Source organism: Camellia sinensis, chromosome 11, assembly GCF_055761805.1.
Source record: "Camellia sinensis isolate YWXY chromosome 11, ASM5576180v1, whole genome shotgun sequence".
Lineage (NCBI taxonomy): Eukaryota > Viridiplantae > Streptophyta > Magnoliopsida > Ericales > Theaceae > Camellia > Camellia sinensis.
Window position 1 is genome coordinate 114,579,550 of NC_138971.1, and position 72,089 is coordinate 114,651,638.

Here is a 72,089-nt window from a genome sequence, read left to right on the forward strand (position 1 = left end):
GTGGTGGTAGTAGCGATTGTCGCAGCAGTAGGGTGGAGGTGTTGGGGTGATAGTAGCAGTAGTGGTACAATAGTAGTGGTAGTGGTAGAGGCAGCAGCAGTGGCAACGGCAACAGTGGCAACGGCAACAGTAATGATATTGGTGGTAGTAGCAGTGGTTATGACCATAGTGGTGGTGGAGGTAATGATAATGGTGGTAATGTAGTGGCATTGATATAATTTTGGTTTGAAAAATGTTTTTCACCTTTTAAAAGTAGAAAATATCTTTCGCCTACATAAGCTTGCTTTCCATTAATTATAAAAAATATTTTTCGTTGACTTTTGTTTTTTGGTGTACCAAACATTAGAAATTGCGGAAAATATTTTTTGAAAAAATATTTTTCGCCCTAACAAACAGAGCTTTATGAAAACTTTATAATACATAACTATTTTTTTGGTATGCATCACATAGGGGTGCTCAGCGAATATATTGATCTACCCAAACCGTCCGAACTGAACCGATCGGTTGCATTTTGAACGGATACGGATTGATTTTCTCCAATTGGCCTAATTTTGGACGGATGACAGATTGAAGGTTCCCAAACCGTAACTGAACCGTGAACACCCCTAGTTTGCAATCATTGTTAACATAGAGGTTTGTTAGATTATTATCCATGTTTGTAGTCATTATTAATAGGGGAGGTCTGCAATGTGCACCTTCTAAAAAGACATGATATGCACTTATTGTATGGTCTATATTGTGCCATATCATAAAAAATGACTTGCTAAACTAGTCATCCAACAGGTTACATGGAATAATTATAACTTTTTTCAAATATCATAACAATACTACAATAAATCATAACAATGTCATAATATACACCACGGTGTCATAACAAAGGCATATCAATCATAACAATATGACAACGACTCATAACAAATGTAGTTATTTTTAACAAATTATCATAACATTTGAATCGTAACATTTTTTATTATGATTCACCATGACAAATCATGACTTTAGGTAGTACAAATCATAACTTTTACTATTAATGAATCATAACCATAACATTTTTTTTTTAAACAAAGAAATTTAGAAAAACAAGAGGGACAAACAAGACTACGCCGAGATACTGATCAAACCTGATAAAACAGATAGAGGATTTTTCACCTAATCCAATGGTAGTCGGTCATGAAGACAAGCATTGGCAATCCAATTAGCCACCTTGTTTGAAGATCTAGGACTTCATCAAAAAGAGACACTCCTCTGAGCTGCTATCCTTTTGATGTCACTGAAGAGTGCACCACATTTCTACGGAGGGACACTTTTTAAAACACTCAAATGGATAATAGATTGGTTATCCCCCTCAATTACCATAGTTGTTGGACTATATTCTTGAGCCAAAATGCAAGCCCATCAACATGCTACAGCTTCTCCTTGGAGTGGAGATGATATGTGGATTTTCTTTGTAATGCCATCCACCAAATTCCTAACTGAATCCCATAGCAACCGCTGGATCCAATTGCCCATTTCAGCAGAGGACCAAAAAGTGGACTGCTTTTGGGATTGCCCATTAAGACTAGTAGCTTCTTCAAATTCCTGCATAGCCACTCGAGCTCAATGTAAAGTCGAGGAGGGCTTCACTGGGATATGATTAAACACAAAGTTGTCATGATCTTTCCAAATAAACTAACTTAACTAAGCTACCTTGCTGAAAAATGAATTTCAATCCTCATCATTTGAGAACTAATCCATTATCTCACATGACCAATGCAACATAGATTGAATTCCACCACAATTCACTCTATAATTTAAATCACCCCAAAACCAAATAGATTCCCACATTTTGCTGCACTGCCATCGTTCATGGCTGGTGTGGTCAACCACATTTTGCGGGTGTGCATTTTTTTGTTAATCTATGTATTTATGTCATGGTTTGCAATCAGGTACACATGTATAGCATATGCTTATTTTTGCTTTATTCTTTTATCTTGTAGCATGTTTGCACTATCTATATTATCTTCTTATACTTAGCATCAATGATATTTAACTTTTTTTAGCCATACATCACTTTCCATACTTCTTTATTAAATATGAGTTTCTTGGGAAGAATTATATGCATTAGATAGTTTTCTAACACCTTAGTGGCTCATAGATGCATCATTGGGACCCAAGTTTCAGTGGATTAAGAGAAGTCCTTTGAGATGCATCAAACAGAAAGAAAAATTTGATAGAAATCATCTGAGGCTTTTCCTGCAAGTTGATGGGTTGCTTATTCTTACTTCCTGAGACTTTTGAGTGCTTAAGATGCAAACCTCATATGTCATGCAGAATTCAAGGCTTTTGTTTAGAAAATATTTACTTCTCATTGCCCCTATCTATTTAATTTGTGACAATAGCGCCTTTTTCTTTCAGTTTTTTGAAAGTATTATTGAGTCAATGACCTTTCCAGCTGGCTTTCGATTTGAAGTATAAACCATAATTGCTCTAAACTTTGGAGAAATGCTGCCCCTTCAAGAGTGAAATGTTTTTGTTGGTTGGCACTAAAAGAGAGAATTGTGTCAAAAGATCTATTAGCTTGAAGGAGGATCCTTCCAATGGGGGCTGATTTGTTTTATTTATTTATTTTTTGTGGATGTGAGGTTGAGACGGATTCCCAAATTTTGCTGCACTTTTGTCGATTCAATACAATGGACTGACATCAAACAACTAAATCTACACACCATTTGCAAATGAGATCATTGTATCCAAAATGACCTCGCATAAAAGGTTCAACAACAATAGCATCAAGCAAAGCAATAGCACAGGGTTTTGGCAAAACAACGTGAGGGTTTTTGGGATAAGAACAATCAGTAAAAAAAAAAAAAATCAACCAATTGAAAAGGTATTCAATTTTTCTAATAAAATTATTTAATGGTTCAAATTAATTTATATATATCCAATGGTTTAAAAGTAAGGTATATATAATATACACAATTTAATCATGTGCACATCCTAACAGCCCCCTTATTAATAAGACAGATTGGATTGTTATCCCCCCCCTCCCCAAAAAAAAAAAAAACAATTTATGTTGACAGGTTTTATTATGTTGAAAATCTGTAAAATGTAAACCAATAAACCGATTCGTATCCATTTGTTAATCCGCCAATCACTCAATCCGCATCCGCCAATCCTACAGATGATTGCGGATTGATTTTCTCCAATCCGCCTAGTTTTGGACAAATGACGGATTGGAGGTTCTCAAGTCACAACCAAATCGTAAGCACCCCTAGTACCACAGTACCATATGTTTCATTTGTGATGTTTCTGGTTTTTTTATTATAGTCGTGTTAGTTATGATTCATTGTTATGTTTATAGTCTATTCTAACTATTATTTTGGTCATGATCGAATTTTTTTTTTTATTATATCTTGGGACTGTTTGGGAAGTTGGGTTGGTAGCCTTTTTTTTATTTTTTTTATTTTTATTGCTAAAATGGCCAATAAAGACAAAATATACTAAAATAGTCAATAAGATAAAATGTCACATTCAAACCATAATCATTTCACTTTTTCTCTCACAACTATCAAATCAATTTCAAATAAATAAATAAATTATTATCCCAAACACAACTTTTTTAGCCAATTTAAAATAGTCAAAAAACCAATTAAAATAGCCAAGTTCCCAAACGAGCCCCTTATGTGTATTTGGTTATAACGCAATATTTTTCTTTTGGTTAAAAAAGATTTAGTTATGACATTTGTGGTCATAACGTCATATAGTACAAATCTTTTGGAGGGTGTGTATGCTAGCACAACCGTTTTATTAAAGGGTAAATTGGTGGGAAATCTATATTTATGAGATCATATATTATTTGATCTAAGATTTAATTTTTTTTTTCTAGTGATAAAAACACGTGTAAAAAAGTAGTTGTAAAAAAGTCATCAAAAAAGTAACCAAAAAGTCCCTAGAGGCTAGTAGTGGTTGGCAAAGATGGGTGATGTTGGCTAGTGGCGATGAGGTAGACGTATAGGTAACATTAGATAGATAGATGAATAGATAGGTAACACGTGTACATATGTGACATGTAGAGATGGCAATCGGAACCCGGCCCGACGGGGACCCGATCCCCCGACCCCGAATTGAATGGTTATTCCCCGAAAAATACCCCCGATGGGCCGGGGATGGTATTAAAATTTTAATCCCCGATGACGTTCAGGCCGGGGGACGGGGATGCATGTTTCAGTCCCGGACCCGGCCCGACCCCGACCCCGACCCCGATCCCGATCCCCGGCCCCGATCCCCGCCCCGGTTCCCCGATAGAAATTACTAAGTTACCCCCGTTTATATAGATAATATATGTGTATGTGTTAGGGCTTGGCTAAACACACTCCTCACACACATACACAAACTGTCTCTCCTCTCTCTCTCTCTCTCTCTCTCTCTCTCTCTCTGCAGGTGCTACTTACGGTCATGGCGTCGGCAGTGGCGGCGGCGGCTCCTCCCATCACAGCGATCTCCTCCTCCCATCTCCCATCACGACTCCTCCCATCAGGTGCTACTCACTCACGGTCATGGCGTCGGCAGTGGCGGCGGCGGCTCCTCCCATCACGACGATCTCCTCCTCCCATCTCCGACGCCTTCTTCCCCCTCCCATCTCTGACGTCTTCTCCCTCCTCCCACCACGGTGATCAGTGTTAGATCTGTGTGTGTATGTGTTAGATCTGTGTGTATGTGTGCGCGCGCGCGTGTGTGTGTGATCTGATCTGGTGATGAACAATATATATATGGTCTGATCTGATCTGAAAATATATATATATGTTAGATCTATTTTTTGTTTTGTTTTGAAGCTCATCAGATTGTTAATGGTGATGAACAACAGATCTGTTAGATCTGAATTTTTTTTTTTATTTACATTTGTTACATCTTAAATTTTTGAGCTCATGAGATTGTTAATGGTGATGAACAACATTGTTAATAATTGTTGTTGTTGTTGATGACAGATCTATTTAATTGTTGTTGTTGTAGTTTGAAGAAATCATGGAACTAATTTTTTTTTTTTTTCTTTTGGTCGGGGACTTTTCGGGGTCGGGGAAACCCGATCCCCGTTAAGGGGCGGGGGCAGGGGCAATGATGAGCTCCCCGTCGGGGTCGGGATCGGGGACGGGGGGGAGTTTCCACCATCGGGGATCGGGGACGGGGAGGGTGATCCCCGGCCCCGCCCCGCCCCGTTGCCATTCTTAGTGACATGTGAACAAATAGTTGACGCGTGTACAAATAAATAACGTTTAAACAGATAAGTAAGCTTTTGGATATATAATGTACTTTTGGCCCAAAAAGATTTAAGCTTGGGCCAATTCTGAAATTACTGGGCCTAAATATTTTTGGGTCAAAGGAATATTATTTGTCAAAAAGAAATACCTGTATGTTCAAAGCTTATATATATATATATATATATTTGTTAAAATGTTACATATCTATTCACTTATATATTCAATAATATCTATCTGTTCATTTCATTACTACTAGCTAATACCGGTGACTTTTTTCGACGTTGGTGACTTTTCGATATGTGTCTTTATTATAAAACACTACAAAAAATTAAGGTTTTAAAGACCAAAATTTAGGAACAAAATTATTTTTTAGGGACAAAATATTTTTGTTGTGAAAAATGTCGTCATTATATTTTTAGCAACGAAAATTAGACAATATGGATGAATTATTATACTTTTGGGACCAAATTTTTTGTCTAAAAAAAGAAACCATTTTGAGACCAAATTATTTTGTCCCTAAAAGTCTATTTATTAGTGACATTTTCAAAATTTTGTCGCTAAAAGCCTTGTTTTTAACTTTTTGGGGTGACCTTTTAGCAACTATCGTTATGACGATAGAAATTGGTTCCTAAATGTCTTTTGCAATAAAATTTTCACTTTTAGAGACCAAAACATTTGATTTCTAGAACTTTTATATGTTGTAGTAAAAGAAGATTAAATCTTAAACCACATAATATATGGGCCCATAGGAATAGATTTTTTTTACCAATTAATCCATTCCTTTATTAGTTAATCGAGTTGGGCCAGCTTAAACTAATACATTTTATATTGGTGTAATTTTTTTTCAAGTTGAAAGTTAATAACAAAAAAAAAAAAGTTAAAATATAAAAATTTAACAAGCTTAAAAAATATATTAAAATTTAACTTGTTCACCTAATCATCAATATCGAATAAGTTAAAAAAACAAGTAAAACACGAATGGATTTCGAATGTTAGGTGTGATAACCCTGTTTCGTAGTATGCTAATTGGTCCTTAATATGAATATGATTATGTGTTTGATATGATTGTGTGTGCCATTTATGTGAAAATATGTGGTTTTGAATTTATATTTGTTTACCGTAGGAATATCTATTTGATTATCTGCTTTGGAATTTAAATTGAAGGCCTTATCGGCCACAGAACCCGAAATTGATTACGCCACTGTAATTGGTATAATTTTTAGAGCCTACGGTGAAATTTAATTGGAAATTGATTCGGATCAAAATAATTAGATTCAGAACGATCAATTAAGTGTTCTATTATCTAATATTAAAATGATATGATTTAGTGGGGCTATATAAGGGCCATTACACCCTCAATTCTTCTCTTTTGTGTTCATTTGGCTGATATCAACTCTAAGAGAGAGAGAGAGGGTCAGCTAGAGAGGGAAGAAGAAGGGAAATTATGTGTTTGGCTCAAGTTTGAGAAATTGGAAGGTTGAACTCAAGATTTGGCCATAAATTGTGAAGATTAAAGCTCCTTGGTGAGTAATCCATGAGTTCTAGTTGTAATTTTGTAAATTTAAAGTTGATTGATGATAAAGAACATGGATTGAGTTGATTGAGTTGATTAAGTTGAAATTGAAGTTGATATGTGCATGCATGTAAGGAATTCCTATGAAATCACATAATCTAGCATGTAATGTGTGAATTATGAAAGATTAGAAGTTTAATCATACATGCAAGCATGATTTTGTGGAGTTTCATGAAAATGGACACCATTTGCATCATTTGAAATAGAATTAAAGTCAAAATTGGCATGCATGTTTGAATATTGGAGATTATGTGAAGTTTGGATACATGAGCCTTGTTTATACCAAGAAATGTTGATTTATTTTGAAGATTGGACCATGATTTTGAATAATTGGCCTTATGTTGATTACATCCATATGCTATATGATGTGTTTGCATGTTTTTGGTGCCTTAGTACGAGCTTAAAGCCTTTTGAATGTTGAAATTGAGGTCAAGAACAAGTTCTGGAAAACCCAGAAGCAGGAGAATCTTCGCTCGAGCGTAAAATACGAGCTCCCAGTATTTTCTGCAGACATGATGTCCGCTCGAGCGGGAAATCTCACGCTTGAGCAGAGAGCCATATAATGAGACCTTCAGCTCGAGCACCCGACTTCACGCTCGAGCGTAAATTTGACATAACCAGTACTTTTGCAGGCCTCATGGGTCCGCTCGAGCTGGGAATTCCACGCTCGAGCGAGGATCCTTGTTTCTGAAATTTTGAAAATGCATTCTGTGTTTCGTTTTCCGTTTCCTTTCACTTCTAAGTACTCTTAGGTATGCATTGAGCATTGTGAATGAGTTATAAGAGTAAGAAAGAAGCCTAAAGAGGAATATGTGAATTAAGGAACGGATTGAATCGGTTGTGACCCATATGTTATGTGATGTGTAGGGTCAAGCTCCAGGGCAAATCAACCAGCCGATCACTATGAGTAATATCTTAATAAAGATATCTGAAATATGCTATTTGTCTAGTTGCTTATCTTCTTAGAAGTCTGTTAATTCGAATTATGGACAAATGTATGCTATGCCTAAAGAATGGAAATGTGAATGGGCCGAAGGCCAATTTGATACAAATGAAAGTTTGAATGGGCCAAAGGCTAGTCTGACATGAATGAAAGTTTGAATGGGCCAAAGGCCAGTTTGACATGAATGAAAGTCTGAATGGGCCAAAGGCCAGTTGGATATGAAAGTTTGAATGGGCCAAAGGCCAATTTGACATGAATGAATGGGCCAAAGACTAGTTTGACATAAATGAATGAGCCAAAGGCCAGTTTGACATGAATGAAAGCACGAATGGGCCAAAGGCCAGTTTGACTTGAATGATACAAATGAATTGGGCCCGAGGCCATATGATGTGTTTGGAACCGTAATCACTTGACCTAAATTGTGCATATATACTAAATAGAAATATGAATTGGGCCCGAGGCCGTTTGAAGCATGTTGTTCTACATACTGTTTGTATAACTTCTTTATTTGATATTATTCACTGGACTTTCGCTCACGCTCATTCATGTGTTTGTAGGTGAGCCAAGAGAGGTCCAAACCTAGCCTCAGTGAAGTCTGTGTGAAACAATCAAGGTTTTGAAGAGTCAGCCCTTGCGTCTCATGCACGAGACTCGTCTTCGCCTTTTGTTATTCTATTTTATTTTGTCATGTTGGCGAGGACTTTGAATATGTCTGTATATAGTTTTCATGGGTTGACTTAGACTTGAATGATCCTGTCTATACAGAACTTTATGCTACTGTATTATCTGATGTGAGTTAGCAACATGTATATGTATGGTTTGTTATGGCGTGCCATGTAAGCGCAGCTCCATGGATAAAGTTTTAAATTTTTGCTTCCGTTTGGCCCCTTTACTCTGACGAGTTATGTCCGGCTTGGTTTGAGGCCGTAGGTAATCTCAGGATTACTGGCTGGTTACGTCCTTAACCTATAGGGGTGGGTATGGGTCATGACATTAGGGGTGTGTCCTCTATATGGAGTGAAGATCATCTGTCGTGTTTTCCTGTGGCGCTTCCTGCGGTGCTCACCAAAATGACGTGGTTTTGTTTAGTGTTTTTTTTTTCCTTCAAAATTTCAGTTTCCCCCACTTTTCACTTTCTCTATCATCTGACTTACGTAGCCCTAAGAGCATCTCCAATGCACTAGGCATATAATACTTGTTAGTTAAAATGCCTAGTGTGATTCACTTTTTTCAATTCTAATGCACTAGGCATATAATTAGGCATTTTGGCTACATGTAGCTAGCCTTCAACGCTAGGCAAAATGTATTCAATCATTAAGATCATTTCCCTCCATCTTTGTTGTTGACGTGGCATTCTATAAAATTAATAGTATTTTGATAAATAGCTAAAATAAAGAGTATGGTTGGAGTAAAAACATAAAACAGTTGATAGGCAAAATAAAATATAAACTTTATAGTAATATTTTGATAGGTAAAATGCCTACTACCGTTGGAGATGCTCTAACAGAAGAGAGATGTGAGACACACACACACACACACACACACATATATATATATATATAGAGAGAGAGAGAGAGAGAAAGAGAGGTAGAGAGACAAACTGAGAGAGAGATGGAGAGATGAACACGATGAAGAGAGAAACAAACTGAGAGAGATGGCAGAGGGAAGCGACAGCGAAGGACAGAGGATGGTGGGCAACGCTGAGTCCGGCGGCGACGCGACGGTGGCAAGGCAAGATTGCGACCATAACGAGGTCCATTTCATCATCATTGTCATTTGTTGTTGTTATATACATATATATATGATTGTTGGGTTAGATTTCTGCTATTGATTTTTGATGAAATGGGTTTAGTGAAATGGGTATTTTTGAAATAGGTTTGATGCTAAATGGAAGGAAAAATGAAACTCTGTTCGATTTTCTATTAGATTTGTTAGAAAATGTTTTGTATATTTATATGATTATTGGGTAAACTTTCCCCCTTTCTGTACCTCTCTCTGCATCTCTAAATTTATAAATGAAACTCTGTTCAATTTTCTATTAGATCTGTTAGAAAATGCTTTGTATATATATATATATATGTATGCTTATTGGGTAAACTTTTCCCCTTTCTCTACCTCTTTAAATTTGTATATAATTTTAATGCTTGAACATTCATTAGTATGATTGGAATTTCTATACTTTTTATATATATATATATATATTTGTGGTAGTGTGTATACCATGTGTTAATAGAACTTGCAGCAAATTGAGAAAATGCATATCTTCTGGAGGATGGTGAACATAAGAAGGCATGCTTGATAGGAAACTGTGCCAATTGGATTTTTGATTTTTTTTTTTCGTATCAAGGTTGTTTTGTATCTTAACTTTATTTTATATTTCTATGTTCTTATATTTATTTGGTATAAATACCATGAAGTTCTCATAGTGACATATTCTTCCTTATTGTACTTAAATTGATAAATTTATTTATTATATACATTAACTTTGCACTGATCTGTGATAAAATAATTAATCATATTCAATGGACCGTTGCATATTATTGTGCGACTTGCTTCATTCTCCACATCAGCTATGTATTCTTAGACAAAGATATTTATCAAGAATACTTCTAAAATGCTATCAGATAATTCATCTTGTTTGGTTTACTTTTCAGATTATTCAATTTTTGTTTATGCTTTTTGTTTATGTTTTATTATCTGTACGTTATTGAATTACAAGTAATGGGAGAGAATAATGTTGTTGATGAGTTGGCCAATTGTGGTTGGAAGTCGAAATTGGGCATGTCATTTGACTTTGAACAAGCTGTGTATGACTTTTACAATACCTATGGCGGCAAGGTGTGCTTTAGTATTAGGAAGGTGTATGCAAACAAAAACAAACATACCAAGGAAATAACTTCACAAACTTTTGTATATTACAAAGAGGGAAGTCGGTGTATTGACAAGTGAGATCCACTAGTCAAATTTCCAAGACAAGAGGTGAGATGTGGTTGTGGTGCCCAATTTAGTATAAGTTAGATAGAAATTTAGGAAAATATGTTGTTTGTGATTTTGTTGAACATTATAATCATGACCTTGTGCCTCAAGAGTGCATTCATATGTTGCCATCTCAAAGAAAAATATCTACCACCCAAGCAATTGAAGTAGAATTGGCTTCAGAATCTGGAATTCCTCTTAAGTCTACTTATGAGCTATTTGGTAGGGAACCTGGTGGAAGAGCATCACTTGGCTTCACAAAATTGGATCAAAAAAATTTCTTAAGATCGAAGAGACAAAAAGATTTGGAATATAGAGAAGCAGGTAGTGTATTACATTACTTTCGTAAGAAAATTGTGGAAAATCTATCATTTTATTATGCAGTTCAATTAGATTGTGAAGAGCAAATAAGTAATATATTTTGGGCCGATACTCAAATGATCATAGACTATGGTTAATTTGGTGATATAGTGACCTTTGACACTACTTACAAATTAAATAACGAGAGGATCAAAGGTGGGATGGAAAAATCTATTGCAAAAAAGAAAATGATGTAATCTAAGCAGGTAATTACACGAAAAATTGCATATGATTAAATGATATTTTTTATATGAAAAATGCACTAGATTAATAAACTAAAACAATGATTTAATCTGGTTGGATAACTAAGTTTCCCACATATCATTCAGTAGTTCTTCTTATAATCTAGTCGGGTGATTTTTTTTATTTTCTATTGTCATTGGTTGTATATAGAGTGCTGCTATTTATACTTCCCAAGGTCAATCTCAACCTCATTTTGCCATGGGTAGTAATTCTATGCAAGTAATATTTAATATTGTGTGCAACCTTTTAGATCATAGCTTTATGAAATTGAATATCATATGTTTTGTTTATTAATCTTGTTGGATAACTTAGTTTCCCACATATCTTCCATGGTTCTTCTTGTAATCTAGTCAGGGCCGGCCCTGAGTTTTCGGGGGCCTAAGGCGAAACAATTTTTTGGGGCCTTTTAGATATTCATAAAAATAAAAATAAATATCGCCCGAATTTTCAAAAATAATTATTTGAGTTTGCAATTCGTATTTTTTTTATATTTTTTGTATTTGGCAACTTTTTTTGTTTTTTTCAAAAAAAAACAAAAACAAAAATATTATAGTTTCAAGTGTATCTAAATTAGATGTATCTACAAAATAAATAAATAAAATTGTGTAAAATATTTAAAAAACCACTAAAAAACACATAATTGGGCCATAAAAAGAGAAGAAAAAAAAAATAGGCCCCATAGACATATACATATATTTTATATTTTATTTTTTTTAATTGGGCTAACAACTAACACTTACAAATATTTTTTAACTGGGTATTTTATCAATTGAGCCAAATAAAACTTTGGAGGCATTTTAAAATGGCCTAAATAAATTAAACAAAATTGGGTCATTTTGAATTTTTGATATATTACAAGATAATGAATTTTGGGACCCTTTTTCGGGCCTAATTTTTGGGGCCCTAGGCACAGGCCTCATTGGCCTTAGCCCAGGGCCGGCCCTGAATCTAGTCGGCTGATTTTTTTCATTTTCTATTGTCATTGGTTGTATATAGGGTGTTGTTGTTTATACTTTCCAAGGTTAATCTCAACCTCCTTTCGCCATGGGTAGTAATTCTATGCAGGTAATATTTAATATTGTGTGCAACTTCTTCTTCTTCTTCTTCTTCTTTATATATATATATATATAAATACATTATAAAAACTAGTTTTTTCTTTCATATTTTATTTTGTTTGTATTGGTTGTATTTAGGATCATGGTCATGGTGTCTATGTTTCGTAACCTCGACCTCAATTTCAATCACAACTTCAACCTTGGATTGTAATGGGGGGTACAATTGTTCCTTCTCTTATGTATATTACATATGATGTAAGTTGTAATTAATTACATAATTTACATTGGAAGGGTACTATACATTGCAATAAAATTTTAATAAATTTAGCACTAGTGCAGGAAAATAACATGCCTCAATCAATGCCTTTTGTCTATCCCACTCACGCATCCTTTCAAGAGTTGCTTCGAGGTACAAGTATTCAACACTTTACAGTCAGTCTTGCAAGCCTCACATAGTCCTGCTGGCAGTCATGTAGATAGCATCCCCAAAGGTTGTAAAGATTGTTGTATCAACACTCTCTATGGCACGGCAAAATTGTGCTTTGGGGTCATTTATTTTTTATGTTATTGTTTACACTCCGAACAATGTTAGGAAAGGAACTAATGTAGCCAAACTGGATGCATAATTATTATGACATTATTATCATGGATTGATTGACAAACTTCTATGACAAGAACTACAAGCAAAATGGGTATTTATCTGTTTTCAGGTTGTACTTTGGTGGATTAATTCTACTCTTTTTCAAAGTCATGCAGTATTGTATGTAACTGCTGAATACTGCTTGGATGATGGAGACATAATTGTAGCATCCACTCTCAGGAGGCTTTTATTTTATTTCGGCAGCACTTTTATTTTGTTTGGATCATATAGACACCAAATAGTGCTTGGATGGTGGATTATTTTGTTTGGACCATAACTACTGAATAGTCCTTTGAGTTGTTGTCTTGTTAATGTCCAACAATATTCCTTTTTGTTTTTGATAGATTTTATGCTTATGATCTGGGTGTCCCCAATTTAGAATTGAAGTAATAGCTTAATTCTACTCGTTTCTCAAGTGAGTCTCGGTCCATCATGTTATCATACTGTTGAGTATTTTGATACAATTCCAGAGTCAAAGAAAATAAAAAGAAAAAAATGTATTGAAACAAGAATAACAGATTTTGCTGGCAATTTGATCCATATTTTGTTAGGAATCTATAACACCCAATTAGAATGCGGAAATAGAGAAGAGCAAAAGTACAAGAATTATAAATTACACACCCACATGCAAAGGTAACTTCATTAATTAAGCATAGTACGGAATAACACCCAACTTGATCTAGATTTTGTTACGAATCTACAATACTCAAATAATTGGGTCATAGAATCAACACAATTGACATAGCATAGGTAATTTCATTAATTAAGCATTGTTGGGATTTTACATGTACATATCAAAAATCCAGTGTTCAAGCTTTACAACCCAAATACAAGTTATACAAGCAGTGGTTACATTCACTAACAGTGGTTACATTCACTTGAGCAACACCATTAGCATGGTAAAACCAACCTACACTATGGTTGTAAACATAATGAATTTCATAGCTCCTTGGTTTGCCTCAAGTCGTTCTAATCTATTCTTAACTTTATTGTTTCTCTCAAAATCATAACCATACACTCTCTCATCTTCATTCTTCATATGAATAACTTTACTTCTCCTTTAGATATTTGATGCATTTCCAGTAGGAGCTGCTCCCCACGCAAAGTAGTTACACATCTTATCTGCATACTTGAAATACAACATTCCCGGATTTTTCTCTTATTCTGATATGTACACTGTTGTTTTTTTTTTTTTTTTTTTTTTTTTTCCTTCCACATTTGCATATTTTATTTTGAAAAAATCCAGCATCATTGTTTGAACCCATTGACATGTTAATCTTAATTACAAGTAAACACAAAATTCAAACTCAGATGTAACCATGGGACCTTAACCTAGGCAGCTAATTAAGCATGTAAGAATACAACTGAGATCAATCACAACACAAATAAATAAATAAATAAACAAAGAGCCTTCAACTGCATCACATTCATCCATCAAGTAACCTAGTTCAGATATGATTTAATTCAAAAACCAAAAGATGGAAAAAATAAAATAAAATAAAATTATGTATTAGAACTTAGAAATAGATTATAGCTACTTGCATACTCTGTGTTCAAGCTTAAAGAGAGAAACTCAAAAAGAGGGAAAGAATAAAACATTATTGAACTATTCACACATGTATAGATATGCTTTTTATGACACTTCTCCATAAATAAAGAAATCAATATACTTTTTGTTGAATCAACTTATCATTTGTAGGGTGACCAAATGTTAAGATGCTAATGGAGTTCACTACATAAATCAATCAGAAAGTATAGCTTATTCACTATGTTTGTACATGAAAAAGCTTGAGACATCTAGGACAATGGAAAAAGAGAGAGAAAAAGCTTGAGACATCTAGGACAATGGAAGGAGAGAGAGGAAAAAGCTTAAGAGATCTAGAAGGATAGAGTCCAGTAATCCAAAAGCAAGGAGGAAGGAAGACAACATCTGATTCACAACATGCAGGCTTATTCACTGTGTTTGTAGATGATATCCCTGAATCCATGAACTCGAAGAACTTGTTTGGGTTGTTCACTAAATTTGGAATAGCGAAAGATGTATACATCCCCATGAAAAGAAGGAAGGCAACAGGTTCAAGATTTGGGTTTGTAAGATTTGATTGCCCAGTGGCTGCAGAGGTTGCAGTGCAAAAAGTAAATGGATTATGGTGTGATAACAAGGAACTCAAAGTAAAGGGAGTAGAGTATCAAAAAGGTCAGGGCAAGTATGCAAAGAAGGACGTGCCTTTCCTTACACATAGAGTGAGTCACCCAAAGGCAAACATCAAATCCATTTAGGGTCAACCACAAAGATTCCAACCAGCGAGGCATAACTTTTGCAGAGATGGTCAAAAGGGGAACTACTTATCAAAAAGTATTATGTCAATTCAAGCCAAGGAAGCTGGGATTGCTTGGCTTTATAAGAGCTTAATCATTAAACTCAAGTCTTTCTTGGCCTTCTCAGATTTAAGAAAGAATGTAGGAAAAAAGGTCTAAAGGACATAGCTATCAGAATAGGAAGTGGAAAATTAGCAATGTTAACCTTCAATTCATTATAAAATATGAAGAGCCATGCAGTTAGTTTAAAGGAATCGGTATTTGATTAGTGCGATTCAATGAAAGAATGGAAATCTGGTGCAGTCATTGAGCAGGAAAGGTGTGCTTGGATTAGTTGCTTTGGCCCTTTTAATTTATAGAATGTTGAAACATTTAGAAGCATAGGTGCTCTATGGGGAGAAGTGGTCCAATTTGATGAGAATATTACCAGAGAAACCTCCTTTTAGTATGGGAAGGTTAGAATTATCACCAGTTGCATGGAGTTCATTAATGGTGTTGTGCTGGTGAAAAGCAAAGGAATAGACTACCCTGTGAGAGTGTGTGAAAATCTTGAATCCTCTGCGGTAATGGAGAAGAGCTTATATCAATGTGACTACCGACAGGTGAATGAAGGAGCATATGAAAATGGTGGTGATCAAAACAGAAGAGAGGTCCATGGCACTGAGACTGAAAGAGGAGGAAGGAGTGATGAGGTAGTAATGGTGGATGCATGTGCGGAGGATGAGGTGGCCAACTCAAATAAGGACACATCAACTACCAACAAAGCAACAGAAGATGTAAAGAAAAGTTAGGTGTCAGAAACCATAGCAGAAACAGCAGATTGTGGCCTTGAGAAACCAAACGATAGAGGTAACAATAGGTTGAATGGATGCATGTTGGAGGGAAAATCATCAAACCTAGGAGTAGGTAGAACCATTACACTTGAAGATGATATTTACACCCCAGGTTTTATTAAAAACATTAATAGGTCTGAAGGGGAGATGCCAATATCAACCTAGAAGTGGTTATTAGAGAAGCCCATCAGAAGTGTGTTGCTGGGCCTTCTGAGGTTCCCACCTCCATTAGTGTTTACCCAGCCCATGCCCCAAACTTCATTTGTAACCATATAGTCCAAGCACATACTAGTTCAAATTACTCTGGCTCTACTCAGGGAGCCAAAATCAGCTCTTCTCTCTGCAAAATAAATGGTGGATCAGATGATGAAGCAGATGGTGAAGTAGATGGTAGTAGAAAGGAGAAAGGTGAAGAGAAAACCTAACCGCATGGGTCAATCATTCCCTCATTTCTTCCAGAAGGGTGCAATTTTCAGGGCAGCTACAGCTGCTATCTACCTATCAATTACGCAAAATAGTCATTCTAGTAGAATTAGTATAAAAAGAAGAAAGCTTCTTGAGGAAGCCCAAGCTACCATTCATCTCTGGGCATCAACTTTGAAGGAAATGAATCAGAAGCGATGAGCAAATTGGTGGATATGGAAAAAAGAGATGCACAAAGATTAGCTGGTAGCCTGGTGCTGATCAAAGGAAGGTGGATGGCTGCACTTTGTAGGCCATTCATTTAGGGGTTCTTGCTGAAACTGGTTGTAACGAAGATGCTATCCTGGAATATCAGAGGATTAGGAAGACCAGAGAAAAGGTGTAGAATCAAAAAAGTTGTTAAAGAAAGAAAGATTGATATTCTACTTATACAAAAGACAAAGAGAAGCACTATCCATGACAGGGATGCAAAATCGGTTTGGCTATGGGATAATATGGAATTCTTGGCAGTGGATGCTGAAGGAAGATCAAGTGGTCTATTATGCATATGGAATCCAGAAGTCTTCACACTATCAGATTGCTGCAACACCAAAAACCTCATTCTCATCTCAGATATCACTCATGATCTTTTTGAATGTGTTGTCATTAACATTTATGCTCCTAATGATATTGCCAACAGAAGAAAGTTATGGGATTCAATCATTAATCTTAAACAACACTTTTTGAAACCTTGGAGTATGGGTGGAGATTTTAATGAAATACGGTATATGGTTGAAACAAAATGATGTAATAGGAGGGATAGAGGAATGCAAGACTTCAATAATTTCATTGATCAACCAGCATTAGTTGATATCCCAATGCTTGGTAGAAACTTCACTTGGTGCAACTTAATGGAAGGTAAGAGATGAAGCAAAATCGACAGATTCCTTACGGAGCCTCTATGGCTAGAAAAATACAGTTTCAAGCTTTGGGGCCTACCTAGGAGAGTATCTAATCACTGCCCCCTACTACTAATCCCAAGCCTTTTAAATTTATAGATGCCTGGGCACTTCATTCTAATTTCCTAGCAACAGTGGAGAAGTCTTGGGTTGAATCCTCTGTTCAAGGATGGGCTGGCTATAGACTGATGAGGAAGCTCAATGCTTTGAAACTGGAATTAAAAAAATGGAATGTTGAAGTCTTTGGAAATGTGGTGAATCAACTCAAAAAGGTTGAAGATGATCTACATGCTTTAGATTTAGTAGCAGAATCAAGATCACTCAATTTTCAAGAAGTAACAAATAGAAGGGAAGTTAGAAGTCTCGTATGGAAATTGAGAAAAAGGAATGACTGGATTTGGTTTCAAAAATCTAGATTAAATTAGGCACAAAAGGGGGACAAAAATACCAAATTCTTCTATATCATTGCAAGCAAAAGGCAAAGCAAAAATTTGCTGGACTCTGTGATGACTAATGGAGTCAGATATGATGATCCTATGATGATTAAATAAGAAGTTTTAAGGCATTTCTCATCAACTTTCTCAAAAGATTGGGTTTGTAGACCAAAAATTGATGGATCCTTTGTCACTTTATGCTCCACCAAGGTATTGAAGGTTCTAGAAGCTCATTTTACCATGGAAGAAATTTGGAGGGTGGTAAAGGAATGTAATGGGAAGAAAGCCCTCGGGCCAGATGGTTTCAACATGGCTTGCGTACAAAAGTGTTGGAGATTCATGAAGGGTGATGTATTCAAATTCACGCGAAAGTTTCATTCCCATGGCAAATTGGTCAAAGGTCTGAATAGTTTATTCATCACTCTCATTCCCAAAATGGTCAGTCCTTCGAGCCTCTTTGATAATAGACCAATTAGCCTACTGAATCTTGCCTGTAAAATCCTTTCTAAAGTTCTATCAAATAGGCTAAGTTTGGTGTTACCTAATATTATTAGTGAAGTCCAATCTGTCTTTTTAGGAGGAAGACATATTTTCAATGGAAACATAATAGCCAATGAGGTGGTGGATTGGTGGAAGAAATACAAGAAGAACGGGATCATTCTTAAATTGGATTTTGAAAAAGCATTTGACTCAGTAAACTAGAACTATTTGTGGTCTATGTTAACAAACTTTGGCTTTGGTGATTTATGGGTAAGTTGGATGAAAGAATGAGTGACCTCAGCTAGAATCTCTATTCTTGTTAATGGCTCTCCAACTGATGAATTCTCACCACACAGAGGGTTAAAGCAAGGTGATCCTCTCTCCCCCTTCCTTTTCAACATTACAACTGAAGGCCATAACTTCTTGTTGGAAAGAGCAAAAGATAAAGGGCTAATTAAGGGTGCCTCAGTAGGCCAATCAGGGTTAAAATTATCCTATCTTCAGTTTGCCAATGAAGCTATATTATTTTGTGAAGCAAAAGAGGAAGAATTGGTGACTATTAAAAGAATCCTTAGATGGTTTAAGATAATATCAGGCTTGAAAATAAATTTCCATAAGAGTGTACTTCGTGGAATAGGAATTGATGGAGATCTTGCCCAGAATTTTGCATCCAAATTCAACTGCCAGTGCCAAAAGTTTCCTATGAAGTATTTAAGGCTGGCCATTGGTGCAAACACTAGAAGAATAAAGTATTGGCAACCTATGGTAGACAAAATTAAGTCAAAATTGGCTCTCTGGAAAAGAAAGTTGCTCTCTTTTACCGGTAGAGTGACTTTTATAAAATTTGTGTTGTCCAATCTCCCATGCTATTATTTATCTTTATTCAAAGTATTGACAGACTACAAGCAGCCTTTTAGTGGGGGAGCTCTGAACAATAAACGAAAATACATCTTGTGTTGTGGAAATCTGTCACAACCAGTGAGAAGCAAGGTGGACTAGGTATTGCGAATTTGAGAGAAATGAATAGTAGCTTACTAATGAAATGGTGGTGGAGATATGGGATGGAGGAGAAGGAACTATGGAAGCAAGTGGTTAAAAGTTGATATGGAGTTGTTGGTGGTAGGGGTAGGCGCGGATCGATTGCGGCCATGAAACCCCCAATTCGTCATCCGTCCGCCAAATTGGTGGATTGGAGAAAATCAATCCGCATCCGTCCGCCAACCCGGCGGATGCGGATTGACGGATTTGGTTTGACGGTTGAAAATTTTACGAATTTTCAACATAATTCAATCGTACACTTTCTAAAAAAAATAACATTTTCAACATATCACATTGAAGAGGGTAATGAATTTAGAGGAAGCTAAAGATATCACGTTGAATTCAAGCTTGGGGCTCTATATGCTCAAACCCAAAAATCTATACCCCAAACCCACAAATTATATAAGCCTATTTGTACATATATACATATATCCATACATATCAGAGAAATCAGATTGTTTTGGAGTAATTTAGAGGAATTTGAATATCTGTTTTCTCAAACCCAAATATCTGCAATCGAAATCCACAAATTATATAAGCATATTTATACATATACACACATACATAGCAAAAAAATCAGATTAATTTTTGGACTAATTTAGAGGAAATTGATCAGAAATTTAAACACTAATAGACAGCACACAGTTACAAAATCAAGTTCTTTCAATACCAGAAATCATCACAATTCAAAAACAAATAGATAAAAAATCATCACATTAGGAAATTAAAATCATCACAGTTCAATACCAGAAATCATCACAGTTCACAAACAAAGCGCTAATTAATTAACAGAAGCCCTGAAAAAATAAGCAGATCTATACAAAGACAAGAAGAGAAGACAAAAAACCGAAGCCCTAAACACAGTCGCCGATCGTCGCCCAGTCAAAGACAAGAAAAGAAGAGAATAGAAGAGAAGAAGAGTAGAGAAGAGAAGAAGAGAAGAATACCTGTCGCTGGCCGATCATCGAAGAGAAAAGAAGACATAGAAAACAGTCGCCATCGCCAACACAGACCACAGTCGCCGATACCGATCGATTCTCGTCGCCTCCGTTTAAGTGTGAGAGAGACAGAGAGAGTTGAGAGAGAGATGAACTCGAAACCTAGGACTCAAACCAGAAATGAAAAAAAAAAAAGGAGGCAAATGTTGGGTGTAAATGAGGGGAAATTTGTGTAGGGCAGGCGGGTCGGGTACATCAATAGAATTGGTGGATCACCCGCGACCAGCCCCGCACCCGCGAAAATGCTATTTTTGGACCCGCAACTGCTTGCCAAGTGTCACGCATCCATCAATTGTACCTCAGGTCGGTCGGGTGTGGAGGGTCGGCCGATTGGTTGCACACCGCTAGTTGGTGGGGTCGGTAGCCTAATATTGAGCCTACTGGGAGGATGTCTAATGTGTAGAAAAGAATTCTTTCTGGAGTTGAGGTCAATTCAAAGCTACTAAATTTTTTTCTATCCAGCATAGAAATTATTGTGGGTAATGACAAAAGAGTACACTTTTGGTTGAACAAATGGTTAAGAAATACTAAACTTAAAGAAGAGTTCCCTAGTCTATTTACTCTGTAGAAAATGACAAATCCTTGGAGTATTTTGTGCAAAGAAAGGAATTCTCATAGGGGTGGAACCTATCCTTCAGGAGGCAATTAAGGCCTTGAGAGGAAGCTAAGGTCAATAAACTCTATCTCATGCTATTTGAGACACCAAGCCTGCGAGCAACACTCCATGATTCTCTTAGGTGGCAGAGGTCCTCATCTGGGCAGTACATAGTTGCATCACTTAGATCATGGTTGGAAGCTCATCATGGTCCCAAGTTTTCGATTCTGAAATTATTAAGGAACAATGTGGCACCACCTAGAGTTCAATTTTTGGGCTGGTTGGTTTTGAAGGTAAGAGTTAAAACCATTGATTTTCTACAAGGACTTGGAGTGCTCAACAGAAGCTTAAATAATTTATGTCCCCTTTGTAAAGCTGAACCTGAATCTTTAAATCACATTTTTCTGAGGTGTAGTGGCATTTGGAAAACATGGGCTGATCTGTTACCCTGGTGGGATCTTAAATGGGCAACACCTACTTTAGTTGTTGATCTACTACACTGGTGGATGGGTTTTAAATGCAAGAAGATTCTACTGAAGCCCTGGGATTTAGAACCATTGACTATGCTCTCGTGTATATGGAAACTCAGAAATGACTGCATCTTCAATGGATGTCGAGTGATACTGTCAAATGGAGAGTTGCTCTTTGGGAAAAATCAAACCTCCCAGGCTTCTCTTACCCAATGCATGACATTGTCCATAATCTTGTTAGATCATGTTCCATTCCTAAGTATATTGTATAACCTGAGCTGCTGCTGCTGCTGTAGCGTATTTCTATCTCCGTCACTTGGCTGTTATATTGTATACCTTTGCTGTTGGTTCCTCACCAAAAGTTGGTTTGGTGTTGTCATATGATTGTGTGGGCTGCTCAATGCCAACTTAGTTGAGATTATGTTGTTTTACTATGATGGCCTCTACACCCTTTCCCCCTCCCCCCTTTTATTGATGTTTTTCTTCTTTTCTTGTAAGGTTCTCTTCATCAATAAAATTTTTTTTTGTTGATAAAAAATAAAAATTAAAAAAGCATAGCTTAAGTAGTGTAATAAGAAAGCAATCCAGTGCATGAAGCTCTGGCTAAAGTGAAATTTTGGGAGCATTAATCAGTAAATTGTATACCAATAAAGAACAAAACCAGTAAAAAGTATTTCCCAATATGAGGTTAATCTTTTCTGTCTGTAATTTGAATCTACATTGAGCTTGCTCTTTTCAAGTATAAACTAAGAAAACCACTTCATTTTTATTTCCCTATCTTTGCCCTTTCCTTTTATTTTTACTTGACTAATCTAAAATCCAAACACAACATTAAAATTATTCATATCTTCCCAACAAGAACACGGAAATATGTTCATGACATTCAAAATCCCATATCTAAAAATTGTCCTTTGCCTTGAATTACTTCAGGAAGTGTCGCAGGGAACCACGGCAGGCAATCCGAACTCCTGTATACGACGCTGTTTCTCGGCACACAACACACAGCATTTGTCTCACCTTCGACTTCTTTGAAATATGGCGGGACTTGCAAATCTCTCTCTCTCTCTCTCTCATGAGCTTGCTCTGTGTCCTCTATGCGACAACGATAAAAACCTCTTTTCCATCTATATATCTGTAGAAAATCATATATTGTACACACAATTCTAACTACATTCTTTTGAGTTCGTCAGATGTTTCCTCTTTTTCAGAAGGCACACAAACTGTTCGATGAAACGACCCAAAGGTGCCATTTTATGTGGAATCGATACATTATTTCTCACAGAGTACATTGTTTAAAACTCATTCGTATTTTGAAGGCCCAATTGAATTATTAGGTGAAAATGAGAGTGTCATATCTTGGACCTCAAAAATCTCTAGTTTTGTAAGGAGAGATAAGTCCAAAGAGGCCGTTGGGTTGTTCAAGACTATGCTTTTAAGTGAGCAAAGGCCAAATTATGTGACAATTTTGAGCATCGTACAGGCTGTTGGGCCTTGGGGTTTTGAAAATATGATACGGGTAATTCATAGGTTGTTGATAAAAATGGGGTTTGAATTAGAAATGTCAGTTGTAACCGCCCTTCTAGGTGTTTACTCTATTTGGGATGTTGAAGTTTTGTAGAGGCTGTTTGATCAGATACCCGATAAAGATATGGTTTTGTGGAATGCGATGCTTTCGGTGTGCACGAAGAGTGGGCAATATGTTGAGGCTTTTGAGATTTTCAGACAAATGCAATACAATGGTGTCCAACCGAGCCACGTAAGCATTATAAGCATACTGCCTGCTTGTGCTGCTGTTGCCACTTTTTCCTTTGGCAAGCAAATACATGGTCTCTCAATAAAAAGAGAATGTTATTCTCTTACCAATGTTCAAAACTCACTTGTAGATATGTATGCAAAATGTGGATATCATGAGACCTCCATTCAAGTTTTCAATAGAATCGAAAACAAGGACCTTGTCTCTTGGAGGACTATGATTCATGGGTGTATTGAAAATGAGTGCCCTAGAACAGCATTGAATATGTTCTCCGGGATGCAATCTTGTTGTTTCAAACCCGATGAAGTTATAATATTGGATGCAATTGGAGCATCTAGAGAAGCATAAAATTTTAGTTTTGGTATGGGACTTCATGGTTACATCCTAAAAAGTGGATTGTTGGCTTTTGTTTCAATCATAACCATACTTCTCCAAATGTAAACAAAGCCATATCCAAAAGAAAGATTTTATTGCATGGAGTGCCATGATCTCGGCATATGCACAAAGTGGACATCTTTGAAAGCTTTAGATACATTCAAAAAGATGCAATCAACAAACAAGAAACCAAACGAGATAACTTTCATGAGTGTATTACAAAGTTGCTCTTCTATGGGTGTTCAAGAGCTTGGGGAGAGCATCCATGCACATGTGACTAAAGTCGATTACTCATCCAAAGCATTTTTAATATCATCATTGATTGATTTATATTGCAAACTTGGAAGGACAAGGCAAGGAAATGCCATTTTTGATGAAATTATAATCAAAGATCTTCTATGTTGGAGTTCAATGATCAACAGTTATGGGATAAATGGGTATGGAAATGAAGCTCTAGAGACTTTCTCAAGCATGTTGAATATATATGTATATATATTTTTGATCGGCAAAAAATCTTTATTGATGGAAACATACAAAGTATGATAGAGAACATTAATAAAGAGGAGCTCGAAGCTAACACAAGCTCGAAGCTCCAGTTGGTGAGAAACCAACAAGAAAGTGAAAGAACAGAAAAACAGACTAAAAAAGAACAGATCAGAAGACAGATCATCACCCAAACAGATCAGCCACAAAAACTCTGAACCAACAAGCTACACTGCCTTGAAAACTACTCTGCCTTGAACTCCATTCTACACTGCCTTGAACTCCATTCTACACTGCCTTGAACTACACACCCTTCAATCATTCAACAAAACTTCCAGACAGTGACAAAAACAACAGATCATCACCCAAACGGATCAGAACATCACCCAACAGATCAGCCATAACAACTCTGTAGCAGACAAATGATTGAATTGTGGGACAAAACCCAATGAGGTTGTCTTTGTTTCTCTTCTATCTGCTTGTGGTCATTGTGCATTAGAGAATGAAGGTTGGAATTGGTTTTATGCCATGGAAAAGATATATGGTATTACTCCAAAACTTGCACACTATGCTTGTATGGTAGATTTGCTTAGTCGTCAAGGACATGTAAAAGAAGCTCTTGAATTTGGGAAAAGTATGCCTATAGAGCCCGATAAAAGAATTTGGGGAGCTCTTCTTGCTGGTTGTCGATCCATTTGTGGGTCTATTGAGATTGCAGAATTTGTGGTTGAACAGCTCATTCGCTTGGACCAAGAAAATACTAGTTGTTATTTGGTTTTGTCAAACTTGTACGCAGAGCAGTTTAGATGGGAAGATGTGGAAAGGATGCGGAAATTGGTAGACAAGAAGCGATTGAGGAAGGAAACAGGATATAGTATAATTGAAGCCAATTCATAACATGTATACTACGAGAAAGATTAACTGCAATTGATTATTCTCTCTACAGGGTTTTAATTTTGTTTTTCTAACTATTTGTAAAAAACCGGAAATAATTTGTAGAATTTATTTTCTTACTGAAAAATCACTTTTTTATTTTATTTTTATATATCTTCTTCTTCTGGATTGCTTTTTGAATTACATTTGTTTCCCAATCGTTCTTGTAGTTTCAATTTCAATTTATGGCATTTCTTTGGCGATTAATAGTGATACCTCTTTCTGATCTTTTTAAAAAAAAAAAAATGAATTTCTTCATTTTTCTTTCTTCTGTGGAGTCCTTTTATTCTCACAATATAGTTAACACTAATTGGGCTACGTACTAAATTAGATATATGCTTTTGTAGGGCTGAGAAAAAAACCAAAAAAATTGCAAATAGGTTTCATCCAAACCAAACCATTGGTTTGGTTTTCTCAATGAATGGTTCAATCTTGGTTTTTAAAATATGTGATTCGCTCAGTGGTTTTATAGTTATAGTTCTGGGTTGTAGATATATACATAATTTATTATTTATGGTAGACTCAAGTTTGTTATTATTATGTTATATATATATATATACATTTATTTATAAGTTAAACCCTTGAATAATAGAATAATAGAACCTGTTCTAAAAAATTATTTAAGAACTTTTGTTTGTAAAACGACGATATATTACTTAATTTTTGAGCGAGCTAGGACTATATTGTGAATGATAACAAAGTTCATGAAAACTTGATTCCAAACCAATCTGAACCCTTTTTTTTTTTTTTTTAGTCTGGGTTGGTTCCAAATTTTATAAAGGGAAAATTAATCTAGATCCCTCTCTCACTTTTCATAATAAAAAAAATTCACATTTTTTTTATTTTTTTATTTATTTTTTATTTTTTATTTTATGTATAAGGTCCCTAAACATATCCCCTCTTTGTCTCTCCTTCCGTGCCCGATCTAAACGAAAAGCTACCATCGGCAGCTATGAACAACTCTCTCTCCCTTTGTACCGAGCCAGCACCACTGCAAAGCATTGACCAACACCAACCTCAACACCACGCGCAACCATGGCAGCAAGCTTCTGATCAACTCTCTCTCTCTCTGCAGTGTCGGATTTGAAAAATATATACATATGCATGGACCAGCTGCTCTTCTTCGGAGGAGCGGACACTCCGTCCCCGTCGGCGTCAGCGTCTGATGAGGAAGGGTTTTGAAATTGGGCATCTAATGTCAAAGAAGATTGCGAGCTGAGAGAGAGGTGGGTTCGGGGTCAGAGGGGTTTGGGGAAGAGGAGAGAGAAGAGAAGGGTTTGGGTGTGAGGAGAAGATTTGTGCAGCAAAAACTTGAATATGAAATTACTATGGGCTTTGAACTTTCTATAAATACCTGGTCTATGTTTGTGAATGGGGTTGTTCATTGGGTTGCATTTGATCCAGCAAAGGAGCATGGTTTTGGGATCTAGATTGTGGCATTTGATATGGGCAATGAGGTGTTTAGGGAGATCTCTTTGCCAAACTATCAACCTGACGGGAGGCTTCATACAAGCACGGCTGTTGCAGTATTGGGTAAGTCACTTGCTGTATTGGGTGAGTCAAAGTGAAGCTGGTTTTTTCAAAGTCAGAGAAATTTTCTGGATCAATGTACAATCACCAAGGTCTGTTCATAAAAATATAACTCTGCTGCAAATAGAGAGAATTTCTCTAGTTTCAATCCAGAGAATTTCTCTGATCTGCCTGGTTTGAAATGAAATTTCTCTGGGTTGGTCCAGAGAAATTTTTGGATTTAAACTGAATTTTCTCTGGATGGGTCCAGAGAAATTCTATGGTTTGAATTGAAATATCTCTGGGTTGATCTTTTATGAGCATATCAGATTGCACAAGTCCTCAAGCAGATTTGATAGCATCAACAGAAGTGGAACCCCAATCCCTCCTACAGATGGATTCCCAGAGGGAATCAGAGTAAGTGAAAAACCTGAATCTGTTGCAAGTCATGGCAAAAGAGAGGATTGAATCTATGGGTAAGAGTAGGAGGATTGAAAAGAGATGGTCTTGAGCTATGTTGGTTATGGGTGACCAAGGTTGTTTTGTCTGCTTATCAAATTTTTTCCCTAATGAAAGGAATTGTCTTATTGTGATGTGAAACTGTCAATCAATCTATTTTTCAATTAAAATCATCTATAGTATTTAGATGATCATCTGTAGTATTTAGATGATCATGTTAAAGGGAAATTTTCTTTGAAAGGTATTAAAATCATCATGAAAGGAATTATCTATTTCTCAATTTTCTCTGGGTTGTAAAGGGAAATTTCTCTGGTTTTGAGAATTTTCCATCGGCAACCTCTACGTCATGTTGCATCTCCAAATCACCCCCTAATGTTGAATCACGAGCTTTGCCCTTCATGATCATTTCCTTCCCAGAATTGTCATCAATATATTCTCAATATTTTCAACTCAGAGAATTTCTCTGGACCAAAATTTCTCTGGGCTAATTTTCTCTGGACCAATTTTCTCTTGACCAATTTTCTCTAGATCAACTTGAGGGACCTTAGACATTATGAAAATATTAGATGTCCTTTATGCTATAAAATCTTAATACAAGGGACCTTAAAAAAAAAAGCCCTTTTATAAAACCATAAGTAGTAGTTTGATCTTGGTTTACTTCAAAATCAAACCAAACCAAACAATCCTCACCCCTAGGCTTTTGTAGGTGTTAAGGTAGTATTTAGTTCAATAGAATGTAGATCATCATAATATCCGTTCTCATGTTTGGTTGACTAAAAGAATAGTAATAGAAATGCATTGCAAATGAAATCATTAATGCTGTGTTTGATTTGGAGATTTAGAAAGAGAAATGGAAAATGTGTGTAAAATTAGATAAAATATAGATGTATTTTATTCACATTTCATTTAACCTTTTTTCTTTCCTTTTCCAAATCCCTTCCTAAATCCTCAATCAAACACAGCGTAAGGGAATAACCGTTCTGGGAACCTAAGGAATGACCATTACATTAATCTAATTTAGAGCTTTTGTTATGAAGCCTTGCAAGGGAATAAGCATCATCAAATGCTTAAACAAATAAATTTGAAATGATGGTATAAATTAGTAAAAATGGGCAATTTGTTTGTTTTCTTTAAGGCCCTAAACTTTGGTGCGACCTAGAAATTCGGATGTGTTGTTGGTAGTTTGCGGGTGATTGCAAGAATCTAGCATTTACTCTATAGGGGCCAGCAGGGTTGGCCCAAAGGACAGAAGTTTTCTTGTCATAAAAAAGTGTTGGTTATTAACTTATTAATGTGAGGACAAACGTTTAGTTACCCTTGTTGATGGAAAAATCTCTCTGAGCAATGTCCATTAATTTTGTGTGTGCTATTTCATTGAAATGCAGCTCTAATGTAATGAAATAGAGCATCTAGTTTCAACGGTTTCATTTTATTGGAGGCAACACAAATGAATCAAGGTTAATTTTGGATACAAATTTATGGAATGGTACTTTTCTGTTGGAAGCATAGGAAATGCATCAAGGGTAATGGGAAATAATTTTGTGAAGTTATAGAAGAATGCTTTTGATCCCCAACTTGCCATGTTAAATTGCTTCACAGTTGCAGCTTTTTCTGATATAATTTGATCAACATGTGGTTTTATCCTTGGGTCTCTTATAATACGTGTGTTCAAATCACATCTGCCATGTGTCACTAGTTAGGATAATCTAAATGAAGTGCTGAACCTTTTTGCTATTTTGTATAGGCTGCAGACAAGCCCCCAAAGTTGCAGGAGCGAGATTTTTCTGGCACTGCTTATGTTCCTGTATATGTGATGCTGCCGGTGAGGTGCATAATCTTACTCTTTGTTTTGATCTTTTTTCTCTTGGATTTTCTGTCATTTCTAGTTATCTATCTTCTTCCGGCTGGCCATGCTATTACACATTAGAATTTCCTTTATGTAAAATTTACTCATCCACAGACATTGTTCTTGTCATAGTTGATTACATAATTTGGGAAAATTTGTTCCTCATGTCTCCTGTTTACTTTTTGTAGGGGCAGCTGGGTGTCATCAATATGGATTGTCAGTTGGTTGATCAAGACAATCTACTTAACCAGGTAAAGATCTTGAAGCCGGTTAATGTCAATGGTGTTGTGGTTGATTGCTAGTGGGGAATAGTAGAGAGACATGCTCCGCAACAATATAATTGGAGTGGCTACAAGTGCCTCTTTCATATTGTGTGTGACCTCAAGCTTAAGTTGCAGGTGAGAAGTATGGCACCTGTGTTGCTATTTGTTCTGTAACATTTTTTGCTTTTGCTCTTTAGGGTATGCATGTAGTGCTTTTTCTTCAATTTTTTTTATTTTTTTATTTTTTTGTTTTGTTTTGTTTGGTTTTGAGTTTTTGTTTGTGCAATTGTAGATTGATAGATACACATAATAATATTACCACTGCTAGCTTGTAATGATCACAGAGACAATGAATTTACTTTGGATCTCTCTCTCTCTCTCTCTCTCTCTCTCAGCACTGAATCATCATAAAGAGGTCTGCACTCATATAATTGAATAAAATTCATGCTGAGCATTGATGGAAACATTTTTTCATTATACTTATCATTAATGCTTGAGACTCCAAATTTTTGTGACTCCCACAATCCCCAATAGATTGGTGACCACTCACTATGTTTTTTTTTTTCCCTCTCTTTCCTCCCTCTCTCTCTCACAAATGGTGTGGGGGTTGTGGGGGTCCTGGGGGTATGTAGCATTTCTCTATACTTATTTAGTCATCTGAGTTCAAAAAACTTCAAATTCTTGGATTTCTAGAGGGGGAAAAAAAAGGGACTAACACAACTCTAGAATTTTAAATCCCGTCATTAGTTAAATCCTCTTTTTCAAAATAATTTGACAAGGACAAAACCTAATATGATTTTTTGTCTTGAAATTAAGTATTGTTATTCATCCTGCTGATGTATGCAGTGGTGGACTGGCATTTATCATCATAACATCAGGTACAAGAACAGATTCAGCAAATATGCTTCCTAGTACTACAACCCATACTTTCTAGAGCCCCAGTCAATCACTGGGATGTCCATTGCTGAATCTTTAGTTCACTATAGTTATGGAAGTACTTTGGTCCAGGGAGAAGAAGAAAATAAAAGCACAATGATGAGCCACCAGTTACATAATTTTCTTAGTAGTTTACAAGATCTGGAGCTCAATTTGAATGTGTTTTCTTGAGTTTTGCATTAATATGCAGGAAACACCGTGATAAGTGAGAGGCATTCTTCTATTGATGTTCACAATAGCTTGTCTTCATTGGCAATATAGTTGATTTTTCTATTTGAGCTCCACGATTGTATGATTGCCGCCTTCTTTTTTTTCTTCATAAGTTTCTTTGATGATTGCCTATTACCTCATTTAAGTGAAAAAAATGTCGCAGGTAGTAATGTCATTTCATGAATGTGGAGGCAATGTTGGGGATGATGTTCACATTCCACTTCCCCAATGGTTGACCGCAATTGGTCAAAGAAATCCTGACATATTTTTCACAGACAAAAAAGGAAGACACAACCCTGAATGTCTCACTTGGGGAATTGACAAGGAGAGGATTTTAAGAGGTGGGACTGCTGTTGAGATATTGCATTATGTTGTTTTATTAAGGTGTAGTTTTTCTTAATGTATCTAAGTGACGAACGTGTCCCCTAAATGTCCAAAGGCTGTTCAAGTTTAAAAAAACAAAATATTAGGACACATTTTGACGAGTGTCTGACACATGTCAGGAAATGTCCAATGACTGTAGGTGTTCAACATAGACATACCGCACACACTTGACTCATGATCACGAAATAGAGTTCTGTTGCTTAACAAAGGTGATTGAGCCCTTGTAAGATTTGATTCCTTTAGCTTCAAACCTCTTGTTGCCTACTTTTTAGCACTGCTCTGCAAGAAGGCATCCATCTTCCATTCTTGGCCAGTTGACTTAAGTTTTCATTTTCTAGCTTTGTTTTTAATTTCTTTGGAAATCATTGCTAGTTCTGTTTAAACACAAGGTTTTTTTTTTTTTTTTTTTTTTTTTTTTTTTTTTTTTTTTTTTTTTTTTTAAACTTAAGTTTTACTTAAGCTAACAATGCCTTGTCCCAAATATTTTGTTTGTTTACACAAATTTTGCTCTTCATCTGTCCTATCTAGGGCCATATAGCGGCTTCTGTCCTATCTAGGGCCATATAGCGGCTTAATAATGTAGTCTTGGGCTATAACATTGTATAAAGTTAGTAGTCCTTGAATGGTCATGACCTCGTCATATTTTTCAGGTTCATATATTCTGATCGCTTTTTCATCAATTGTTTGCATAATTTCTCATGTTTCAGCTGGAAGTGATTCTAACATGTCTGAAAATTATAGTTTTTCACTCATCATGAGATGCACTAAGTTGTTTATATCTCAGATAAATAGACTAGACACATCTTTATGGCATGAGCCATCATTTTTACAACGAGTGGTGTTGGGTGCAAATGCATCAATGAATAGAGAACATGGGTTGAATTTGATAACTATTAGCAAATAAAAAATGTGTAATTTTAGAAAAACAAAAAGCGTTAGGAAACTTCAAAACTTTCGAGTTTTGTGTTTTATATTATTGTAGTATAGATTGTACGAAACTTGCATGAATTCACTCAACATGATGTTGCACAGAGTATGTTGTCATTTTTTGTTGTTGGAACACGATCTTTCATTTAGTGATCAGTACTATTGGAACATCATCTTTACACGGTGACTAACTGAGAATTATGTTAGCACTTGATATGTAGGTGAGACAGTCTTGGATCTGCAATCTTTGTCTAAAGTAAAACAGCACCAAGTTTCGTCTGATGAAATCCTGGGCTCCAATTAAGAAAGAAGAAACGATATTTATTTGTCTGTACAGTTAATATAGTAACACGTTCTTCTTCAAGTGTTAAGGATAATAATGTTTTGTTTCACGAATATGAATGTATCGTCTAGATTTATTTTGGGTATAGAATAAATCTTGGCAATACATTTAATTTTTTTGTACATATTTTTGTTTTTTGTTTTTGTACGCATATCATTAGCACTTTTCTTATGATGTCAGTCAGTTATGGGGAAATTCTCATTGCAAGAAATGAGTTGATAAGCATGACCACCCTATCAAGCTGCTTTTTTTTTTTTTTTACCGAGGTAATACTGTATGATTGCTAAGCATAGTAAGAATTTCAATAATTAAATGTCACTTTTGTAAAAAAAATTATTTTAAAATAATAAATCAAAATGTAAGGATTTGTATTTATAAATAAAAAAAATAAAAATAAAACTCAACTCAACAATTTCAAGAACAAGGCTTTCCTTGCAAAGTACAAAGTTCACATGAATCTTGGTAAAAATTATTGTTAGGTTTGGTCTATAAGATGTGGGCTTTAATATTTACCACTTGTGTGGAGATTGTATATGATACTCTTGATTAATGAGATTACAAAAAAATAAAAAGTAAAAAGGAAAAATAACAATAATAAAAAGAAAAAACTAAAAAACCAATTCTACCCAACCAATTAAGGTATCTCCACACTAGTAGTGAATATTAGGTATTGAATTGATACTCTTGAGAATTTTTGATAATTACTCTTTAATATTACAATGATTTTATTTCATTTTTCAAAAAAATGATATAGAAATAATTTTTTGGTGCAATTTGTTTTACAAACTAAAATGGTGTGCAATGGAAAAGTTTTAGTATTTAAAGAGGACACAAATAAAATGATAAAAACAATTCAACTACTACCCCAATTAATAAACTAAATTGAAAAAGAAAAATTTCTTTGTATAACATTACTCATCTCAAAAAAAATTTCAATCTTTTAGAGACCTTTTTATTTGCACAACACGTTTCTTCTTAATTCGTATAATTTTTATTTTATTTATTTTTAATTCCAATTTTGTGTTTAAAATAACATACTATTTAGGATAAATAGCACACATCTTTGTTCAAACCTTAATTGTTATTGCCACCGTCACTACCTCTTCATTACCATCATGACCCAATCTCGCTTCCCATTCTTAAGGAGGAAGGGGCGGTAAGAAAGGAAGGGTTGGAAAAAAGTTGGCAAAAGAGGAAATGGATTAGGAAAAAGTGGCAGGAAAAGGAAGAAGTGATTAGGAAGGAGGTGGTTGAAAAATAGATAGGGTAAGAAGGTGGCTGGAGAGGAGTTTGGATCGTCTGTCGTGGTTTCCTACGGTGGCCCCTGCGGCGGTCCAAAACAACATAGTTTTGGACCTCTTTTTGTGTGTGTGTGCGTGTGGCTTTTGAGCCTCTTTTTTCTTCTATCTTAGCTCTCAAATCAGAGAGATGAAGATGGACGACGATGGCGATGAGGGCACAACGACAACAACAATAGCCATCCCCACCTTCGCCGGCTCTTTCCCAACACCCAGTGCCATTGCCGCCGAGGTGCCACCACCATCCACACCCTTTTGTGTCTAGGCCACTCTATTACACATCCTCCTTTCAAAGAAGAGGTAGCATTAGATTTCTTCTCCCAGATCTGGAAGGTTCTATGATGCTAATAGATTCTATGAAGAACACTAGCCCCATTTCTTGGAGGCTTGTTTTCTTTGCAAGAAAGACCCTTTATGGGAAAGTTGAATTTTCTGGAAAAATTTTGTTTAATCACGGAAAATTCTATATATGTTTGGGGAAAGACCAATTCTTTTTGCTCTACAAAATATGGGCTTACTAATCAGAGATGGGTTTAGGATAGAATCGGCAAAGAATGAGATTTTGCTGTTTTATTTTTTGTTCACTGTGTTTAAGGGAAGAAAAGGGCCCAATTTGAGGGAAGCACAAGAGAAAGAAGAGAAGACCCATTTTGAGGATTTTTGTTTTTTTTAATTTTTAATTTTCATATAAATAAATGTAAATGCTTATATGTGGCTTTGTTTTTGTAGGGTGAAGAGAGGCCAGAGGGTGTGGTCAGCTTCCATGTCTGCAAGAGAGGCAAGAGCATTGTCTTCTTCAATGAAACAAGGCCTTCTTGTGGCTGTAGAGTCCATGAATGTGTTATAATTGATGTGGGTTTTGCTTAGATAGAGAGAGAGAGAGAGAGAGAGAGAGAGAGATGATGACTGAAACAAGGCCTTCTTGTGGCTGCTTTATTTCTTCTTCTTCATCTTTGGTTTTGTTCTGCCATTTTATTTTATTTATTTATTTATTTATTTATTGAAATTTTGCCCCAAAACGACGTCGTTTTGGGGCACTGCAGGAAGCACTGTAGGAAAGGACAGCAGAGGATCGAGACTCGCTGGGGAGATAATGACAAAGGAGGGATGCTAAGAATAAGGCGATGAAGACGGAGAAACTTATGATGAAAATTAAGTAAACATAATTTGAGGGGGAAAAAATAAATAAACAAAAAATTAAAAATTTTATATTTTATAATATTAAAATAAAGTAATGGCAAAAATTGAGTGAATTGTGTTTTATAGAAATAAAGGAAATGTTTGAGATCTTCAAAGAAAAGCTCCCGCAATTCTATCCACAATAATGTGGTATTATATATGTCAACTCTCGATTTGTTACACATTCAATGAAATGAGACCCAACTCCCTTATCACATCAACCAACCAACTAGATCTAGCCTAATTAGCCACTAGGACTTTTCTAAGAGTTTAGTTCTTAGAGAAAGTTATGACTTCAACTCTCCTTACAAGAGTTGAATTAAGGAGGAAATCACTTGGTGCTTTGCAAATGGAGGGGAGACTAAAAGACCATAGGTTCAACTCTCTGTAGAGGAGTTGAAATAAGGGAGTAAGCACTTGGTGCTTTACAGGGAGATTAAGAAGTCATGGATTCAACTTTCTTTAAGGGAGTTGAATTAAGAGAGCAAACATTTAATGCTTTGAAAAAAATGAAGAAACTAACTAGCATAAATGCTAATTTAATAACTAACCATTAGGTTTCGCCTACAAAATAAATAAATAAATAACCCTCTTATCACATTATTATGAATAAACATATGAGTTCAAATCTCAAACCCAATTTATGCCCTTCACTTTTAGGACACCCTAAAATTTCATAGTCCCACAATCCCATCCACTCCACACTGACAACACACCTTCCTTTGCACGTGCCAATCACATGTTCGTCGTCCCAAACTCTCTCAATAATTGCAACTATTATGTGCTTTAGTTTTTTTTTTAAACAAATAATATTTAAAATAACTAAAAAATCTAATTGGTTGGTTAGAGGGCTTGAGATTTTCAGACTTCACACAGGTCTTATACTTTAAAAATGATTAATTAAACATTGTCAAAGTTAGGTTGCATTGGCATATCTTACTGCATTAAAATATAATTTAGAATAATAAAATAAAAAGCATAGAGTTTAGATAATCTAGTTGTCTCTAAAATTATCAGTAACATATCTTTGTACATATCAGTGTAGGATTGGAAAAACTATAGCAATTCCAGTCTTGACCCGACCCTTGTTGTATCCTGGACTTAGGTTTCATGGTTTCATGGTTTCATATTGTTGTTCACATCTTGTTTCCGTCATATCTCCTTAAATTTGACTATTGAATTGTTGTGGTTGAGTTTGAGACAAGTTGGTTGCTTAGTTTCCAAACTCTTGTTGTCTAGAATTTTGCTCCTCCGCTCGAGCGACACTTCTTGTGCTCGAGCGGGTTTTGTGAACTCTTAGTACTTTTGCAGATCTACAAAACTACTAAGAGAGTGTATTCTACACTCAAACGGTTCTTTTTGCGCTCAAGCAGGCTTAGCTTGAGTGGCCTTTCTTGCGCTCGAGCGTTGGTCTATTGTCTGCAAAATTACTGGGAGTGTGCATTCTGTGTTCGAGCGTTACTTCTTGCGCTTGAGCAGAACAACTTATTGTGTCTAATGCTCGAGCATCACTTCTCATGCTCGAGCAGACTATGCGTATATCAGTTCACAATAGCACATTTTTACATCACTTTTTCATATCTTTTTCTCTTAAAACCCTAGATCGGGACCCTCTCTCTCTAAAACCTATATTTTCTCTACATTTTCACCTAGATCTAGTGGTTTCTCTACCCTACTCTCTTCGATAAAAAGGTAGAGCGTCTCAAGGGCTACATTTCTATCTGAATAGAGTTATGTTTGAGCATCTTTGAAGTTTCCTCTTTGCTTTACTTGACTTCTAGCTTTGAGGTTAGGACTTTCTACACTTTCCTATGATTTTTAACTTAGTTATTTGTTATTGTGTAAATAATGTTGGGATTTGGAGGATTTTAGACAAACCTAGGGTTTTGGTTTAAAATCAAAAGAGGGGTTTTCAAATGAAAGTATTGAAAATGGTTATGGGTATAGATATAAGGATATGTTGTGTTAAATTTGTTGATTTTGACGCATGGGTTGGATTTGGGAGAGAATGGAGTTGTGCCCTAAAATGTTTCAATTAATTATTTTGTATAAATAATGAAATTGGTATTGGGAATATGAAATTAGATGAATTTTTATATAAATGGTGGAGTTGGATGTGTATTATCTCTTACCTATGGAAATTTGGATAATTTATCTGTCTTGAAGATCGTATATCTATTTAGAAATATCTATTTTGGGCTATCGGTGGAGGATAGTTATGATTGTTGTAGAAATTGCATGAGGATTAGGTAAATTGAAACTAATCTTTTAACTGTTGTCATTGAATATGATTGTGTTTTAATACATTGTATATGTATGATATTTGAGAGGAGAAATGAGATGTACTCCATATTTGGGACAAGAAAGATGATGGACTCCATTGAATTAAGTTGGCTTGTGTGTCTAGGGTGAAAGTCCCGAAAACCACGCGTATACATGGGTGCCTATTCCCGCGGATGAAATTTTCGTAAAATGACAACTTGAAGTGTTTGTGAAATGGTTGTATTGATTAGAGAACCACTAAGTTGTAGCCTTAGTTGGGTTGTCTGGATAACAATGAATTTGCTCATGAGTTGATGTGAAATGAATTGAGATAAACTGGATTGAGATATAAAACTTGGCATATTATGATCTTGTAGAATATGAATGATTTTATCACAGACATTGTATATGCACATTACACTTATATCTTTGTTAAGATTCATATATTGTGTTGGATTGTTTCTACTAGGCTTTAGCTCACCGTACTTGGGAAAGACCATTTTCAAGTGCTGGTGACATGCCTCCGCTAAGGACCTAGCTTGGGAGGACTGTGGAGCCGAAGACTCAATTTTTGTTTATTTTGTATTTACTTTTGAGCTTAGGACTTTATTTGTATTGAACTTATAACTCATTTTGTTGTAACCAAGCACGGCCTTAGAAATGCGTAAGCCTTTAGGATATATAAATATCTGTATAGCTTTCATTCTTTATTACGTCTTGTAACACATGCTATAGATTCAGGATGAACGATTTATGGATGTATATCGCATGTGTCACCTTTTGTATATTAACTTTGATTAATGAAAACTTCTTATTGTATCTGTATCACTTTGTACTAGTATTTGGAGTTGAATTATTGAAATTATTTTGGGAGTGTTACAAAAACAAAATTCAACATTTTTTTCCATGTGTTATAATCTATCGACTATCTACTTCTACTATTATAAAAGTGTGAAGAGTCTGTCATATTTTATACTTTTTTTTTTTAAATCTTAATTTTACCCTCTCAAATTTACTATATTTTTAATTAGTCATGAAGAGTCCTATATAAATCAACTACCTCTTTATTTTTGGAGTTGAACACCCAAAAACGATATATCTGCTTCCATGAGTCCTATATAAATATAAACAAACCGCCTCCCTTCTTACAACAACAACAACAACAACAACAACAACAACAACAACAACAACAACAAATCGTCTTCCTATTTTTTACATTGATGATAATTGAAGAATAAAAAATAATTTCTCTTTTTTTATTTCTTGTGTCTGCTTCTATACTGATATATATAATATTTACAATTGTTCATTATAGATCAAATCACTGTGAATAATTTTGATTGAATCTTAAAGTTATATGCATTCATTCGAATCTAGACAGAAGAAAGTGCGTGCATTTTTAAACAAAGATTTGTGTTGCATCTCAAAAATTTGCAAGTTACCATCATACACTTTCTTTTTGTTTAAATTATATTTTATGAACCGTTTTGCATGGTACTTTAATAACTAAGGTATGACGTCAAAATTCTAAACAAGAATCACTTTCGCTAATTCTTTTTTTTAAATATGTTTTATAGTTTTTGGTTTTCCAAATTTTCTCAGTTTTGGTGATTAAAAATACTAAAATTTCTTCATATTTTATATTTAAATTATACTTTTATATGAAATCTAATATTTAATAATATAAATAGAATTAAAAAGAAAAATACTGGTAAAAAAATTATAAATTCAACCATGTATAATTTTTTAGTATTATTTAATATTAATATTTTTTCCAAAAAGAATACACAAGAAATTATTTAAAAATACACTTTCTCTTTATTTAAATTATGTTTTATGAATTGTAATATTTTACATGGTAGTTTAATAATCAAGATATGATGCCAAAATTCTAAATTAAGTAATATTTCTCGTTGGTTTTATTTTAAAAAAAATATTAAATTAAGTAAAACCAAAAAGAAAAGAAAAAAGGTTATCTAAAAAAATGGTGTTTAGACAAAAATAACATGAAAATCAACACAAGGACTTTAAGTGCACCAATGCATGCAATGCAATAAACATATAATTGAAAACAAAAGTCATATCATGGAGTTCGAGTCAAGGTTCATAAAATCCCCAGTGGAGTTGCTAGAAACTGTAACATGCTTGGAAAGTACCCGCGCACGTTAAACAGTTCGGACCCTCTGTTTCTTTGATCTAGTCTCACAAGTGCAATATGAAACATAGACAAGAGTCCACATTTGGCAAATTTTAGAAAATCTATTTTATTGCAAAAAAACATTTTGCCAGAAATGGACCCCGTCATCAGATCTCAGAGTCACCACCTAATATTTTGGAAAATTAAGAAACCCATGACTCGTGCCAAGGCCACTGTTCATCATAACTAAAGTTGTCTCGGTTCGGAACCTTAGGTTTGAGAGGGGAAAGCCATTAATGGAGCACCCTTGTTCACCCGATCAAAAGATTGGTCTTTACTAAAGCATGATATGAATTTTATTTATTTTATATGTTCATATTCCGATTGTTTAATAAATCCTAAAAAAATTACTATGTGAAGCATACAAGTATAAACTATGTCACCCACTTTGGAACAACTTGATTTCATGTAGTTTTGAAAGAGTTTTAAAGATGTACAACCAAATCAATTGAGTTTACAAACATGAAAATTAATATCATTTCAAATTAAGCGACACAACCTCCATCCACTGGCATTCATAGAGTTATATCACAAAAGCAAATAGCCTCATGGTAGAATACTAAACATAGTAGGAAAAACACACACAAACGGGATGCTAAAGCATAAATATTTACATGTTTGACGTCCTGCGAACAAGCTACAAAACAAAGTTAGTAAAACATGCATGATCTTATATACAAAATCTTAATTCAATTCATTCATAAGATGCAACTAAAGATTCAGCTTCTATGATATGACACGCAAATCATCTCAAGAACATGAGGTAGTGCACATAATCACATAGGAATTGATTAAATTCACAAATGCAAAATTAGCCGAATCAAAGTGCATGAAACATGGATGCAAAGCATGGATATAATGAAAGAAAAAATATGATGCATATTCATAGATAAAGAAAACAAGTAAAAGAACAAATAGAAAGAAGTGGGATGGAGAATTATTACAACACTTGAAAGAATAATTACAAACCAAATTAGAAAGGGATGAGGAGAATATTACATCAAAATAAAAACCCTGCAAAACACTCAAAAATAAAAAATAAAATAAAAGCTTCATGTTCATTGGAACCGTCACCAGAAATTGATCAACATTGGGAAATTACGCCAACTTGTCTGAAAGAAGGTAACCGACCGGCCAAGTAGGCCGAGCAACACCTGTCTTGTTGCGAAACCAAGAAAAGAAACAAATAAGAAATATGTAGGTGGCTCAACTAACCACTATCGATTAGCTTATATCACAACTAATATGAAACAAGAGCAAACAAATAAGCAAAATAATAATAATAATAATAATAATAATAATAATAATAATAATAATAATAATAATAATAATAATTATGAGCTAAACAAATCACTTGGATTACAACAACACACTATGAAATATAAAGTATAAAAATAAATACGAGATAAACAAATCACTTGGATTATAACAAAACACTATGAAATAAAAAGCAAGAAAATAAATATGAGATAACCAAACCACTTGGATTATAACAAAACCCTATGAAATATAAGGGAAGGAAATAAATATGAGATAAACAAACCACTTGGATTATAACAAAACCCTATGAAATATAAAGTAAGAAAATAAATATGAAATAAACAAACCACTTTGATTATAACAAAACACTATGAAATAAGAAGTAAGAAAATAAATATGAGATAGAAAATATAAGAAAATGAAATACTAGAAATTCACTTTCCAAAGAAAAATTGAACTTCTTGATTTCCAAACTTCCTTTTGCTCACCCTCAAGTTTAGGAAGTGTGTTCTCAATCTTCAATTCAAAACTAGAATGAAACTCTGGGTATGTATGGTAGAAAAGTGGCTAACTCCCTTATTTTTTCTCACTTTCAACAACACACACTCTTTCATTTGATCAATCACTACTGAAATTTAGTTATTTCAAAATTTTTGGAGGAGTTTTGGGTGTAGCAAAGATGAAATTTCAGTTTGTATGGAAGGTATGAAGTGTATATGGAAGATAGGAGTGTTTTTGGCTTCAAAACTCAACATTTCTCTCTTTTTCCACCCTTTTCTCACTCTTTTCTTTCAATTTCGTGGTCCTCTCTCTCTCTCTCTCTTACAATATGATCATTCTATATAGGCAATGAGGGAGAGTGAAGGTCAAAAAGAAGGTGGGAGACAAGAATGTGATAGGAGGGCAAATTTTCAAGGTGGTTGCATGGGATACTTCTTTATGGATGCAAACAAAACCTCTTTTTGACAATGTGAGATGATTAGGTATGTATTTAGTGATATATGGGTCAGCCAATAGGGTAGGGGAGTGTCCCACACACAAGAAAAAAATGCAAAAAATACACCTTCTTTGTTTGTTAGTTTAAAATGGTCAAATATTATTTGAGGGGAAATAAAACGCAAGAGAAAGTTTTGGCAGAGTGGTTAAGGTGTTGGGTGTGGAGTCTTAGGTTGGGGGTTCAAACTCCTTCACCAGCATTTCTTAAATTTATTTTTTTGGGTAAAGACAAGTCAGCGCCACATCATTAGCAAGGACCAATCTAGTCATGCCACGTCAGCGTCACAGTCAACATTGACGGAATATTTTGCATATGGACAGAATATTCCCTCACATAATAAAATATTCCCTAGTTTTGAAAATTATAATTTGGCCCAAAAGTTTCAAATAATTGTGCTGAAACCTAGATTTCGGGAGAATTTTTTTGTTTTGGAGTGGGCACGTATAACTTCAACTCTTTTTTTGTACAACTTTGACCGGGGTTGATCCATGGTATTAATAAAACGAGTTTGTTCTGGAAATTCGGATGGCATGAATGGCACAATACCGAGCATAAAAAAAAAATCATTTTGTTTTGAATTTTGAACTTTGAAAATGGCTGCATTTTAATAAATTCTAAACTAATATTGAGCTTATTGCTAATCAAAACACAAAACACAACTCAATAAAAATGAAGCAAAAACCATCCCAAACACACCCCTTTACGCTTGTCGAAGTGAAATGAATGCAACACAGAGCAACAATGGTCGACTGTCTGACGGAAAAGCTTCACTGGCAACAACTACTGTGCATTTTTCGACGATTGCTTGATTAAGGTGATGAGAACTTGAAGTGCGGGTAAAGGACAGAAAACCTGACTCAACTGTGCCCCTAGTTCATCACTTTGCTCTTTTTTGTTTTTCCTATCTACTAAAGCAATTTTGATTAACATGAGAGGTAAATTAGCACACTTGTTCCATTTTCTATCTTGAAATCATATGAGCCAAATTATGAGCACTGAAAATTTTCTCTTTTTGGTCCAAAGAATGGTCTGAGTTTTGCAAAAATGGAATAATTTTTGAGAAAATCAGTGAACTTCATTAAAAGTCTTCAAAATCTATTTTCGCAAATGACCGCTACTCGATTAACATGAAATCAACCCTTGAGATGTACAATAGAATTCGTCTTGCTACTGAACCCATCATGAAGGAGAAATAGGACGACTGAATCAAATGGGGATGAGCCAATCAAACATGGACGAGATGAGTGAGTTAAAAAATGATTAGGGCCGAACTTCAGGATGAAGCTACCTACGTATCCCAAAGATAGGAATCAGACCATACGTAGTTTCGGATAAGGTTCACTCAGGTATTGACACTCTCTTTTTGTGCTCTAACCTTTGCCAAAGTCGCCCTTTCACGTTTTCAATCTTGTGAGCTTTTCATTTTTTCATTTTTCTATTTTTTTTGGTCATTTTAAATTTTTTTTTTTCTGCTCTAACTTTTGCCTGGGTTGGCCTTTCGGGTTTTCGGCATAGCGAGCCTCTCAAGGGTAGTACTTCTTCAACTTGTTCATGTTGATTGATTGTGAGAACTCCAAACCATCCAAATCCATGAGAATGACTGCTCCTCTTGACCAAATTGATTTAATGATGTAGGGACCCGTCCAATTGGGTCTAAACTTGTCCCTAGGGCCGTGAATAGGAGTTTGATTGTCTTTCAACACTAAGTTTCCTTCCCTCAAATTCCTGGATCTAACTTTTTTGTTGAATGCTCTGGTAATCTTGCATTGATACCCTTGAATATGGTATCTTTGCTCATCAAATAGCATTAGTTCCTCAAATCAATTCTGTTGCCAATCAGCTTCTATTATCTAACATTCAACCATAATCCTCAATGAAGGCTGTAACAACCCCAACCTCTGATTAATGTTAATCCGTACTTAATTATGTTTAATGGTAATTTAGGAAGGATTTGGGATTAATTTACATTTGTATTGCATTATTTTTGTGTTTCTATCTGTTTGCGATAAAATGACCTGTTCATGTCTTTGACTTTAAATTGTGAATTGAAAGCCTTATCGGCGCCCGATTTTCGAAATTGATTAGTGTTATGTGTTAATTAGAATTTATGTGATTTTATGGTAGATTTAATTTAAATTTGATTTGGCATGATTAAATTAGATTAAATAACGTTAAATTACATTAGTTAAGCTCATTACCAAACTGCCATTGAGTGGCCCATTACCTAAGGCAACCTTGAGATTGACTTATACATTGTTGCATCTTTTCATCATCCATTAAGAGACCAAACCGTGGGAAAGAGAGTAGGAGATGGGGAAAAACTTAGTTTCAACAAGATTTTGCTTGGAAATTTGAGGAATTATAAAAGAATTGCATAATTGAGCCTCCATACTTGGAATTGAAGACCTAAGGTAGAGATTTCATCCCCTTGAACTTGAATTTGAATTGTTTCTTTCATGGTTCATGGTTAATTAGTGTCTAAAGCTAGGAATTGGGTTAAAATGTGGAATTGAGGATTAATTCATGCATGCATGCATGTTTCATAGCATTTTGAAGGATGAGTTTCAAGAATTTCCTCGTGCATGTGTTGATTTCATTCTAATTTTGGAAAAACAATGAGTTTCATGTGATTTAGTAGCAATTGGTCATGTTTTGGAGAGCCTTAGCTAAAAAATGTGCATGCATGTTATGTTCTTGAATTAACTTTGAGTTCCAAGTTGAGTTTTGTACAATTGGTTTGCTTTTGGGCCATGATTTCTTGAAATGATGCTCTTAACATGTTTGATGGGTTACCAAGTGTTTTCCAAAGTTTTGGCCCAGAAAAATGAGTTTTGAATGTTCAAAGGTCGAATTTGAGCTTGGTGATCAAATTTGGAATTTCCAGAAATTTGATCCACGCTCGAGCGTGGGATTCTACGCTCGAGCGTGAACTCTGAGTACATACAGTCCGCTCGACCGATGATGTCCACGCTCGAGCGTGAAATGCACATACCTAGAAGTCCTTGTGCTTTGCAGTCCGCTCGAGCGAGGGAATTCACGCTCAAGCAAGACTTTGAGTCTCACGCTCGAGCGTAGGTCGAGCGCTCGTCGAGCGTGAAAATCATGCATCCAGCACTTTGCATAAGTTTACAGTCTGCTCGAGCGAGAAGAGTTACGCTCGAGCGAGGTTTCATTGTCTGCATGTCCGCTCGAGTGAGGTAAGCCACGCTTGAGCATGGACCTTAATTTCAGCAAATTTTGAGAAATATTTTCCAATGCATTCTTGCATCTTCATTCCATCCTAAGCATTTCTAGGCCATGTTTAAGACTCCATATTGAGGATTAAAGGTTAGAAACACACTAAGAACCAACGACGTAAGTTTTGTACAATTAGAACGTGTGTTCAAGTGTATATCTGTTATGTGTTATGTAGGCCACGTGCCGCATACTGTTTGACCAATTTGCTCCGTTTGTCTGTCTCAAGGCCAACTGTGAGTAATAACTTAGTAAAGTTATGTTCAACTGTACTTATTTTTTGTGTGACAAAATGAGATCTGTTTTCTGAAATGATATGTTCTGTACAATGAATGATTGTCCAATTTCTGATATCTATTCATGACATCCTTAGCATCATGTGATATCTGTTTGCTGTTATCCGGTATCGGAGGTTCTTTTATCGAGCTTAATCTGTCAGCACTCTGTCACCCGTATCGGAGGCCCCGTCATGGGGGCTCAGCTTCTGTTCTATTACCCGGATCCGAAGGTTCTTTTATGGAACTGGTCATTCATGACCCTCACGTGTCTGCATCTGTTCTGTATCTGCTCTGTTAATGCTCATGGATGTATCACGTAAACTTAAGCATGCCTTATAATTTCTGTATGTGACTTGGACAAATTATGAATTTGGCACAAATCTGAATTATGATTTCTGAATCTGTACGGACTCATTCATTGAAACCCCTTTACTCTGTTATTATTCACTGGGCTTTCACTCACAGTTTATATTATATATGTAGGTGAGCCGACGCATGACCAGGGCCAGAGTTAACGGCCTTCGTTTCTGTTTTGTTTTCTCGGCCAACCGTTGTGCCTCCCGAGGAGGTTCTGATTGAAGTCCAATTTTATGGCTGTTTTTGTACTTATGCTGGTTCCTGTCTGTTTTGTAAAGTCAGATCTTGGGAAATACACTCTTGTAAATGTTTTGTAAATATGGTATCCTGGACCGGCATGTTTATGTATATATATAAGTTTTGAAATCTACTGTCTCATGTACGTTACCATAGCTCATTGGACCTTGTCTATTTTGTATTATTGCTTCCGTAGCCCCTTATTATGTGTTTATCTGTTCAGAAGCCTTTGGTAATCCACGGATTACTGGCCGGTTACGATGCCTAACCTACAGGGGCGGGTTTGGGTCATGACAGAGTGGTATTAGAGCACGTGTTCTACCGCACACACAGGTCCATATGAGCTTAGGATGTCCTAGTAAGAGTTAGGGGCATTCCATCTGCATGTGTGAATGCGTGGTAATCCAAATGAATATGAAAACTGAATGTAAATTTGAACAAATGAATTGAAGGGAACGAATAAGATTATGCCTGTCTTTATTATCATTTGATGTCTGTATAGCAAGATGGAGAATGCAAGGGGAAGTGACGTAAGTGAATCTTCAGAGGCTCGCATGGGCTGAATGGAACAGATGCTTGCAGCATTGACTGAAACCTTGACACAACAGCAAAGGCAACAACCTTTACCCCCTCCGCCTCCACCGACACAAGCCGAGGCAGATAATAATGACATCATCAAATTGACACAAAAATTCATGAAAATGAAACCGCCGACATTCTATGGTGGAATTAAATCGTTGAAAGCAGAGACGTGGTTACTTGAAATGGAGAAACTGTATGAAGTATTTCCTTGTTCTGAAGTTCAGAAAGTCCTCCTAGCCACCTATACTCTGAAAGATGAAGCCCGAAGGTGGTGGTTACTGATTCGAAGTGGCAACGGGAATATGACGTGGGCACAGTTTAATGCGGTCTTTTATGATAAATATTTTCCCCAATGTTTCAGGGATCTTGAAGTGTCTGAATTTCAGGAACTCAAACAGGGAAGAATGTCTGTGGCGGAGTATGAAGCTAAATTCACCGAACTGGCACGGTTTGCTCCATATATGGTGGATACCGATTACAAGAAAGTACGAAAATTTGAAGGTGGGCTAGATTTAGAGGTGTTTGATTGTTTAGGCATATTGAAATTGCCTACTTATGTGGAAGTTTTAGACAGATCCTTTATGGCGGAAGCCACCATAGCCGCGATGAAACAGAGTAAAGCCCCAGCAGCTACAACAACTGATTGGAGAGGAAAAAGGTCTGGGTTTGGTTTTAAAAAGGGCCGGTCTTTTGCTAGTAAGAAGCAGAATACGGGGTCTACGAGCAGCTTGAGTCAGAGTAGTGGCCTATCTCAGTCTGTTCTGATTGTGGTAGAAGGCATAGGGGTGTGTGCTACCGAGTATCCAGTGCTTGTTTCCGATGTGGCCAGTCAGGTCATGTAGTGAAAGATTGCTCGCTCAGGTCTGAGACTACTATCCATCCTGCGGTAAGTTCAGCTGGATCCGCCTCTGTGACCAAAACAAATGCAAAGGCCAACACCGAGAAAGAACCTCTGAGACAAGGTCGAGTGTTTGCTTTAGTGCCCGGTGACGTACCAAATACCTATACTGTGGTGTCAGGTACACTCTCTGTATGTTCTCAAAATGCATGTGTACTGATAGATTCCGGTTCTACACATTCCTTTGTATCGCATGCTTTTTCTCAGAAATTGACTAGACCTCTAGAACTTATGACATATGTGTTATCTGTATCTACGCCGTCTGGGAGTTCTATGATGTGTACTCATGTTTATCCAGCATGTGATATTATGATTGGCGATATGATGTTATATGTTGACTCATTGCCCTTGAACATTGATCACTTTGATTGTATTTTGGGAATGGACTGGTTGACTAAATACTGTTCTACCATTGACTGTGCAAGTAAATCTGTTGTGTTTAGACCATCGGGTATACTTGAATTTACTTTTACTGGGAATGGGGTAGTTTCTCCCCCATATCAAATTTCGGCTATGAAAGTTGTAAAACTACTTAGGAAGGGATGTAGGGGTTACTTGTGTTGTATACTGACTGCATCATCTGATGGAACTAATGTAGAAACTATCCCCGTTGCTTGTGAATTTCTTGATGTGTTTCCAAATGACTTACCTGGGGACTTAGTTGATAGGGAAATTGAATTCACTATTGAGGTGTTTCCGGGGACACAACCTGTTTCCAAGACTCCCTATAGAATGTCTACGTCAGAATTGAAAGAATTGAAAACTCAACTTCAGGAACTGCTAAACAATAAATTTATCCGTCCAAGCACTTCGCCTTGGGGTGCTCCAGTCCTGTTTGTCAAAAAGAAGGATGGGTCTTTGAGGCTATGTATAAACTATCGGGAACTGAACAAAGTAAGTATCAAGAACAAATACCCTCTGCCCTGAATAGATGACTTGTTTGACCAACTTCAGGGAGCCCGAGTATTTTCCAATATTGACCTCAAATCTAGGTATCACCAATTAAAAGTTAAGGCTGAAGACATAGAGAAAACTGCATTCAGAACTAGATATGGACATTATGAATTTTTGGTAATGCCTTTTGGGGTAACAAATGCACCTGCAGCTTTTATAGACCTAATGATTAGGGTTTTCAAACAATACCTTGATGAATTCATTGTTGTGTTTATTGATAACATTCTGATTTACTCTAAAGACAGGGAGGAACATGAGAACCATCTGAGGACTACCTTGCAGATTTTAAGAGAAAAGAGGCTGTATGCTAAATTGTCTAAATGTGAATTCTGGCTTGACAGTGTAGCATTTTTGGGCCATGTAATCAATAAGGATGGTGTTTCTGTTGACCCTCAGAAAGTTGAAGCTATTGTGAATTGGCCTAAACCGACAAATGTGACAGAGATTAGAAGTTTTCTGGGACTTGCAGGTTACTACAGGAGATTTGTGAAGGACTTTTCCAAGCTTGCCATGCCATTGACCCAGTTAACTCAGAAAAATGTGCCATTTGACTGGATCGAACAAAGAGAGGCAGCCTTTCAAGAACTGAAAACCAGGTTAGTGACTGCACCAATCTTAACTTTGCCTAATGGTACTGATGGGTTTCAAGTGTATAGTGAGGCTTTCTACAAAGGTTTGGGGTGTGTATTAATGCAAAACGGAAAAGTGATTGCCTATGCTTCTCGAAAACTCCGACCTCATGAAAAGAATTACCTAACACACGATCTCGAACTAGCAGCTGTGGTGTTTGCTTTGAAAATCTGGCGTCACTACTTGTATGGAGTAACTTGTGAGGTGTGCACCGACCATAAGAGTTTGAAATATTTCTTCACCCAAAAGGATTTGAACATGAGATAGAAGCGATGGTTAGAGTTAATCAAAGATTATGATTTGCAGATCTTGTACCACCCAGGGAAAGCTAATACCGTAGCATATGCCTTGAGCCGAAAATCAATGGGGAGTTTGTCATGCCTGTTATCCAACTGAAAAGAATTGCTGAATGATCTAGAACAAGACGGGCTGTTAACTGCTATTTCTGCTTAACCTACAATTCTTGACGAGATCAAACAGAAACAATGTGAAGATGAATACCTGAAAAAGATCATAGAGGAATTTGATTCAACGCCGAGGCTAAGATTTGTGTTTGAGAATGATGTGATAAAATTTCAAAACCGTCTTTGTGTACCCGATTGTTGTGACTTGAGTAAACGTGTGATGACCGAAGCTCACAGCAGTAAGTTTGAAACAGAATTTTTGGTGGAATGGAATGAAAAAGAGTATTGCCAATTTTGTGGCTAGATGTCTACATTGCCAACAGGTTAAAGTTGAACATCAACGACCCACTGGTTTGCTATAACCACTCCCAATACCGGAATGGAAATGGGAGCACATTACCATGGACTTCATTGTGGGATTGCCTTGTTCTTCCTGAGGTATGGACTCTATTTGGGTTATAGTTGACCGTTTAACTAAGTCTGCCCATTTTCTGCCTGTCAAAACTATTTATAATGCTGACAAATTGGTCAATATCTATATGACTGAAATTGTGAGATTGCATGGAGTGCCAATGTCTATTGTGTCAGACAGGGACTCAAAGTTTGTATCGAGATTTTGGCATAGTTTGAAACAGGCCTTGGGAACTGAACTGAGGCTGAGTAGTGCCTATCACCCACAGATAGATGGACAAACTGAACGGACTAACCAAACTTTAGAGGATATGCTCAGGATGTGTGTGTTAGACTTCCAGGGAAATTGGGAGACCTATTTGCCATTAACCGAATTTGTGTACAACAACAGTTACCATTCAAGCATTGGAATGGCTCCTTACGAAGCTTTGTATAGAAGAAAATGTCGTTCTCCGATATGTTGGGCTGAAGTAGGTGATAGACCTTTGTTGGGATCGGAACTTCTGCAAGAAACGACCGAGAAAGTGAAACTAATCCAGCAACGCCTGAAAACTGCATAGAGTCGGTAGAAGAGTTATGCTGATGTTCGAAGAAGAGATAAGGAATACGAAGTTGGGGATCATGTGTTCATTAAAGTGACCCCGATGAAGGGTCAAACTCGGTTTGGTGTTAAGGGCAAGTTGGCGCCAAGGTATGTTGGACCTTATGAAGTCCTTGAAAAGATCAATTCGGTATCGTATCGGATAGCCTTACCTCTAGTAATGAAGCATATGCATAACGTCTTTCATATATCAATGCTTCAAGAATACTTGAGGGATCCGCTCCACGTCATTGAATCGACAGATGTGCTTTTGAAAGATAACTACACTTATGAGGAAAGACCTATCCAGATTGTGAATCGCCGGATCAAAAGGTTAAGAAATAAAGAAATACCGTTGGTAAAAGTTGATTGGCAAAACCACGGAGGAACCTATGCAACTTGGGAAACCGAAGAAGACATGATAAAGAGATATCCGGATCTGTTTCCACTGGACCTAATGATGAGTCCGATTGAAGGTAATTCGAGTTTGGAGGACCAAACTCTTTTAAGGAGGGAAGACTGTAACAACCCCAACCTCTGATTAACGTTAATCCGTACTTCATTATGTCTAATGGTAATTTAGGAAGGATTTGGGATTAATTTGCATTTGTATTGCATTATTTTTATGTTTCTATCTGTTTGCGATAAAATGACCTGTTCATGTCTTTGACTTTAAACTCAAATTGAAAGCTTTATCGGCGCCCGATTTCGAAATTGATTAGTGTTATGTGTTAATTAGAATTTATGTGATTTTATGGTAGATTTAATTTAAATTTGATTTGGCATGATTAAATTAGATTAAATAACGTTAAATTACATTAGTAAAGCTTATTACCAAATTGCCATTGAGTGGCCCATTACCTAAGGCAACCTTGAGATTGACTTATACATTGTTGCATCTTTTCATCATCCATTGAGAGACCAAACCGTGGGAAAGAGAGTAGGAGATGGGGAAAAACTTAGTTTCAACAAGATTTTGCTTGGAAATTTGAGGAATTATAGAAGAATTGCATAATTGAGCCTCCATACTTGGAATTGAAGACCTAAGGTAGAGATTTCATCCCCTTGAACTTGAATTTGAATTGTTTCTTTTATGGTTCATGGTTAATTAGTGTCTAAAGCTAGGAATTGGATTAAAATGTGGAATTAAGGATTAATTCATGTATGAATGCATGTTACATAGCATTTTGAAGGATGAGTTTCAAGAATTTCCTCATGCATGTGTTGATTTCATTCTAATTTTGGAAAAACAATGAGTTTCATGTGATTTAGTAGCAATTGGTCATGTTTTGGAGAGCCTTAGCTAAAAAATGTGCATGCATGTTATGTTCGTGAATTAACTTTGAGTTCCAAGTTGAGTTTTGTACAATTGGTTTGCTTTTGGGCCATGATTTCTTGAAATGATGCTTTTAACATGTTGTTTTATGGGTTACCAAGTGTTTTCCAAAGTTTTGGCCCAGAAAAATGAGTTTTGGATGTTCAAAGGTCGAATTTGAGCTTGGTGATCAAATCTGGAATTTCCAGAAATTTGATCCATGCTCGAGTGTGGGATTCTACGCTCGAGCGTGAACTCTGAGTACGTACAGTCCGCTCGAGCGATGATGTCCACGCTCGAGCGTGAAATGCACATACCCAGAAGTCTTTGTGTTTTGCAGTCCGCTCGAGCGAGGGAATTCACGGTCGAGCAAGACTCTGAGTCTCACGCTCAAGCGTAGGTCGAGCGCTCGTCGAGCGTGAAAATCATGCATCCAGCACTTTACATAAGTTTACAGTCCGCTCGAGCGAGAAGAGTTACGCTCGAGCGGGGTTTCATTGTCTGCATGTCCGCTCGAGCGAGGTAAGCCACGCTCGAGCGTGGACCTTAATTTTAGCAAATTTTGAGAAATATTTTCCAATGCATTCTTGCATCCTCATTCCATCCTAAGCATTTCTAGGCCATGTTTAAGACTCCATATTGAGGATTAAAGGTTAGAAACACACTAAGAACCAACGACGTAAGTTTTGTACAATTAGAACGTTTGTTCAAGTGTATATCTGTTATGTGTTATGTAGGCCACGTGCCGCGTACTGTTTGACCAATCTGCTCCGTCTGTCTGTCTCAAGGCCAACTGTGAGTAATAACTTAGTAAACTTATGTTCAACTGTACTTATTTTTTGTGTGACAAAATGAGATCTGTTTTCTGAAATGAATGTTCTGTACAATGAATGATTGTCAAATTTTTGATATCTATTCGTGACATCGTTAGCATCATGTGATATCTGTTAGCTATTACCCGGTATCGGAGGTTCCTTTATCGAGCTTAATATGTCAGCACTCTGTTACCCGTACCGGAGGCCCTGTCATGGGGGCTCAGCTTCTGTTCTGTTACCCGGATCCGGAGGTTCCTTTATGGAACTGGTCATTCGTGACCTTCACGTGTCTGCATCTGTTCTGTATCTGCTCTGTTAATGTTCATGGATATATCACGTAAACTTAAGCATGCCTTATGATTTCTGTATGTGATCTGGACAAATTATGAATTTGGCACAAATCTGAATTATGATTTCTGAATCTGTACGGACTCATTCATTGAAACCCCTTTACTCTGTTATTATTCACTGGGCTTTCACTCACAGTTTATATTATATATGTGGGTGAGCCGGCGCGTGACCAGGGCCAGAGTTGACGGCCTTCGTTTCTGTTTTGTTTTGTCAGCCAACCGTTGTGCCTCCCGAGGCGGTTCCGATTGAAGTCCAATTTTATGGTTGTTTTTGTACTTATGCTGGTTCATGTCTGTTTTGTAAAGTCAGATCTTGGGAAATACACTCTTGTAAATGTTTTGTAAATATGGGATCTTGGACCGGCATACTTATGTATATATATAAGTTTTGAAATCTACTGTCTCATGTACGTTACCACAGCTCATTGGACCTTGTTTATTTTGTATTATTGCTTCCGTAGCCCCTTATTATGTGTTTATCTGTTCAGAGGCCTTTGGTAATCCACGGATTACTGGCCGGTTACGATGCCTAACCTACAGGGGTGGGTTTGGGTCGTGACAAAGGCACTTCCAACTCAATCGGCAAAACAGCCTCCATTCCATATACCAAAGAGTAAGGGGTTACCCCTGTAGACATTTGGATTGATGTCCTGTATCCCCAAAGTGCAAAAGGCAGTTTGTTTTGCCAATCTCTGTAAGTTTCCATCATCTTATGCAAAATGGTTTGATGTTCTTGTTTGTAGCTTCAACGGCTCTATTAGTTTGTGGTTATTATGTTGATGACTTGTGAAAAGCCACATTATATTTTTCAAGTAGAACTACCACTTCTCCCCTGAAGTGTGAGCCATTGTCTGAAATTATTTCGTTTGGTACCTCATATCTGCAGATAATGTTGTTCTTGATGAATTTGGCCACGTGTGATGCTTTCAACACTAAATACGACTATGCTTCAACCCACTTAGTAAAATAGTCAATGGCAACCACGATGAATTAATGCCCATTTGAACCCTTTGATGTGATTGCCCCGATGACATCTATGCCTCGGACTGAGAAAGGCCAAGGCGAAGTCATGTTGTAGAGTTTGGATGGCGGGATGTTCATGCGATTGGCGTGGATTTGACATTTGTGGCATCGCCTAACTAAGTTGATACAATCACTTTCCATAGTTAACCAGTAGTATCCTTGTCTAAGGATTTTTCTGGCTAGCATTATACCGTTCATATGGACTCCACACTCTCCTCCACGGATGGCTTTCATGACACACTTTGCCTCTTCTTCCTCTACACACAGCTTGTGCATTCCCAGATGTCTTCTCTTGTATAACTTATCTCCACAAATGACAAACTGAGTGGCTAGACACCGTATCTCTCTTTTATCTTTGGCATTTGCCCCATATGGGTATGTACCACTTTCTAGAAAATTCCAAATATCAAAGTACCAAGGGTTTTCATCTTGAACTTCCGTTACGGTTATCATTTCATACACAGGGCGTACCTTTGTTCTATAAGGATCGGACGCATCATGACCCTGACCGGTATATCTATCATTGATGCCAAGGTTTTCAACACATCAGCAAATCGGTTGTTCTCACTTGCCAGGCGGGTAAAAGTCAATTTTTCGAACCTCGGGATCAACATGCCCAAGGTCTGATAATAGACTTTCATTTTTTCCTCTTTAACTTTCCAATCTTCATTGGCTTGAGAGACAACCAAGTTCGAGTCCCCGATCACATCTAACTTTATTGCCCCTAGTTCCAGGGCTGCTTTCAATTTGGCAATGCACGCCTCATACTCTGCTTGGTTGTTAGATACCTTGAATCGTGTTTGAAAGCTAAGGGAATATGGGAATCATCTGGCGCTATGAGCAACACGCCTATCCCATAGCTAAATTGATTGGACACTCTATCAAGTACAACTTCCAAGTGTCTTCTTCCATTTGCATGACCTCTTCATCTGGGAATGAGTACTCCACATCTTCTCCTCCTTTAATTGGGTGATTAGCCAAAAATTCTTCTACGACCCTTCCTTTGACAGATTTGTGAGTGACATAATTAAGGTCAAATTCAGAAGGCAAAAGCAACCAATGAGCTAGCCTACCGGTAAGTGCTAGTTTCTCAAAGAGATATTTAATTGGGTCTAATCTTGAAACTAGAATTACTGAGTGAGCTAACAGGTAGTGTCTCAACTTCCTGGTGGCCCATACCAAAGCTAAGCAAGCTGTTTTCAAAGAAGTATAGCGGGTCTCATATTCAAGCATCTTTTTACTTAAGTAGTAGATGGCCTTCTCCACTTTCTCATCCGACTCTTGTGCAAGCATACGTCCTATAGTTGATTTGGTCATTGATAAGTACAAGATCAGCGGGTTCCTTGGCTTAGGCGATGATAACACGTGTGGATTCCGCAAATATTACTTGACTTGTTCGAACGCAAACTGACATCGATTATCCTATTGGAACTTCTTCTTTTTCTTTAGGAGACCAAATAGTGGTTCACAAGTCAAGGTTAGCTTTGAAATAAACCTCCTTATGATTGCACCTTTCCTAGAAAACCCCGCACCTCATTTTCAGTCATTGGTGACGGCATTTCTAAGATGGCCTTAATTTTAGATGGATCAACTTCAATTCCCCACTGTGTGATCAGAAATCCTAACATCCTGCCCACAGTTATCCCAAAGGTGCATTTTTGAGGATTCAGCCTTAGCCTGTATTCCCTAATTCTCTCAAAGAATTTCTTCAATGCAGTGTAATGGCTTTCCCAATCTTTGGACTTGACAATCATGTCATCTACATACACCTCAACTTCCTTGTGGGTCATATCATGCAAAAGAGTGGTAGCAGTTCTTTGATAACTGGCCCCGGCATTCTTTAAACCCAATGGTATAACCCTGTAGCAGTATGTCCCCCATGGTGTGGTAAATGCTGTCTTTTCTCTGTCATCTGGAGCCATAAGGATCTGGTTATACCTTGAAAAATCATCCATGAATGACAGTAAGGTATGCCCTGTAGTGAAATCTACTAATTCGTCAATATGTGGCAATGGGAAATCATCTTTTGAACTAGCCTTATTCAAATCCCAGAAGTCAACACAAACTCGGATTCTGTCATCTTTTTTCAGAATTGGAACAATATTGGCTAACCAAATAGGATACGTTGATATGAGCAAAAACCCAACATTGATTTGCGTGGTAACCATTTCTTTAATTTTCAAGGCCCAATCTTGACAAATTCTCCTAAGCTTCTGTTTGACAGGTCGGGCCTCAGGGTCGAGAGGGATCCTATGTTGTACAATCTCAGGGTCAATTCTTGGCATGTCTTCATAGGACCATGCAGAAACATCTTTGAATTCTTTTAATAAAGCAACTAATTGTTCACGTTCCTTTAAAGACAATGTAAAACCAATTTGAATCAAGTGATGATCTTTCTCAGTACCCGTATTTACAAAAACAATTTCATCCACTAATGGCTTAGCACGCATTTCTTCCTCCCAGTTGATTAAATTTTTCAAAGCCTAAGGAATTTCTTCATCTTCTTTTTTATCAAGATTTGAAAATTTTGGTCAATGTTATGAACTATGGGCACAGAAAAGTAAGCGGAAAGCACAACATCTTCATTCAAAACCTGGGGCTCACAAGTTACAACATACTCAAAAGAGAAAGAAAAAGAAGATTTAGACAGCTTAGACAAACTTGAATCTGACTCCAACCCCACAGGCCCACCAGACTTAGACTCAGACTCAACAACCAATTCAGAACTCTCAATACAACTCTTTTCAAAATGCCAATTTATTTGTGAGCCATTCACTGCATCCATGATGAAACTTGAGCAATCAGCAAGTACCTCTTCCCCGATCATGGCAATGGTCATATCCCTCAAATTCATTGGTTCAGCGCTAGTATGTGACTCTATCAGTAAATCAGCCAGTGTTAAATCTAGGACTTCCTCTATGTTGCTTTCCAAGTTGACTTCTCTGTCTTGTTCGATGTCAATGCTAGGATCTACCCACTCCTCGTCACTGTCAGAGAGCTGATGATCTAAGAATATCTCAAGCCCAGGGTATCTCTTTCTCTCTACTTGATCAAACCAAGGCTCAGGAAAACCACTGAAAGAGAAGTCTTCTCCTTAATAGACAAAGCATCCGTTCAAGGTTCCATGAATTAGCTTATGAACCAACTCAAACTACCACTCGGTTCTCTTGGCCTTGATCCTCTCCCTGATCTCTTCATTTTTCCCTTTCCAGTCATCAACCGTGGGTGCATACCCTAGTCTGAATGCAAGTGGGTTATGAGGTACTTCATTGGTTGTAGTAATACATTGCCTGCCACTTTGTCCTAATCCCATCCCTAGAATGTGTCCTAGTTTACTCGTGAAATAGATTGATTGGGCATTGACTGTAGCTTGACTTTTTCGCACCCCCTTTCAGAAGGTTCGAAAGAAGCCCTATGATTCGGACTCCCGCGGTTCTGAATCTAATCTCACAAGTGCAATGTGAAATTGATAAACACCAAAGAGTCCAAATCCAGTAAATCGTTTTGGAAAATTGATTTTGAATCAAAAGTGCCAAAATTGGACTACTTTGCCAGATACAGAGTCGGCACCTAAATATTTTATTTTTGGAAAAATTTAGGAAACCCATAACTCGTGCCAAAGGCCACGTGTCCGTTATCACCAAAGTTGCCTTGGCTCGGGAACTTAGGTACGAGAGGGGAATGTCATGAATTAAGCACCCCCACTCGCCCGATTAAAGATCGACCTCTACTAATCATGATATGATTATTTATAAACATTATGTGCCCTTATTCTGGTTATTAAGCTAGCTTTACTAGGTGATGCGCATAAGCAAGTATAGACTAGTTTGCTCAATTTGGAACAATTCAACTCATGTTTGTTTGTGAAAATGGTTTGAATTTGCCACCTTAAGTGGGCTTAAAGTTGTGGATTTGCCACCAAACACAGTGGCCTTAAAACATGATTTTCCACTCAACAAAGTGGGCTTAAAACTTACATTCGTTGAATCGTTCCAATTCAAACAACAAGCCTTCATCTACAATCATTCAAACAGTTTAGCATTTAGGCACATAGCCTCATGGTAAGCATGCTAAACATGGCAACATTCACATCTATGCAAGTATGTTGTAGCATAAAAACTCACCTAGTACTCCAAGCCAATAAAATATGAGTTAGAAAAATATGCATGATTCCTAACTATACAAGATTCCTAATGCAACACATGCAATATACAATTAATAGGCTCGGCTACTAATATAGCATATGAAGCAATTTGATAACATGCGGTTAAACACGTATTCAAATAAGATATTGAAATGACAATGCAGTTTAAATGATGCGCCGAGTCTCGGTGCATGCAATACGAATGAATGGATGCAAGCATAAGGCATAAGGTATGCTAATTGAAACATGTTCCTAATCTAACCATCAAAAGCGGGTAAATAAAATGGAGAAAGACGTGGGGTTGGAAGACATACACACACGCACGCACACTTATTATAACATTACACCCTTGTGAAGGAGGGTCTAAATGAACAAAAAGCTAAGCTACACTACTTAACTAAGCTAATTATTACAAAACTCAAATTAATTAACTAAACTAGTTTAACTAATTATTACAACACAAATTAATTAGTTACAACTAACTAATTAAATAATTACAACACAAACTAATTGAATTACAACATAGGCTAATCATAAGATAATTAAATTAAACTAATTAACAAGATAACTCGTCTCAGGATGCGAGGAAGGCCCATGCATGCTTGGTTTCCACCCAAAGAACATCCTCTGTCTGCCCCCGAATGCCTCTGTTCGCACTACCCTTGCACTGTTTCCTTCTCCAGATCAACTCTGCCATGCTTCGCAAGCACACTGCTCAAAATTCATTGGTGGCCGATCGGCCACCAGCAAGGGGTGCCGTTCAACAGTGGTGGCCTGCCAGCTAGTGGCAGTGGCCGGTCGGCCACTGGTGATGCTCCTTTTTTTGCTGCAACAGAGAGCAAATAGGGCAAAGAAGAGGTATTCTCATAGGTTGTTTGTACTATGTATCAACCCTTATCATCAACACAAGCTCAAAGGAGTGATACACTTGGCCCTCAAACCATCAATCAAGCAATTTTCCATGCATGACGGCTAAGGGACCAATTTGTACAAGTTCAATGAAGCTAAACAAGACTCAAATGCCATCACCCTATCATGCATGATCAAGGGCAACGGAGACCTAGGAAAGTGGCACATTTCATCACTTTTGAGTATGAAATGTCCCAATTCCCTTGTGTTCAAATTAACGTCCGATTTGAACACATGTAATGCAACACAAAGAAATGCTTATCTTGCCACTTTTACTAGCCATTTTTTGTTTACACATTTTAGTTACCAAATCACTGTTTAATCAATTTGTCCTTTGGTGAATGTCCTCTAAGATGAAAGAAGCGTCAACCAAGGGATAATATAAGGCAAGAGAGAGATCATGCCGTTGATAATGAACCCTCAAAGAAGATTAAACCATTAAGCATGACCTCAATCTCAAGCTTAAAGGATCCCAAGCTTAAAACAACCCTCAAAAGCAAATGAAAGAGTGAAGCAAAGAGGGAGGTTGTAGAGTTTATAGTGCTGAAATGGAGTGAAAAACAACACCAAAAGATGTTATCAACTCAAACAAGAGGTGTCTAAGACCTTAAAACACCAACTTGTGAGGACTATTATACTACAGCCATGCAAAAGAAGATTCAAATGAACTAACCAGCCCAAAACAGAGCTAAAGAATGCTATTTTAGAGGCTAAAACATGCTGGACTTGAGTTAAGTTAAGCTAGAAAAACATGCTAACATATGGAACTAACTAAGCATGTAAACAAGACACAAGGAGGGGAGGCTAATCCCTCCAAATTTGGACTTCAAAATGAGTTTTTGGCCATTGAAAAACCTCTAAAATTTAGTAGTTAAAAGGCCCAAAAAAGTTGGTTTGAAAGTGGTGAACAAAGGTACAAAAGCTTTACAAACAAAAAAGTAAGAAAGGTGAACCACCCCCCTAACTAAAAATAGCCTCAAACCACCACCTTTAGGCCACAAAAACAGAGTTTTTTACAGTTCAAAAATAGGCCAAAAACAGTTGAAAAGATGGCAAAGCAAGTATGCAAAACAAGTATAAAAGGAGAGTGTTATACCTCTTTAAGGAAAGACACAACTGAGGCAATAAATCAAGCGAAGACCACCTTCTAAAGCTCAAAGAGAGTTCCAAGTAATCTCAGCCCAAAGATAAGAAACTTTGGTTAAGGGTTGATAGGCAAACTTGAAGTGTATCTACACTTGTATGCACAAAAGTTCAAGAGAGAGAGAGAATTTTGTTCCAAAATTTTCTAACCCCAAAACCAATAGAGAAGGTCAAGTATATATAGAAATACATGAGCTCTAAGTCAAAATATCTATTTAGGGACAGGTGGAATAATCTGGAAACAGCTGGCCACAGTTGGCACGAAAATATCTATTTTTTGACATTAGTGGCCGATAGGCCACTAATTCGGCCATCAATGGTGGACAGAAAAACACATTAGTGGAAGGCACCCCCCCAAAAGTGAGTAAATCTACTAAAAAAAAGGTCAAAATTTTCACTAGTGGTGGCCGGCAGGCCACTAAAATCTGTTTTTTGGCCTGATTTCAAATAGGCATATCTCATTCATTCGGAATTCTTTTTAGGTCATTATTGAACCCAGAAGTCTACTTTTCAATGGTGGAAGCCTCATATCTAAATTCCAAGTGTGGAAAGATATATTCCTATTTTAGTGAAGGCTGCTTAGTTTTGTCCCAACCGGATTCATGCCTAACTTCTCCCAAACTAGTTTTCTTCTCTCATCTCCTATTTTCTTTAACTCCAAACCTAAAAATAAGATGTTTTGAAAGATTTTTCAAAGATTTCACCTCTCTTTTATTTATTTCCAGTTTCGTGCTAGTTGAATGTTGAATGTTCAATAGTAAGTTGAATGTTACGGGAACATCCATGACATGAAATTCAGTTTCGTGCTCAGATAGACCCACTGTTATTTGTTCTTTGATTGTCCCCATCACTTCCCAACTAGTATTATTATAGGCCTGAATTAATTGAGTAGTGGGTGTGAAATCTGCAAACTTTAGCCCGATTGCATAAGCAGTGCGTGTAGGGCAGACACTGATGGCTAATCCAGTGTCAATCAGAACAATCGGGATCCATTTCTTTCTACATTCCAGTAATATGTACCGAGGCTTATTATGTCCTGATCCTTCTGGTGGTAGCTCTTTGTCAGCAAAAGTTATTGTTGGGATGGTTTCTCTCGAGGCGATTAATAACACTAATTACTCAAGAGTGGTGTCAATTGACAGCTTAGCCTTGCTCAATATTGACAACATTGCCTGTCAATGTTCTTGGGAAGCCATAAGAAGGCCCCAAATGGAAATGTTTGCCTAGATCTTTTTCAATTGTTTTAGAACCAGGTCTTTTTTTACCTCTTTCTCTTTTTCTTTCTCTTTCTTTTTCTCAACCTCTTTATCTTTACTAGAGGGCTCTCCTTGGTCTAGATGTGGAGACTTGAAGTAGTGCCCACTCTTATTCAAATGATCAATTTCATCTGCATACCAAGTCTCATCCGGTACATTGTTTACCTATTTAACATCAGTGTGGGCGAGCTGTAGGTCATTATCATCCCACCATTCGCCTTCGTTGACTGAAAGGCAATTATCTAGTGCTGCTTGAATCATTCCCACAATATGCTCTGAATGGCTTTTGGGTTCTTCTTCTTTTCCTCTGGAACTCTTTCATTTACCACATTCAACAGGTTTTCCGAAATCAAGTCTTAGTTCATTCCTTTTTCTTTCAGTTTCCTCATCAGAAGCTTCGTCACCGCTTGACCAACCGTGACTGTAATTCTTCGGTTCCCACCATCCCATCTGAACATTCCCAAGGTCTAATTCTTCAAAGAAATGGAGATTAGCCAAGTCCTCCTCTAGGTCGGCCAAATCATCCAACCCCTATTCAAGTACATTCTCTCTGACAACATTGATAGAAAATGAGTCAGGCAGATCAACCTCAAGCTTTAGTTGACCACTGGGAATAATATACTAACTAGGATCATAATTTTTCTCTGATAGTTTGCCAGTCTCAAGCATAGGTATTTCGGTTATTTCTTTTAACACTACCACCATAGGAATTTTGGGTTTTGGTTGGGTTAGAGGTGCATCCATCATGCATAACTCAGTGTCTTCAGGAATATGTACCTCAGGTTTTGGTAAACGGGTGGGTGTGATATAAATACTAGGGTTAAAGGTGGATGAAAGTGTATGGATAAGTTTAAGATGAGGAGGTGGTGGAACTCTGTCATGGGGTGACAACGGGTTGGTAGTGACGTTGGGTTTTGGTGGTTGTGGGGGAGCTATGATCTTATTGTCAATGAGGTCTTAGATCTCATGACGAAGGCAAAAACATTGGTTACTGTCATGTCTGGGTAGTTGGTGAAAGGCACAGTATTTGGTAGGGTCGTGTTTGGCTGGGAGAGGATCGGGAGAAGGCCGGGGGTCCAGAGGTTTGAGATACCCTCTTTCTGTCAAGATCTTCATAGCTTTGGCTGGGGACATATGGAGAGGGTTAAAGGTTTTGGCCGTGGTTCTGGTTGAGTTGGTTGTTTGTGGACTGGCATTGGCAAATGGGTCGGCTATTTTGGTGGTGGTAGTGGTAGTGACTAAATTAACCTCAAAATGTCTCACAACTGTACTACTACTAGCAGTAACATTAGGACTACGACCAAAAGGCTTATGAATAGGTTCCTTGTTGTTCGTGATGATTCCCTGTTTGATGGCATCCTCTTTTTGGACCCTTATTTCATGCAAGCCTTTAAAGTGAAGAGCAGAAGGACTATCAGTTTTTGTAACATCTTTCCACGTAGATTTCTGATTATCATACGAATTTGGTCTTTTTTAAGTGGTCTGTTGGTCATTATTGTTGCTTTTGGGCTCCATCTAGTGATGAAGGCCACGAAACTTTTATTGGGCTGTTAAAAGGTGGCCTTTAATTCCCAAGTAGTCACTTTAATTTGGGTGTTATAAGAATACTGGGTGATAAAGGCCTCGGCTAACTCTTCCCAACTTTGTTTTACCGAGTCCTCTAACTTGGCATACCAGATGGTAGCCACTCTTGACAAAGTTCGTCCAAACAAAGAGAGCTTTTGCGGACGAGTTAAACCCATAGTCTTTAAGACATCAGAGAACAGGCGAATGTGCACAGTTGGGTCACCAGAGCCATCAAACCTATCAATGTGTGGCATTTTGAATCGTTCTGGCAACTTCACAGCTGTCTCAGTGTACCCATTTTCGATGTCCAAGATTAAATTGATTCCTTGTGACCTTTTGAAAAGTTTTTCCAATTTAGACAGCTTCAACATAGTTGGGTCAGACTCAAGTGCCTTGGAGGGAAAGATCCCTTCCGCTGGTTGTGGAAGGGAAAATGATCCTTCTGAAGTTTGTATAGGAACCCTCAGATCTTCTGGTGAGTTAAGTTCGGGAAACTTGTCAGCTAGTGGAAATGGAGGTGGTGGTGGAACTGAATGAGTCACCGAAAGTGGTTGAGTAATGGACGCCCCAGATGGGCGTTACAGTTCAGCAAGAATATTGCCTTGAGCAGCAAGAGTAGTGCCTTGTGCAACAACCGTAGTAGTAATAGTATCCATGCTTTGTTGAAGGGCCAATAGTATGTCTGCTAAATTTTCCAGAATCTGAGCTATCACTGATTCTGGTGAGTTGAGTGGTGATGATCTAGCAGGTGAAGAAGGGGTATTTTGGACAGTTGATGAAGCTTTTTCTTAAAAAAAAAAACTTTTCTCACTTTTCGATTTTCCGGACACGAAGCTTTTCTCACACAAAGCTTTTCTTTTTTAACATACTTGTTCGATTTTCTGATTTGAAATCATGCAAGTAAGGTTATGAGCACTGAAAATTTTCCTTTTTTGGGTCCAAAAAAAGGTCCAGTTTTGAAAAAATGGAATACTTTTTTAGAGAATTAGTCAACCTCAGTAAAAATTCTCAAAAACTATTTTTGCAAATGGCCACTGTTCAACCAACACGGAATCTACTCTTGAGATGCACAACCTCAGATCTGAACTTGAATTGTCCTGCAGCTGAATCTTTTAACAGAGTAGGACAACTGAGTTTGAATGAAGATGATCATGAAGATGAGCCACTTCACATGGACAAGATAGCTGAGTTGAACAAGGATAAACCAATCAACATGGATGAGCTAAGCAGGCTGAAAATGAATGGGGCCGAACTTCAGGATGAAGTTGCCTACGTATCCCAAACATGGGAATCAGGCCTGACGTAGTTCTGGGTTAAAGTACACTCGGGTATTAACCACTCCTTTTATGCTCTAACTTTTGCCAAGGCTGCCCTTCTGGGTTTTCAACCTTGCGAGCTATGTTCTTCTTTTCTTTTCAATTCTTTTAATTTCTTTTCATTTCTTTCATTTTATTTCTTTTCTTTTTTTCTTTTCTTTTGCTCTAGCTTTTGCCTAGGTCGCCCTTCCGGGTTTTCAGCCCAACGAGCCTCTCAAGGGTAAAAAAAAAAGTGTAACTTGTCCATGTTGATCGATTTGAGATCTCGAAGCCATCTAAATCCAGGAGAATGACTGTTGTTCTTTGAGGATGTAAAAGTCCATCCAATGAGGGATGAATTTGCCCCTAGTGTTGTGGATAGGGACTCAATTGTCCTTCAGCAATACTTTCTTCTTCCGGCTATTGGAATTCAGCTTTCTTGCCAGTCTTCATTAGTTTGCAGAATGATCCATCTTTTGAATCTTCAAGCACATCTGACATTTTTGCCCCTAGTTCAAGGGTTGCTTCGAATCTGGCCTGGCGGGCCTCATTTGATGTCATACAACCTTATTGTCCCTAGTTCATGGGTTGCTTCAAATCTGGCCATGCAAGCCTCGCATTGTGGTTGACCGTTGAACATTCTGAGTCCAAGTTCAAGGTTTGAAAGCAAAAAGGATTGAGTCTTGAGGCTGAGAGCGATCCTATGCTGCACAATCTCAAAATCAATTCCATGCATGTCTTCACAGGACCACGTAAAACATTTTTTGAAATCTTTTAAGAAAGTGACTAGTTGCTAATGAAGACAATGTAGAACCAATCTAGATCAAGCCAGGATCCTTCTCAGTACTCACATTAACAAGCATGATCTCATTCATTAAGGGCTTAGCATGCCTCTCTTTCTCCATTGACCAAAATTTTCAAATCCAGAGGAATTCCTCCCTCTTTGTTTTCAATACATCGTTCAAAAAGTTTTGAAAAACTTAGGTCAATGCAATGATTTCAAGGCACAGGAAAGTAGGTGAAAATCTCTGCCATTTCATTCTGGCTCCAATGGAAAAAAACAGACTCAAAAGAAAGAGTGTAAAAGACAAACACAAAAAACAAGCAAGTGATGTCCGAGGTAACACTCCTGAAATCACCTGACTCTGACACAACAAGACAGACTCGATACAACAAGATAGACTCGACTGACTCAGTACAAAAAGACTGACTCAATACAACACAACAAGACTGACCCAACACCCAAGTCAGAAAGTAAAATAAACAGCATTCGCAAATTGCTCAAAACAGTGCGTGTCATCCATCACATCTGGAATAAAATGAGTGCCATTAGCAAGTGGTTCATCCCTCGATCACATGATCACATTATCCCCCAAGTTCATCGATTTGGTGCGACGATGACCTCTTTATTAATCAGATCTTGTATTTCATAGCAAAGACGAAAACATATGTCAGTGTCATGGTCGGCTTGTTGATGAAAGGCACAGTACTTAGCCGGGTTGTAAGAGAGAGGAAGTTTATTCGGTAATGGCCGCAGCTCCAGGGGTTTCAGATGTCCCTTTCTGATCAGGACCCTCAGGGCCGCTGACAGAGACATGTACAGTGGGGTGAACACCCTTTGGCCCCGAGGTGGGTATTTGGCAGGTTGTGAGCTAGTTGTGTTGGATGTATCGGCGAAAGGGTCGGCAGGTGTTGACTGGGTTTGCCGATCTCTTCCGAGTGTAGGATTGGAGCTAAAAAGGGTGTTTCTGGTACAACATCCCTTGTCTCAGCTTGCCCCTTGATTTAGATTGCCTCCAACTTGAGTGGCAAAAGTGTCATCCACCGTTTTTGCAATCACTACAAGCACTTGCTGTTTGTTCAGTCCATCGACTTTCAATGCCTTAACAGCCCACTGAAGATGTTCATAGGGACCGATGCCTGCCCTGGCCTTTCTCTTGCCATTTGCCTCCACTTTGCCAAGGGATTGGGTCACTATATCAGGGCGAAGCCCAGTTGTTGTCGACACACCAACACCCAGATCTAAGATGGCTTCAGGTTGGCCCTTTTCAATTGTTGCTTGTCCCAAGATCAAGGAGCCTTTTAGGTTGAAACTTCTGGCCTATGATGTGGTCGATGATGGAGTCAAAATTCCAAAGGCTAAATCTATCACAGTTTTTTTACAAATCTTCAATCATGCTTCCTAGCTCAGAAGTAGTGGGTTCACGAGTTTGAGATGATTGGGGTTCAGGTGTACCCATCATGCATAAGTCCATGCTGACTGGAATGAACACCTCAAGCTTGGGCAGATGGGCCGGGGTGATGTATATACTGGGGTCAAACGTGTTGGCCGTTGTTTGGATGAAGTTTACCTGCTTAGGTGGAGGGTTTTGATTGACATTTGGTTTTTCTGGAGGTGCTATTACCTTGTTGTCAATGAGATCTTGAATCTCATGACGTAGTCTAAAGCAAAAGTCGGCATCGTGATCGTGCTGCTAATGGAAGACACAGTATTTAGCTGGGTCATACTTTGGAGGAAGAGGATCAGGTAGAGGCCGTTGTTCTAACGGTTTCAGATGTCCTTTCCTGAGTAGGACCCCTAGAGCTTTAGACAAACGCATATAAAGTGGGTGAAAACCCTCTTGCCTCGGGGTAGATAGTTCGAAGTTTGGGGGTTTGGATTGGACGTACCAACAAAGGGGGTGGCTGTTTTCGAAGTGGTGGTGACCATTCCAACTTTAGAAGATCTTGCAGCTGCATCACCACTGGTGGTCGCATTCAAACTGCATATATAACCCTTTTTGGGTGACTCCCTTTCGTGGTCAATCGGACCTTGCTTCATAGCATCCTCCATTTGTACCCCAATCTCATGGAGGTCAGCAAAGGTGGGGAGGGGTAAGACAATCATTCTCTGCATTAACTTCGGTTGCAGATTCCGCACGACCATCCTTATCTGGTCTTTCTCAGTCGGCCTGGTGGTCATCATCGAAGCCTTTGCTCTCCAATGAGTTACGAAGTCAGAGACGCCCTCTTTTGGCTCTTGTCTAGTTGTCTCGAGATCACGAGTTGTGGCCTCGATTTACGTGTTGTACGAATATTAGGCGACAAAAGCCTCAGCCATCTCTTCTCAACTCCTCTTTACTGAATCCTCCAACTTACTGTACCAGATGGCCGCAACACCCGACAAGGTCCGACCGAAGAGAGATAGCTTTTGTAATCTGGAGAGGCCCACTGGCCATAAGATATCTGAGAACAACCGTAGATGTACCATAGGATCTCCAGAACCATCAAAACGGTCTATATGTGGCATTTTGAACCGGTCCGGCAATGTCACTGCCGAATCTGTGTAACCATCCTCTATGTCTGGAATGGAGTTAACGCCTTGAGCCCTCTTGAACAACTTTTCAAGCTTGCTCATTTTTAATGCAGTTGGATCTACTTCGACCTCGAAAGGGGCCTCAATTGGGTAGGCCTATGCTTTGGAAGTCTGAGGTGGAGTGGGATCCACTGGAACATCTGTATTCTCCTGGGCATTGGCGGTAAGGGCAGGAGCCCTTGGTGCAGGAATTTCTACTGGAGGTGAGTGGGACGCAGAAGCTGTTCCCTATTGTATTTGTTGCTGCTGTTGTTGAAGCCGAGCAATGAGTTTGGCCTATTGGGCCACGACCTCGGTCTGGCAGGTGGTAACCTCGGCTTGGTGGGCAGCATCTCGCTGCATGGCCTCCATAGTCTATTGGAGCTGACGCATCATGTCTTCCATACTCATACTGGCTAAAGGGGGCTGATATATCAGATCTGGTGAGTTTTCTCTTTTTGAGGTGGAAACAGGAAACTGAGCCCAACTGCGTACAGGTGATGTAGATGGTGACCGCTGAACTGGGGACTGTTGAACTGGTGATCTGTGCCTGACTGGCCTTTTTTGCTTTGCCTTTAGCGAAGGAAACACTGGTTGCTCTTGGAATTGAATCTCTGACCTGACATAGTCTATCAACACAAGTCCAATGCACCCGGGGGATATCAGAGCCTTCTAAAGCTATAGTTCCGAGGCTACCTAGCAAAAGAGAAAACAGACAGCATCTCAGCCTGATTTCACCAGAACAAATATGAGCATAGCTGAATGACTGCACTCTTTGCTGAATTTTGGCCCAAAATCAGATATGAACTTACAACCGATATGCACATTCCTGTCCAGTTTCACTGTAAAGCACATACCAGTTAAAGAGAGCCAAACACCCCTATGATGGGGTATGGTTTCCTTGTCCTATTTTGTCAGGAGCTAGGGTTTCACTACGCACACATGCGGTTTCAAACAATCTTGCGTTCGGGTAAGCTAGGGTTTCACTACGCACGTATGCGGTTTCAAACAATCCTGCATTCAGGTAAGCAACCTGTCCTAGTTTGGAACGGTTTCTATGGCTTCCGATATGAAACTAGGTCGAATGGTCAAATAGGGTGTCTCGGAAAAAATCGAGGTTTGTGTTTCCATCGTGGCAGAGCCCGTAACCGGCCAATCTTATGGCACGCTTTTCCAAGCAAGCCTCCGCAAACCGTTCAGGAATAGCAGATAGCAAACACGGTGTCCTAGGTGCACCAATACAAATGCAATGCAAAGAAACACATAAGTGTAGATAAAACAACATATCATGATGTTCGAGTCAAGTTCCCTAGATCCCCAGCAGAGTCGCTAGAAACTGTAGACCGCCCCGGACTCTCTCCCCATGCCCCCCTTTCGGAGAGGGCGCGAATTGGGTCCGTGCTACTACAGTTCGGACTTCTGTCACGGTTCTGAATCTAGTCTCACAAAGTGCAATGTGAGACTGATAAATCACCAAAGAGTCCAAATCCGGCAAATCGTTTTAGAAAATCGATTTTTATCAAAAAGCGCCAAACATGGACTGCTTTGCCAGATTTCAGAGTCGCCACCTAAATATTTTATTTTGGGAAATTTAGGAAACCCTGACTCATGCCTAAGGCCACGTGTCCATCATCACCAAAATTACCTCGACTCGGGAACTTGGGTACGAGAGGGGAAGGTCCTGAAATGAGCACCCCCGCTCGCCCGATCAAAGGAGCCTCTACTAAACATGATATGTTATTTTGAAAACACATGTGTTCTTATTCCGGTTTATTAGCTAACCTTACTATGTGATGCGCACAACATACAAGTATAGACTCAATCACGCGGATTAGAACAAAACAACTCATGTTTGTTTTTGGAAATGATTTGAAAGTGCTACTCGCAAGTAGGCTAAAGCGCCGATTTTGCCACCCTCAAGTGGGCTTAAAACAACATGATTTTGCCACCTCAAGTGGGCTTAAAACTTATATTTGTCGAATTGTCCCAATTCAAGCAATTAAGCCTTCATCCACAGGCATTCATGTAGTTAATCAATTAAGCAAATAGCCTCATGGCAAGCATGCTGTCATGGCAGTCACTTACACACATAAAAGATGCTAAAGCATAAACACTTACAGTGTACTCCGAGCCAAAATAGAAAACTAGTTAGAAATATGCATGATCCTAACTATGTTAAGTGCCTAATGTAACACATGCAAAAATGCAACTAAAATAGGCTCGGCTAGCTAAAATGACATATAAAAGTAACACTTGATAACATACTGTTAAACACGTATTCCAAGAAGTATTGAAATACAATGTAGTCTGAATGATGCGCTGAGCCCAGTGCATACAAGACAAATGAATGATGCAAACATGCAATCATAAGGTATGCTAATCAAAATATGCCCTATTCTAACCACCGAAAGCGGGTAAATAAAAGGGAGAAAGAAATGGGGTTGGAAGACATGCACACACACACGTACCCTTATTACAACATTGTGCCCTTGCGACGGAGGGTCCGAATAAGCTAGGCCAATCTAAGCTAAGTTAATCAACTAATCTAATAATCTAATTAGACTAATTATTACACAACCAAATCGAATAACTAGCAAACCAATTGCTAATTATTACAATACTTTAATTAATTAACAAATTAACTAATCATGGCATCTTACTAAGCATGCAAGATATGTAAACTAGGCTGCCTCAGCTTCTGTCTTGAACAATGAAGGATGCATGCTCTCGGTTGCCGCCTCGAAATGCCTTCTGGTTTGCTTTTGAAAGGCTCTGTTTGCAGGGTGTCTTTAGGAACTTTGTGCTCCACCTTACCAAACCAACTCTGAGGAATCCACCAGTGGCCTGCCGACCATGAGAAGCTTCTGCCGGCCCCTATCGGCCAAGGGTGTGCACTGCCGGCTAATGATGAAGCAGTGCCGGCCATCTGCAAGGCACTGCCGGCCACTGGTGTGCTACACCACCATTCTATAACGGAGCACAAACTAGAGGAAAATAGAGGGTCTCCCAAGGGTATGTACATACTACGCCACTCCATATCACTTCAAAACATCAAGGAAGAGGCACCATAGGATCCAAGACCATCAATCAAGCATCTCAATGCATGATCGCCAAAGATCCAACTTGCACAAATTTTATGAATGCACAACAAACAAGACATTAAGACCACGACCTTATCATAAGTGATCAAAGGCAATGGAGACCAAGGGGATTGGCTCACTTTCATCACTTTGAGTATGAAGTGAGCCAATCCACCTTGTGTTCAACATAACGTCCGGTTGAACATGATGCAATGCAAAATGTAACATGCTCATCTACCAATGCTAAGGTGGCATGCACAAGACTCTATCATGGAAGCAATGCATGCAAGACATGTTATGAAGCCAAGAGCACTAAAGCAAGTGAAGAACTTTACACATGAGGCATGCACCACTAATCTCAAATGGTCAAACCAGCTATGGACAGACCTAAGATACTCCAAAAACAGTGGCCAAAACACACTAAAACTTAGGCACAAAAAACAAGGAATGCATACTCAACTCATGGCTCGCACGCAAGACACAAAGCTCAACTCTCAAACACATTGAAAGTTTGATAAACATGAGAGTATAAAAAGGCTATATGCTCTGAAATTATGTATTAAATGATGCCATACCACATAAACAACACAAGTATAGCATGCAAGAGGCCCTAAAACTCAAAGCCAGTTAAGGCATTCACACAAGAGGCATGCAATACATAGCCTAAACCATCAAACCAGCTCTGGATGTAGCCCAATCATGTCAAAATAAGGGCCAAAACATGCTGAGATGGAAGTTCGTGAGGCAATAAAATCATGTTCAAGCATTGGCTCACAAACAAGGCACAACTCTCAAAAGCAATGAAAGAGTGGAATATGTGAGAGTGTGACTATGCTATATACACTGAAATCATGTAAGAAATGAGGCTAAGGCATGCAATCATCACATTCAAAGCATGCTAGGGACCTCAAACACAAAGCTAGTGAAACCCAATTACACTATAGCTATACAAAGCTAAGCATATATGACCAAGACGGCTTAAAAAAGACCTCAAGCATGTTAAATTAGAGGCAAAAATGTACTGGAACAAAGCTAACACATGCTAGAATGATGAACTAAAGCATGAAGCATGTTAGGCCAACAAACATGATTGAACTACAAGTATAAGATGCAAGCAACCAATGACCAAACCAACCAAAAAAAGACTTATGGCAGGTCTAAAAAGTCACAAAATCATGCTCGAGCTAAGTCACAAAAGAGTAGAAAAGCATGCTTAAGTATGAGGCCAACAAGGCAAGCAAGAAAGACAAGAGAAGAGGGGACCACCCCTTCCCATTTTGAACCTCAAAACCATATTTCCACCACTAAAATTCCTCTGAGTTTTAGTGGTAGAAAGGCCATGCAAAGGCTATTACAAAAGCTTCAAAGGATGGCTCAAAAGTTTAACAAATAAGGCATACCAGGGGGTGAAACACCCCCAGCTCCCACAAGGCCTCAAACAACCATTTTTAACACTTAAAAATAAATATTTTTGTAGTTAACAACCAAGCCTAAAACAGCATGAAAAATGGCTAAGATGGTACACAAAAATATGCTTAAAAGGGGAATATACTCACCCTTGAAGAACAGCAGCAAGGCAGGTCTTCCTCTGAGCCAAAACCAGCCTTTGGAGTTCCAAACAAATCTTCAAGAACCTCAGCTCCAAGGTAGTGGTGTTTGACTAGGTGTTCCTTTGCAAAAATGTGAAGAAAAACACACTTTAAGGCACTATTAGGCACAATATAGAGAGAGTGTGAGAATTCTAGAGAGAGAGAGATTTTGTCTCTGAAAAATCTGAACCCCTCAAAAGGGAGAGGGGCCTCCCCTTATATAAGCAATGCAAGCAAAAGTTTACTTGACAAGCTTGAAACTTGCCTTCATCCCTCCATACATGTATGGAGGATGGCTCAGTGAGCCACAGTTGGCCCAAAATATCTAAAATAATATCTGTTGAAACAAGGTGGCCGGCCGGCCATCAGTGGTGGCCGGCCGGCCATCAGTGGTGGCCGGCAGTGCCCCATTGATGGCCGGCAAGCCTCATCAATGGCCGGCAGGGCTAAATTAATGGTCAGCAAGGCCAAAAAAGGGCCGTCAGTGCACCACAAGAATCATGCTGAAAGGACCAACACATGGTCCAAAAATGGAGTAGAAA

At 37.6% G+C, this 72,089-nt stretch overlaps 1 protein-coding gene, 1 long non-coding RNA gene and 1 pseudogene across 13 annotated transcripts; 2 read left to right on the forward strand and 1 right to left on the reverse strand.

Annotated features, from left to right (window-relative positions):
• Positions 1-13,757: 13,757 nt before the first annotated feature.
• LOC114287811 (uncharacterized) lies at positions 13,758-20,648 on the reverse strand. The gene is made up of 2 exons (XR_003638030.2): positions 20,434-20,648; positions 13,758-14,298 (listed from the first exon to the last, which is right to left on the reverse strand). It is a non-coding gene; the product is annotated as an uncharacterized LOC114287811 (long non-coding RNA).
• Positions 20,649-23,911: 3,263 nt separating this feature from the next.
• Positions 23,912-25,057, forward strand: LOC114287820 (pentatricopeptide repeat-containing protein At3g26782, mitochondrial pseudogene; annotated as a pseudogene).
• A 783-nt stretch (positions 25,058-25,840) lies between these two features.
• On the forward strand, positions 25,841-32,181 carry LOC114287812 (beta-amylase 7). 12 transcript variants are annotated; one of them, XM_028231261.2, is made up of 6 exons: positions 25,841-26,626; positions 26,932-27,078; positions 28,806-28,888; positions 29,096-29,158; positions 30,480-30,657; positions 31,849-32,181. In XM_028231261.2, exons 2-6 carry the CDS (start codon positions 27,051-27,053, stop codon positions 31,929-31,931), a joined length of 435 nt encoding a protein of 144 aa, XP_028087062.2. In that variant the 5' UTR covers positions 25,841-26,626; positions 26,932-27,050; the 3' UTR covers positions 31,932-32,181. The 12 variants fall into 12 exon arrangements, 8 of the variants coding, with proteins under 8 accessions (XP_028087062.2, XP_082750674.1, XP_082750675.1 ...); XM_082894548.1 differs by having other exon boundaries at positions 25,849-26,626; positions 26,932-27,138; XM_082894549.1 differs by having other exon boundaries at positions 25,849-26,626; positions 26,932-27,138; positions 29,102-29,158.
• The last annotated feature ends 39,908 nt before the right edge of the window (positions 32,182-72,089 follow it).

Coding starts and splice junctions, on each gene's coding strand:
- LOC114287812 (XM_028231263.2), top strand. CDS start 26,465: ATGGGGTTGTTCATTGGGTTGCATTTGATCCAGCAAAGGAGCATGGTT. Junction 26,627..28,805: donor CACGGCTGTTGCAGTATTGG/GTAAGTCACTTG, acceptor TATTTTGTATAG/GCTGCAGACAAGCCCCCAAA. Junction 29,159..30,479: donor AAGACAATCTACTTAACCAG/GTAAAGATCTTG, acceptor AAAATGTCGCAG/GTAGTAATGTCATTTCATGA.